Source organism: Helianthus annuus, chromosome 16 (genome assembly GCF_002127325.2).
Source record: "Helianthus annuus cultivar XRQ/B chromosome 16, HanXRQr2.0-SUNRISE, whole genome shotgun sequence".
NCBI lineage: Eukaryota > Viridiplantae > Streptophyta > Magnoliopsida > Asterales > Asteraceae > Helianthus > Helianthus annuus.
Window position 1 is genome coordinate 106365518 of NC_035448.2, and position 72089 is coordinate 106437606.

The window sequence follows — 72089 nt, forward strand, 5'->3', positions numbered from 1 at the left end:
CATAAATTACGGTAACACCGTAATTTACGGTAGCACCTGGGAATTTATGTTTTTGTTTGGTTTGAGCATTACGCCCAAATCCCAACCTTCGAATTTCAGTATTCTGTAGTATCGATGTATTAAAAGTCTGGTATTTCTAGCACATTATATAATAACCAACTATATACGACAATCCATCATATTCCGGAATGTAAATCATGTTTTACTTGCTCATTTGACCCGTTTGGCTTGTCTATGGAATTCCTTCCTTTATGACAACTACCAACGAGTTCAATTCATCATTCAACCAAGTATTCAATATAACAATATCGTCGCTTTAATTCATAACAACTAGTAATTTGATATTCAACTATACCAACTACAATGATCTAATTTCACTTAATGTAACAGGTCATGTTATATACCTTAGCGCACGCCCTTCAAACGAGAATCACCACCGGCTTGTCCGCTCGACGTCCCGGTATCTTGTCCTATAGAGTTCATTTTCAAGACATGTTTAGAACCCTCTTAGACATCATTTCGCATAATATACCGAAACATCTTAATTAGGCGTTAAAGCTTCAAATTTCTATTTATCAGCCTTCTTTGAGGCATTTCTACAAACACCTTGAGGGCAGAATTTTCATATCATTATATTCAAGTTCTTAGCTCACTTTTTGGCTAATTCACCATCAACGAAACTCTCATAAAGCATGTATATATCATACTCTTACTGGAAATTATCTTCTATGATCAATTTACACTAGGATAGCCATCTAAACCCCAGTGTTCATCATCATCATGTAAAACCCACAACCCACCTTCAAGGTGTTCATGGAATTTTCCTGAATTTGGTCATGGTTTAGCATGAAATCAGTTAGGTTTCACTTCTAAACACCTTATCAATTCTAATTAAGCCCAATAACACACATGCAACATCAATTTTCAGATTTTCTAAAATCATGAGAATTTCAAACGAAGAATTAACACGAATTTTTACATACCTTGGAATCCTCTCGTGATGAGGATCACTAATCTATGTTTAGATTTCGTTTTTGATCAGATTTGAGCTTTCAATTTGATAGTTTTGTGAGTTTAGGGTTTTGGAATGGGGGTGTCGCCCCCTGCTGCTTTCTGGTCGACCAACACTCCAATTTTTGGAGTGTTTGGTTTATTTCCTCACAAGTTTCAGATTTTTAACAACTATGGTCCCTCTATTTTATTTCACATGTAGTTTGGTAGCCTTTAATCACCTCATAAGCTATTTCTAGCTTATTAACTAACTAGGTTAAAAGTTTCTAGTCAGTGAATTTTTCCCGATTATTTATATTTTAAAATTTTTCTTTTAATATTACGTTTTATACTTTCGGGGTGTTACATCATGTATCCAAGATTCATCATGATGATGATCAATGATCAGTTCAAGGATCTTCTGAAACATAATAATAACATTATGGATATGAGAAACATGACAACTGAGACCATTACTAGAATCACCAAAGAAGATGATGAAAGAACGAAGGGAATGATTTGTAAAATCAGCAATCCAGCATATGTTGCTCCTGAGGATGACAAATGGAGACATGAGAACAGTGATTCAGATAATGAGAATGAGAAAATGAGTGAGTTAAAAGAGAAGAAAACCAGATGGTGGGTTGAGAAAGAAAAAGGAAACAGAAAAAGAACACCAAAAACGTCACCTGCAATTTCTATTCCGAAGATTGTAGAAAAGGGTATAGTAAAAGGGGGAGTCATAAGGCAATTAGAATTTTTAGTTATTATAAGTTCCTAATAAATCTGTCAATATTTGTTTTTCAGGGCCTTCTGAAGAGCCACAATAAAGGTTGGTGGATGAGACTGTGCTAGAGCCATCTGTAGTTATTGAACAAGGAGTTGGTCTTTTGAGTCAATCATTTGAAAGCTATCTAAAAAGAAATGAAGAATTTGCTGCTCAAAGGAATCAAGAATCAAGTACTCATGCTGAAAATGTTAAAGACACAGAACCTGAAGGTGAGGTTCAGGATGATTCAAGTGAAGATGATTCTGAGGCTACTCAGTCAGAATCAGAATTGGACCCAACAACTCTCGACAGAGGCAAAGCTCAGCTAAAGAAAAAGCCTACAAAGAAACAGAAAGCATCTAATGAAGAAGACTCTTCTTATGAACCTGATCAGCCAAAGTAATAAATAAAAAAAGCAAAAAGCAGTTCAAGCTGGGGTGATTCCAAGAAGAGTTAGGGCAAAGAAATCTGTTGCTGAATCGCCAAAAGATAAAGGTGGAAAGAAAGAAAAACATCTTCAAAAGTCAAAGGTTCATGAAGAAGAAAAGGTTCAAAGTGTTGAAATTCCAAAAGAACCAGAGGCGAAGAACGTTGATGTACCTGTAGTGGATGTTCAGAAGAAGACAGGAGGTGATGATGATTATGTTGAAATCACAGGTTACAAAGCTGCTACACCTCCACGTCCACCTCCACAAGATAAACCAGAATCGTCACAACCAAAAGATACAAAGTTGGATTACATGTTTGAAGGTCTTCCAACTGCAACAGGGATTTAAATAGAAGACATTCCTGAAGACGATTATGATATGTTTAATAGCGAAGCAATAAATGAATTGTTAAAGAAAGTTGCAGACCTTGAAAAAGCGAAAGCTAAAACCGAAAAGGAGCTTGACATTCTGAAGCAACAGGTTGAGCAGTTGATGAAAGCTCATGATGAAATCAGATTGGTGTTGATAGATCAAGAAGAAACAATGAACAAAAAGAAGAATGACGCTCATGATAATTCTAAAGTGTTTGAACTTCTAACAATAGAGGTATCTTCATTGAATGTGAAAATAAAGAATCTGGAAGATGTGAATCAGACACTAAATCAGCTTCTAAGTGAAATGAGTGAAGCTTCATCGAATGAAATGAAGGTGATAAAGCTAGAAATGGAAGCCATGAAGGCCGACAAAGTGATGAAAGACAACCAACTTAGCATGTTAACTGCCATCATTGAAAGTCACTTAAAAGTTGTGTTAGTGCATACATCTGTCGACTTCGTCTTGTATCGGGTCTTAGACTAGATAGAATAGATCAGGGCACGTTGTACGAGAAAATAGGAGATTTTAGAGCTGATTTCGCTTGAAAATGCATTTATGAGAGATTCCGCTTGAAACGGTTTCAAGCGAAATCAACACATAGTGACTCCGCTTGAACCATTCCAAGCGAAACCCCTTGGCCTATAAATAGCCATCTCGAGTGAAATCTCCATAGAGTTGTGTACGTACTTGAAAATCATACCGAGGTGCTGCCGGTGTGTTTCCTGATTGTAATTGTTATAATATCAATCAGAAGAGTGTTTAAAGTGAAGATTAAGTTGTTTCTACGTCTATTTCTTGTTTTCCGCACCTGGAATAGATCAAAACTCCTCTGAATGACTCATTCGGGTCAACTACACGATCCTACAACTGGTATCAGAGCTCAGGAGGAGGAGTTCTGCAGATATCAGCTGATTTTCATTGCATTTTCTTACTTCTACACCTTCTTTCTTCATTAAAACAGAATTTAACGGTTAAAATCGGCTAAATTTCACATATATGGTGTAAATTAGCATATTAACAAATCCTTAGAAGTTTCATGCTAAAATTCGGAATAACAATGGGTAAAATTGACCTTCGAAGTGGTTCCGCTTGAACGGACCATCTTGTGATTCCGCTCGAGATTGGATTATCTCGCTTGAGTTTTCAAGCGAAATCTGATATTTCGCTTCAAAAGCACGTGATTCCGCTTCAGTCAAGTGAAATCAGTGTTTTTGCTCGAAAGCTGATGCCGCTCCAAGTTATTCTTATTCCGCTTGAATTTCAAGTGGAATCAGGATTATTGTTGTTGTCTTGCTATTTCGCTTGAAACTGTAATTTTTGATTTCCCTTGAAGTTTGTTGTTTCAGGTATTCCGCTTGAACAGAAAGTGTGATTGAAATTGTGATTTCGCTTGAACTACAAGAACCATGGATAACGATTTCTACAACGCGTTTGCTACTCCGACTACTCCAGCTTCCATTGCTTAGAACATGAATTTGGAAAACGAGACTGGAACTTTACAAAAGCCCCCGAAGCTAATGAGCATAGAAGAGTATTACGGATGGAAAGATAGGTTCGAAAACTGGGTTCAAGCTAATCATCTTAGATCTTGGGAGTGTATTCTGAAGAAGTATGGTACTGATTTGCAAGTTGAAAAAACAATTTCTGAGTTTAGTGATCAAGAACGTGATATGTACAAAGCTGAAAAGATTATGATCAGTCTTCTTCAACAAGCCATTGTGTTGCTTCAACATGACAAGACATCAAAACCAATTTGGGATGCTCTTAGAGTCAAGTTTGAGGGTAGTGAAAATATGATCAAGAGTAAAAATGCATTGCTCAAGAAAGAGTTTGATCTATGTAGCAGTCTACCGAGTGAAGATACAAAGAAGTTGATCGAAAGATATTGCCACTTAGTTTGATCCATGTCGATGCTAAGCATAACAAAAGATCGTGAAGAGTGGGTAGACAAATTAGATGACGCTTTACCGCAAAAAGAGTGGGGTACATACTTGATGATTCTGAAAAACTGGGGTTTATGATGGGTTAACAATTTCTCAGTTCATTGAGAAGATTGAGAGTCAAGACCTGGAACAGCAAAAGATCGCGAGGATGAACAGTCCGAGTGGTCAACAAGACGTAAAGATGTACTACAAAGGCAGTGTTCCAGAAGTTGAAAGAAGTTCGAAAATACAGACTGCGTTTAGTGCTGGAGATTCTTTGGAAAAAGCTGAACAAAGTTCCAAAAGCAGTGGTTTCTCTTCATACCCGAGTGTTAATCCAAAGAACCCAACTTCAAGTTTCAGTTCTCAAAGTACGAAAAGTGGAAGTGGTTATGTGATACAATGCAACATTGCCTTGAATATTCCAGATGGTCAAAGTTTCTCTGAGGAAGTTGCGAAAGATCACATGGCATTATTTGGTTCTGTGCTACTATCTTATGAAGGATTGGTTGCAGGAAGAATCGAGAATCCTATGCTTACAAAGGAGGATTACGATCAGATAGACGCCGAAGAAATGGAACTAATGGATATCAAATGGTGTCTTGCTAGTGTCCTTAGGAGAGTAGAAAAGTTCAAACTGATTACTGGAAGAAATGACTTTCTTGATGCACATGTTTCTACTTTAGATTTTGATAAATCAAAAGTTACTTGTTTTAAATGCAGGGAGAAAGGTCATTTCAAGAGAGAATACAAGAACAGAGAAGCTAGTGATGTGAAGAATCCATTCGGAAAAGATGACTACTACCAGAAAGCCATATATCAACAGGTTGGTCAACAGCAACAGCAAGAACCACAAGTGGCTCATGGTAGAAAAGTGATAGAGGATTCAAAGAGAGCATGTCTGGGGAATCAAGAAAATTTTAACTGGAACTTTCAGGATGATGAAAGGCTACCAGAAGGCTTTAGCTGGGATATGTTTACAGATGAGAAAGGAGATTTCAAAGCCTTCATTGCCAAGATTGTGAAAGAACCAGATATGTTCACCGAGTGGATGAAGTCTATTGGTGAAATTGTGAAAAATGAAGAAGAAAAGTCTGTTTCATCTGATGAAATTTCACAAATTTCAGATGATAGTTCAGAAAAGGAGATTGTTTTTTATCAAACACCATCTGATTCTGGTTCTTCGGATGAAAATTCTGACAAATCAGTAGAGTTCGATCAATCTCCAACTGATGACAACAGTGATGATGAAGAAGAAAAACATATTAATATTGCAAAGTCTCATCTATCTCCTAAAAGTTTTCATTTTTATTTTGCAGATCGCTTGGAGAAACTGAAGGAAAGACGAGCTGCAATAAGAACAAAAAGAAATGAAGTCTGAAAGTGATGCTGAAAAAGATGAGATTGTTCAAAATGAAGAAGTTAAAAGCATTGCTGAGGAAATTGTTGAAACAAAACAGAAAAGTGAAAGTATGGATCAAGAAGAAGATTTTGATTTTAATGATAAAATTCAATTTGCTAAAGAAGTGTTTCAAACAATCAAAAGAGTAGTTGAAGAAAATGAAAATGTTGTAGAAGTGGAGAAAATTATCGAAGTAGAAAAGATTGTGGAAGTCATCAAACCTTGCTCAAAGTGTTTAGAACCATGCAAGGAATGTGCAGCAAAGGATGTGAAGCTGGCAGAGTATGAGAAAATGAAGGAACAATTACTGTTCAACCTTAACTATGTGAAGGAATCTTACGATGTTTTGAATAGAATAGTAACTGATCTGCAAAAGACAAACTCTGAAAGAGAAAATGCATTGACAATGATGAATGCAACGATGATGACAAAGCAGAAAGCTATCAATTTCTACATTGAAGAAAGTGCAAAGTGGAAGCAAGAGTTGGAGACTGGGAAAATTGAGAATGAGAGAATCAGACGCTTATTGCAGAGTTATTCCAGTTCTGATTATCTTATTGATCGAATTTATCCGACTGTTGCAGGTATGGAAGCTTTTCAAGATGACAAGCCAAAGAAGAAAGATACTGGTAAGAAACCGACGGTTAGCTATAACAAGTGTCCGCCTCCGATCTAGGAAGGTTATTCTCCCAGAAAACCAAATAAGGAGCAAGTTCAAAAAGCAGTCAATATAAAGCTAAAAACCGATACAACTGATGAATTAACAGAAAACATTGACGTCACTTTCACATCGTCTAACACTGATCATGAGTCTGAGTTAATCAAAAAGGTGGTTGATCAGGTGTTGGATACTGATGAGGAGTCTGAGTCAAAGTCTGAGTCTGGAGGGTCAAGTTCGTCAGTCAACAGTTCAAAACCTATGGTTAAAAGGACTTACAGTAAAGAGTTTTTAGTATCAAAATCAAATTTGTAAGATGAAGCATTTGAAGTAGCATACACTTTAAATGATTCTGACAAATTATATTCTGACAAAGAATTTCCAATAAGGAGTGTTAGATTTGAAATGATCAAAAAGGTTTTCAAAATGACAGAAATTAATATTTCTGAAATAAAAGATTTAAATCTTACTGGAAAACCTAAAAAATACACTTCAAGAGTTCAACAGCGTTTAAACAAGAAAAAGGGTTACAATTCTGGTTCTGGTTTTCAAAAGAAACCAAACCATAATGGTAGCTACAAAAAGAAAGGTTTGGGTTTTATTCCATTAGAAAATTATAAAAATGAAAAAAAATTCTAAAACAAAAACAGAATTTGTTTCATGTGGAAGTGCTGAGGATGAACAGAAGAAACCTTTCTGGAAACAATCAAACCAGGAGTTTCTTTCTGAGAACAAAAAAAAAGGAACTGGAGTGTTTCATCCAAAAGAGACTCGAACCTGTTTCAAATGCAATGAAGTTGGTCACATTGCATCAACTTGTTCTCAAACTGCAAAACCAAAACTGGGAGTTTCTGAAAAACTCAAAGAAAAAGTTGTTAATGTTGAAACACCAACTGGAAACTTCAAAAATTTTGAAAATTCGACTTATGAAGTTGGTGAGAGTTCAAAGAAAAGTTTTTACAAAAAGAAAGCCAAAGACAACCAAGTGTGGGTTGTTAAGAAGGGTGATGAGAAGGTCGGCGATGAATCTGATTCCATAAAATCAGTGGAGCCACAAGTTGAGATTACTTCAGAAGATGATGCTGAAATTCCATATTTGAAATTCGAAAATATTAAGCAAAAAGTTGGTAAGGTTGAAATCTCAAATCAATTCTATTCTGATCAGAAGGAATTTGATGTTGAGAAAGCTTTTAATGGTAATGTGAAAAAGATTTTTGGGAAAATGCTTGATGGGAAAGTAAAAGGGGTTAAAGATTTTTATGCAACAAAGAAAGCAACATATAACCCTACTGCGCAAGAGTTAAAAACACCCAAGGTTGGTAAGACTTGGGTGGAAATACTTTTCCCTTGAAAAATCTGGACCCGCCGGAGATCTCAAGTTTATATCGTGGATCAGGAATCGGCATCATTTTTGTCAAGATAGTGTTGTGAAAGATTTTAAAATTGTTGAAATTTTTTACAGCTGATGGACTATGCCAGAGCTTCCAGGTTGGTAAGTGCGAAGCAGGAATCAGCATCTTGATTGGTAAAATAGTTTGTGTAGATGTGATATTCCTACAAGTGGTAAATCAAGGACATTGAGGTGTACTTGTTTTATCTTACAACTGGTACAGAGGTTTGCTTGTGCATACTTGCAAGTGGTAAATCAGGGACATTAAGTTGTACTTGATATATTACATATGATTAAAATTGAACAAGATGATGAACTAATCCCTACAAGTGGTAAAAACAAACTTATTTTCGGGAAAAATCATTTTGATTAAAACAAACTTAAGTGTTTTGAAATCTAAATGAGAAAATAGTTTGTTGAAAGGGGGAGTTCTGATTGTTTATACCAAGTGGATGGCGATTTGATATCGGTTGTCAACTTTCCTGTATAGTTTGTTTTTCAAATTTTTTAATGTGTTTGCATTTTAGGGGGAGTAAAAATTTCAGAAAATCCAAAAACATTAGAAAATCCAAAAACATTAAAAAAATTTTGAAAAAGCCAAAAACATGATAAAATTCAAAAATGAGTTTTGTTGAGAAAAGAGGAAATGATAGTACATCAGTGGACCATCACAACATGCTAAAGAAATGGAAAGTAAATATGTGATAAACAATCTCACTGCGGATATGTCAGTAGGTTTTTGCACAATTAGTAAATTGTGACGAGATATAAACCTAAATTTCAAACTTGCTTATATCGTGGGTAACAACTTCTTAGATATATGGGTAACCCCCGAAATCTTGTTTGAAAGGTCCTTCTTTCTGAGATACTAGGTCTTTATACTCAGTGATATCTGGGGTATTATTCCGGGACTTTTGCTGAATGGAAATTCTGACCTAGTCCCCGCATAATACTTTCTGCAAATGCTTTGAAATATAAGCTCTCCCTCAGCAAAAATGATAAAACAATAAAATTGATAATCATTGCTGTTGAAGAAAAGATCCTCTAAAGGGGACACACCTAAAGTCGAACCGTCATCTCTCTGCTGAACGGAAGTTCTGACCTGAGCTCTCACGGCCCTCGCATCTAACCCCTTTACAGATATCATTTGTGGTATACTCACCTGTAAGACTGAATATTGGGATCTGGATACGGGAGTATATTCAAGTAGTGGGACACGCGAATAAGTTTAAGTGCTTAAGACACTAATATCGTATCTCGAAATAGTTAAACTTTGTGTGAAAATTTAAGTGCACCAAAATACTGAGAATCTAAGTGAATTGTTTAGAACTTAAAATGAAATGAAGCTTAACGGTGTTAATGATATGTCTCAAAAACTGATATGATCCTCTTACACAAACTCACAAAAATATTGTCTGTAAATATTTTCTTTATTGCATTTCTCTTATCTTAAAAATCCAAAAAGATTTTCTGTGTGTTTTAGCATAAATTTTGAAAATTCAAAAAGATTTTCGACAACTAGTGTTGGAGAGCTGATATTCAAAATTCCAAGTGCTAAACATGATGGCCATTTTGTGAGGGGGAGTCTGTTCTTAAACAAATGCATTTTGATCATTTTTACAAATGGTTCATCAAGAATTTGGAGTAAATTTGAGAGAGAGTTTGAGTTAGTGCATGTGTTTTTGTAATTAAAGTGTAAAACTTACTTTGAGGTAGATATTGTGCAGATAACCTGAGTTGAACGTGAGCCAGGTGATGATCTTGGAATAACGTCAAAGCCGAGTGATAGAGAACCAGGTTGATCAATCCTGAGGATGCTGTGGATAGAGCATGAGCCAGGTTTCAATTCTGTGGACAAAGCATGAGCCAGGCAACGATCTTGAACCTGTGAAAGCCAGACTACGATCCTGAAGCAGATGATGCTGATGAACTTAAGGAATGCCAGCACATTGTTAAGGGGAGTTTGTTGATGATGATTGAAAGAGTGAAGCCCAGAGACGGATCAAGACTAAAGTTGCTAAGACTCGACACGTGAGACTCGTCAACCTCTGAGGGGGAGTCTGTTAGTGCATACATCTGTCGACTTCGTCTTGTATCGAGTCTTAGACTAGATAGAATAGATCAGGGCACGTTGTACGAGAAAATATGAGAGTTTAGAGCTGATTTCGCTTGAAAATGCATTTATGAGAGATTCCGCTTGAAACGGTTTCAAGCGAAATCAACACATAGTGATTCCGCTTGAACCATTCCAAGCGAAACCCCTTGTCCTATAAATAGCCATCTCGAGCGAAATCTCCATAGAGTTGTGTACGTTCTTGAAAATCATACCGAGGTGCTGCCGGTGTGTTTCCTGATTGTAATTGTTATAATATCAATCAGAAGAGTGTTTAATGTGAAGATTAAGCTGTTTCTACGTCTATTTCTTGTTTTCCGCACCTGGAATAGATCAAAACTCCTCTGAATGACTCATCCGTGTCAACTACACGATCCTACAAGTTGATATTCATGCTGCTTTCAATGAAGTTGAAGTAAAAAGAGCTGAAGAGCGTAGAGTTGAAAGAGAAAGGCTGCTAGCTCAAGAAGCAACAGAAAGGAGAAAAAGCGTGGTTGAGGATGTTGTTGGTTCGTCAAGTCAAACTGAAGCTGGAGGATCGTCATCTCAAATAGACATTGAAATGGTTGATGTTGAAAACTTTCAAGTACAGGATGTTGAAGCGGGTCAAGACTTCGTGCTTGTCGGTGAGTCTTCTGAATCATTTGATCCTTATGAAATTATTCACCGAGTTAGTGCTATTCAGAAGAAAAGGAAGGCAAAAGAAACGTTGTTGTTAGAATGGAAGACACAACAGTTTATTCTTGTTGGTAAAGCTTCCACAGTGCCTTATAGCGTCAAAGAAATTGCGCGCCAGATCAAGATCAAAGAAAGGCGAAGAAAGGCCAAGATAGCACGTGGAGAGATTGTGGATGATGATTCTGATATAGAATTGTTTGGAGATGAAGAAGAAGAGGAAGATGATAATGATGACGATAAGAAAGATGACTATGATGATAAAGATGACAAAGGTGATAATGACAATGATCAAGGTGCTTCTGGGTCATTGGTTGGGAATCCTAATGTTCAAGAAAGGATTGAAGAGTTGATGTGTCACACCCTGGCTTTGCGGAAGCGTGGGTTTATTTGGTGTGACTTCTTAATACCATAGCTTAATCACAACAAAGCTATATGCAAATAAAACCATGATGTTCATCCATTGATTCAAGTCGACACATGCAATGAGTTACAACCCAACAAAATAAAAACATTGTTCGAGTGACACAACCACAGACATGAAATTAACACAGCTTAAGACTTGTGACTCGTCCAGGTAAAAGCCACAACCCCTAAACTTGGATGACATCACCCTTCTTACGCAGCTTGAAAACATAGCATACCTCGCCAAATCCCTAATTCCCTGAAATACATGTAAGTTGAAAAATCAACAAAAATGTTGAGCGAGTTCATGTGAAGTGAGTATGTAAAACCTTTGTAATACATTTGTAAGTATGAAAATCCCTGATATGTAGAAATAAGAAAATAAAGAGATCACCAATGGTTTTCAAGGCCATTGATATGTGTGAAGTGCAGTAGGAAGACTCAAACCTAGCAGATTTTTGCGTCGGGCTCAAAGTCACCCCGAGGTCCGTTCTGTTGCGCCTGGAGTTGGGCTCGCTACACCCAGATAGATCTACTGCTAATGACCCTCGGTCCTATAATGAGGATTAATGGCCTCCAGTTTCCGCCTACTCACTCACATGATCTAAGTAGTAACCCTCCTTACGCTAACCATACCATGTAAAAAGTATTCGCAATCATAGTAACATGCATTTCACCCCCGAAGTATAAAAACTGAAAACAGTTAAGAGAAAAGGGGGACATGAACTCACAGAAGTGCGTCTCGAAATAGTAAATCCCAATCAACCTGTTGCGTGACGACCTACACGTACTAACTTCTATTAGACGGACGGCCGTGCCTTGGCTTAAGGTTTAACGTTTTTGGGAAATAGTTAGACAAGTATTTCGTAATTACACTTCTTAATTATTTTGTATAAATATTCATTTCCAAGGATGGGGGTATTAATACATGTGCGTTTTTATAACTTCATGAATATATTATTAAGTCTCACCTAATAAAATATACTTTAATTCATTTGTCTAAAATATTCTATCTCCAAAATATACATATTTTCCGAAAAATATCATATTTTATTCCATACAATTTCCAAAATAATACTTTTATCAAAATACGCATTTAAGAGTATTTCTCCGAAAATACATAAGTTACATTTAAAGTTCGGGTGGTAATAATAATACCGGTGTAACTTAGATTTTTATTTGTAAAGGCGTTGGTATTATTTTGGAGGTCGCAACTTCATGATATTTTCCAGGTTATATTATTTTTACTCTATAAATAATATTCATATAGTTCACAAAATAATCATAAAATCACACAAACGTTTTACTATGAAATATATATTCTAAATATATATTTAACAAGTTTTATTTATGAAAATCCACCTCCGAATACTTGGTTATTTTATAATAAAAATCATGGCGAAATTTGTGTGGAAAAACAAGTCAAAAATATATTTATAACTACTTGTCACAAAATATTTCTATGTGTTATTTTCTGGAAAAAATTCGCCAGAGTTTCCTCTGTAACTGGAGGTGGCCACGCTTACAAGCGTATCATTTTCTTTTAAAAATTCAATCAACAATTTTCCCATCATCAATATACAATATTCAAACATCAAACTAGTCAAAATAAGTAAAAATCGCAAACACATGAACTTGTAAGTTGTGTAAAAATATGTAGTAACTTTCCAACATATTTAGTAGATCTTTCCATCTTTAAAAATAAATTTAGTTTCTTGAAAACTTTATTTTTAAAGAATATGTAACTTTACAACTTCTAGTCAAAAATTACGAAAATATTTCTTTGTTAAATCCTTTTGTCACACAAGTGTTTACACACTTGCTTGTTCACAAAAAATGCTTTTAATTCATGAAAAGTCCGGGTTTTAAACAAGATTTGTATATTTTACTTGGTTCTTTCGAAAAACCACTTGTAGATCTTTAGATCTACTAGTTTAGAACTCCATTTTACAAGAAAAATCACTTTTACACAAGTTCATGTTTATGTGTGGAAGGGTTCATCATCTTGCAACTTTCATACTTAACATATTGCTAGTTCATGTTCCATGAACATGATCTAGCATGGTTAGATGACGATCCATTCCACTACTAGCCACTAGCAACCTAAAATAATCATTTCTAAACAATATTCACAAGATTTACACCAATAGTTACCCTTTATCCATCAAGTTTATCTTTCATTCAAGACTTTATGTTTTGATCTTTAGTGTTCTTGATTTTTATCTGTTAAATCTCTTATTAACCACTTTAAACATGAACAAGGAAGTGTTTGGAAGCACTTACTACTAGCTCGTGGCTAGGGAAGAATCAAAGCGAAAACAAGGTGGATAAAAGCAACGTAGAGAGGTTCTTGAGTTTCCGAAAGCACCGGGTCTCCTCGTATGACACCTTGCACCTTTGTGTGTAAGAAAATCGCTTGAACAAGATTTGAATGATGGTGAGGTAATGGTTGTGGTGTTCGGCCGATCCAAAGGAGAGGGAGAGAGATGAGAGCAATTTGTAAAGTGTTTGTGAATGAAATGTTCTTATCCCCTAAACATTCTTATAGACCACCACCTTCTAATATTCATGGTATAATGTGTAAGTCAGATTTTAGACAACATAGAATAAAATATTCAAAAATGTGAGGGGTGTGTCCCACATGGGGGAACCGATCGGTTGGGGGGGGGGGGGGTTATGGTTTGATTTCAACCAAATAGTTAAGTACTAGTTATGTTTAGTTAGGAATTCAAGTTAGTTACTAGTGTGTTACGCAATATAACGGGTGTTAGGGTGTTCGGGGACCCTAACTAACTCAGAAAAGGATAAACAATGTCATTGACAATATTTTTATGTTCCGGGTAAAGTCCGGTTGTTCGGTTGGATATTGATCCGTTGAAGTGCTAAATAAGCATTTAAAGTGTCTTTAATAGTGTTTTTAGTAACACAATCAACTCCCGACACTTTGGAAAGTGTCTAATATTATTTTCCCATGTTTTTGCACTTTACTAGTTATGTTAAATGCTGAATTTTGTAATAAAGTGCAGAATTTTATATTTAACACATGTTTTAGGCACATCCGTTCACTATAACTATCATCTAGTGACGCAGTTTTACAATCCTCACCTCCCTACACTCCCTGCTAGTGTAGTAATCTATTCCCGGCTCATACTGGCCTTAGAGACAGTGTCTGTCTAGTGCTGGCTATGTCAGCATGTTACTAGGTTATCCGTTCATTGTGCTAACTGTGCTTTTGTGCATCAAGTTTGTCACTGTAGTTCTGTTTAAATAATGGAGTGACAGTAATAAAGTATGATGCATGTATGTGTATGTACCAGAAATCAAGAATCAGTTTAATCGCAACTGTAAGCAAGCACGGTAATTAAGCATTAATTAAATAGTAATTAATTCGTACGGATACCTGATTTGGTGAGGGTTGTCACATTCTCCCCCCGTTAAGAAAATTTCGTCCCGAAATTTTAGGCTCTGCTTCTAGTTGCGGGGGTCTTAGGAAATAGGTGGGGGTACTTTTCTTTCATTCGGTCCTCACGCTCCCAGGTGTATTCTGGACCATGTCTTGCATTCCAACGAACTTTGACGAGTTTGACACAGCTCCTGCGGGTTTTGTTGATATTCCAATCTGTAACCTCAACTGGTTCTTCGACAAAATGGAGTGTGTCGTTAACATGAATCTCGTCTGTGGGAATGAAAACAGTTTCTTGCGTTGGACTTTTCTTCAGATTTGATACATGAAATATATCGTGAACACCATTTAGTTTGGCAGGTAAGTCCAACTTGTATGCTACTAAACTGATTCTCTCCAGAATCTTGAGTGGACCAATATAACGCGGATTCAACTTTCCACGCTTTCCGAAGCGTGTCACACCCTTCCAGGGTGATACCTTCAACAATACCATGTCTCCTACCTCAAACTCCAGAGGTTTCCTTCTTCGGTCCGCATAGCATTTTTGTCGATCGCGAGCCACCTTGATGCATCGCGAGCCACCTTGATGCGATCTCGGATCTGTGCAATCTTATATGTGGTTTCCTGGACCACATCAGGACCAACCAATTGTCTATCACCTGCATCAGACCAACAAAGCGGTGATCGACACTTGCGTCCATATAGAGCTTCAAATGACGTGGCTCCAATACTGGTGTGGTAGCTGTTGTTGTATGAAACTTCGACCAATCGTAAGTGTTTATCCCAGCTACCACCCAGATCCATAACACATGCTCTCAGCATATCTTCCAATGTCTGAATAGTTCTTTCGCTCTGGCCATTAGTTTGCGGGTGAAACGCAGTGCTCAGATTCAACTGAGATCCGAATGCTTCCTAGAAGGACTGCCAAATCCTTGACACAAACCTTCCGTCTCTATCAAAGATGATCGAGAGAGGCACTCCATGGCGTGCAACGATTTCTCTCATGTATATTTCAGCCAACTTGCTCGTGTTATCTTTCTCTCTGATGGGTAAGAAGTGCGCAGACTTCATTAACCGGTCCACTATTACCTAAATAGTGTCATGACCTCTTGGCGTTCTTGGTAACTTCGTTATGAAATCCATTGAAATCTGTTCCCATTTCCATTTGGGAATCTCAGGTTGCTGCAGAAGTCCTGAAGGCTTCTAGTATTCAGCTTTTACCTTGGCCCACGTTAAACACTTTCTAACATGAACAGCAACATCGCCTTTCATCCTAGGCCACCAATAATAATCCTTATGATCCTGGTACATCTTATCCGCTCCTGGATGGATAGAGTACCGTGACTTGTGAGCTTCATCAAAAATAACCTTTCTCAAACCACCAAACAGAGTAACCCAAATCCTTTTCATGAAACATAGCGTTCCTTCCTCGTTTGGCACTAATTTCTTCTCCATCCCACGGAGATATTCCTCTTCAATGTTCCTTTCCTTAAGAGCCTCTTTCTGCGCGGCACGAATACGCAAGGAAAGATCTGTCTGGATAATCATCTCTAAAGCCCTAACCCTTATGGGCTTGATCCTTTCTTTTCGACTTAGGGCATCGGCGACCACATTCGCCTTTCCCGGATGATACTTGATCTCGCAGTCATAATCGTTCAACAATTTGACCCAACGTCTTTGTCTCATATTCAGCTCTTTCTGGTCGAATATGTGCTGCAGACTCTTATGATCCGTAAAGATTGTACACTTTGTACCATACAAATAATGTCTCCAGATTTTCAGCGCAAACACCACTGCGCCTAGCTCCAAATCATGTGTGGTATAGTTCTTTTCATGTACTTTCAATTGGCGCGAAGCGTAAGCTATAACTTTCTGGCGTTGCATCAACACGCAACCCAAGCCTTAACGCGAGGCGTCACAATATACCACGAAATCATCAGTTCCTTCTGGTAGCGCTAAGATCGGCGCATTGCAAAGTTTGTCTTTCAGCAGCTGAAACACTTCTTCCTGTTTGATTCCCCAATCAAACTTCTTATCCTTCTGAGTAAGGTAAGTCAATGGTTGAGCGATCTTTGAAAAATCCTCAATAAATCTTCGATAGTACCCAGCCAAGCCTAAGAATTGTCGAATCTCGGTTGGCGTCTTTGGAGTCTCCTAATTCTTTATCGCTTCGATCTTGGTGGGGTCCACATGGATCCCATCTCCATTTACCACATGTCCAAGGAATTGGACTTCGCGTAGCCAAAACTCGCACTTCGAGAATTTGGCATACAACTTTTCTTTCTTCAGCAACTCCAAAATAGCTCTTAAATGCTATTCGTGGTCATTCTCCATCTTCGAATAAATCAAAATGTCGTCGATAAATTTCACACCCCGACCATGTTGAACATACAAAACGTGGCGGAAACGTCGGGGAGTGTTGTAACAGAATTAATTGTTTCAAATCCATGGCAATTGAAGTTTCGTTTTATTAATCAAACATGAAAGTTTACATTGTTTTATACAAGAACCAGAAAGTACATAACATAATTTAACTAGTTCTTGTCTCGTTTTAAGTCACTAAGGCACAGGTCCGCCTAAGTATGTCTTGATAAGTCCTATGCATCATCTCCTGAAAACACATGTGAAAATAGGTACGTCAGCATAAAAATGCCTGTGAGATACATTAGTTTTGTGAAAACGGAATTCATGACTTATGTTTGAGAAAATGTTTAGTCATGAACCTTGTAATTTGCTTTGTCTTGTAAATCATTTGAAAAACGATAAGATCAGATGATATGTATAAATAAGAGAACACTGTATGGTTAAACAGGTAACCATGTAAAATGAGTTTGTTTAAGATAAGTCGTTTGTAAAACAATGTCTCGTGAAAAGTGTGTTATTTGTATAAAATGTCATAAGTCTCAAATTGAAATGATTCAAATAACGCTCCGATATGTAATACCATACAAACACTTATATATAGGAAGTACCAGCGGCGTATCCACCATGCTTGTATCATATTACACACGCCTCGTTACTTAATCACTTACTCAAACCAAAGCATCAAGATGAAATGTTTAACAATTGTGGAAATGTTTATGTATAGTCAAATGTCTATTGTCAAATGTAAATCATGTCAACGGATACAACTAGGGGTGTGCATGGGTCGGTTTGGGTCGGTTTTGACCAAAAACGATAACCATAACCGCAATGTCGGTTATTGGATAACCATAACCATAACCGATCGGTTATGGTGGTTATGGTTATTCGGTTTTGAAGGTTATAGCGGGTCGGTTATGGGCGGTTAACCGTGTATTTAGCTTAGCTAAAAATAGCTTAATTTTTTTAACTTGGAATAAATTGTTGGTGCATATTTGTATATATTAGTATATTACATAACATTAAATATATATATATATATGTATGTATGTATATATATAATCTATAGTATTAATACCAATTATTATCGAATGTTCAAATAAAGTGATATCATACATTCCATAAATTCAAATAAACATTCAACCAAAACCACAAAATGATATGAAAAACCCATAAGTACTAAAAATCTTCAGTCAAAAACATGAAATATTAAAAATATGATGAAAAGTCCTAAATCATATAAAGATTTATTACATATCGGTTCGGTTCGGTTCGGTTATGGTGGGTATGGAAAAAATGATAACCATAACCGACCCGCTACTTTCGGTTTTAAAAAAAAACCATTAACCGACCCACCGGTTTTTTATTTGGTTCGGTTTTTTCGGTTCGGTTTTGTCGGTTAATTTGGTTATGGTTCGGTTAATTCGGTTTTTTGCACACCTCTAGATACAACTGGTTTACACGGTTCAATGGTTACAAACGGTTCATACAGTCGAAGGGTTAAGACGGTTCATATAGTCAAATGGTTACAACAGTTCAAAATGTATTATAATGTGTTCATATGCTGGATGAGCATATGCAACAGAAATGCAATGTAAAACAATGTACTAAGTACGCACACAATGGGCATACATAGCATGTAATGTAAAGCAATGTACTAAGTACGCACACAATGGGCATACATAGCATGTAATGTAAAGCAATGTACTAAGTACGCACACAATGGGCATACATAGCATGTAATGTAAGGCAATGTACTAAGTACGCACACAATGGGCATACATAGCATGAAATGTATTGTAAACAGATGTACTAAGTATGCACACAATGGACATACATAGCATAGACACAATGAAATCATGTACTATATATGTACTATCGAACATAGCAAGTATATGATGTGAAAACCGGAAAGCATGAAAGTAACAAGTAGGCACATGCGTTTCACCCCAAAACAGTTTGGAAAACAGTAAAAGAGCGGTTCAATGTACTCACCTGAGATTGCTTTGAAGTTCTTGTATAATAACCAAACAATGCTAGAGATCACAGAATATCAAACGGCACCTAATAGGTAGCTACATTAATATACCGGACCAAAATCGAAAGGATCAGATAGTATGCGGGTTCGTAAACCAAACGAGTATGCAGACTCGTGTAATATGGTTTAACAAAGCCTACATACTAAAATGAAACCTAACCTAAGTTCTTGCGACCCATTACGACCCGTTTAGGTAGCTTATGCTACCTTACGCGTCGTTCGCGTAGAACGCGTCTGGAACGCCTAACATCGTGACCACAAGGTATAACCTCGGAAGGTTATAGCTATGGTCACCTAATGTGTTTGGTCGGATCCTAATGATCGACCAAATGGGTCGGGTTCGAAAGTATAAGCGATGGTTTAGATCGCTTACCTTACGACCCTATATATGCACTAAACTAAAAGTGACGAGCTAAGCATGTTAGAACATGCTTAACTAAGTTTAGAAAACAGGTTTGGCATCAAAACAAACGGCTTTGATGCTCACGAGTAGTTTGGTTACAAAATATGCAAGAATGCACATTTTGGCCGAAACTACGACTCGTCACTGAGGCTAGATAACGTGGTGATCAGTAGGTATAGTCGCCATGGACTATAAGCATCGTGATCACGCTCACGTTATGAAGTTCCAAGAACTTCGTGTTGACCATAGGCTGGTCAACGCAGAAAGTCAACAAAACGTTGACTTTCGGACTCGAAAAGCGAATAAAAGAACGGAAGAATACTTACGGAGGGTCCCCGAATGCTAATCTAGATCAAAGAGCTCAGGTATGAAGCAATGGCATCAACTTAGAGCATTTTGATCAGATTTTTGTGGGTTTTACATCAAAGGGGGGGGGGGTATTTATAGGAAAGGTAGAGCCGTTAGGATCGTTTCTTGAATATCGTGCCACGATCCAAGCCGTACACTTGTCACAAAGTTGTGGTGGCTTAATGTGACCCTTGGCTCCTGATTTGGTGAAAGGGCATTGCCCTTTGGGTTGTTTGAAAGGCCAAGTTGTGCAAGAAAGACAAAATTCTGTTACTGAAGGGGCCATGCGGCCCGCATCAGGATTGGACAAAACTCAGGCGGGCCGCCTAGGCCTGTCTGATCAGCACATACTTTCAGAAATGGCAGTTTTGGTCCCTGTTGCGTATTTAAGCCATTTCCGACACTTCTAAGGCCCGTAAAGCCAACTTTAAGGCCCTAAAATGATGCCTAAACATTGTGGACATGAAACATGTTCAAAAATATGTCGGATGTTGGTTCGTTTGGCCGTACGAATGCGATGTTCGGTTAATTACGACGGAATGCGCATAAGCGCGAAAAACGATCCAAAATGCGTGACGAAAGGATTTTTCTCATGCCAAACACTAAGGCATAATATAAGGATGCTTACATAAATTTTTGGACGTCCGGATGTATTCAGAACGTAAGTTATGCGCGAAAGTGCAAACTTGTGCACTTTTTGACACTTTTAGTTCCTGAATGATCCAAAAGTTTGTTTTAGCATACCAAACCCCTCAAAGCCTATTTCTAAGCTATGTAAAGGATATTTAGGGTATGTTTAACTTATGGACATGTTCCGAAATGTTCGTTAGAGTTCAAATTGGCATACTTTCGCAGTTTGTCAAGTTTAGTCCCTGTAAGCGAATTAACTTGTTTTTGCCATACCAAAGCCTTCAAAACTTATTTCTAAGTTATGTAAAGGTTATTTAAGGTATGTTAAGTATATGTTGATGTTCCGGAGTATTTGTCGCATTAAACTGAGTACGTTTATGCACCAGTTTGCGTATAATTCTCCAGAAAGCGTTGGAGAGTTTGAAATTGAACAAGAATTGATATGTGCAAAAGATACACATATTTATACAAGATCCCAAGTATGAAATACAATATTTCATCGGCTTGGTATTTGTTTGATGGTCGCGGTGACACAGGTGTCACAGTCTCCCCTACTTTAGGAAATTTCGTCCCGAAATTTATTCGTAGGAGTCTATTTGTGACTCTGCCAAATAACCATCAGCGATATGCAAAGCAATATCCTGTCATTTCCTTAACAGTCATTCTTCAGGAACGAAAATGAACAGACGGAGTCATTTTCCTCAACGAGTATTCTTCAGAAATGGAAATAACGGAATAAGCAAACGGATGTTCATTTCCTCAACGGACAAATCTTCAGAAATGAAAATGAACTAACGGAGTCATTTTCAACGGTTGCTTCATCAGAGTTGGAAATGAAGGATTACACAACGGATATTCACTTCCCCAACGGATAAATCGTCAGAAACAAAAATGAACTAACGGAGTCATCTTCAACGGTTGCTTCATCAGAGTTGGAAATGAAGGATTACACAACGGATATTCATTTCCCCAACGGATAAATCGTCAGAAACGAAAATGAGCTAACGGAGTCATTTTCAACGGTTGCTTCATCAGAGTTGGAAATGAAGGATTACACAACGGATATTCGTTTCCCCAACGGATAAATCGTCAGAAATGAAAATGAGCTAACGGAGTCATTTTCAACGGTTGCTTCATCAGAGTTGGAAATGAAGGATTACACAACGGATATTCATTTCCCCAACGGATAAATCGTCAGAAACGAAAATGAGCTAACGGAGTCATTTTCAACGGTTGCTTCATCAGAGTTGGAAATGAAGGATTACACAACGGATATTCATTTCCCCAACGGGTAAATCTTCAGACACGAAAATGAACTAACGGAGTCATTTTCAACGGTTGCTTCATCAGAGTTGGAAATGAATGGGGTTAACTCTAGACACATGACAGAACTTGCTGTGATTTCTGTGCACTAAATTCCATAATTATGTATGCATCCATAATTACGTAATCCCTTGCACAGTCCGCATAGTTTGTTTTGTAATGTTTTGGGGAAGGATATCAAACTTGTGATGAGGGTGACTAGACTTCCATCGGTTCCTTTTAATTAGATCGACAGGGGATCTTCTTAGTTAGGCCACCAAGGAGTCCTTACAGTTATATTATTACATGATATCCCTAGCCAGATTTTTGGATCAACCTGTTTATCTAGACCAGTCAAGGGGTCTAATTATGAAGTAGTACTTTATAATCCGAGGGACTTAACTATAACATAGAAGTCCATTGAGGATTTTAAGTAATACCCCTGGGTATCCTACTATGAATCTCTTGTACAAGGATATGTAAGATTCTACGAGGATTTGGATAGCATAATTTGGATCACACAACAACACATAAGGGAACACATAAACACAAAGTCACATAATTGTTTAACTTGATTATAATTTGTTATTAACTTGTTATTGATTGAATACGGATATGGAAACCAATCGACGGGTGTCAATGTTCACTGGAATCTATCTGAGAAGATAGAAAGATCTCCCAAAATTCGATTTTTGATTATAAGGAATCACCACATTCGAATTAAGGTATACAACAACTAAAGACTTACGGGAAATCCTTAGGTACCCTATTAAGGATTTATAGTGGTGCTTTGGGTATTCGTCATATGTTGTAACTTCCGCCTTGTACTTCGTTTCCTTTGAATAAACGGGTACTTAGGAATTTCGTGGAAGACGCAAGCGATCATAGAATGGGAGAATTTTGGGGGTAGTTTGTTCTTCAAGGAATACGGTTTCTTGATTGTCGGTATTGTAAGGGATATGTCGTTTATACATGCAACTACAGCAATACATTGCAATATAAATAAAAGATTTATTTATAAACAACGATAACAACGGTTTCTTGGACCTTGACAACAAAAGAAAATAATACATAAGACGTGATTATTTCTAAATGATGTTGTCTTCTAGTCAGTCAGATGCTCATCCCTGTGCTGGATTTGCATTAGCAAGCTTTGGGCAATTTCTTCGGAAATGACCCATCTCGCCACAATTGAAACAAGAGCCTGGTAGAAAATGACCTTGAGCAGGATTGTTGCCAGCTTGGTTTGGCGCAGCTGCAGCTGGGCAGACTCTTGCTAGGTGGCCTATAAGCCCACAAGTTTGGCATTTGCGGCACTGTACATTGGCGTGATGATGGAGGCTACATTGGTTGCACAAGGGTGCAGTTCCGTTGTATGGTTTTCTAGCAGGGAGTTGAGCTGGTTGGTTGGGGACGGCTTGACCATTGTGAGCGACCATGGCGAAGTTCTGAGAAGCCTTTCGCTTCTTTGACTTTTTAGAGGATTCAGTCTGTTCATCCATGGTCTTTGATTCCTCGATTGGGTTCGATTCCCCTACTGGTTTCTTGTCACCTTTTCGAAAAAGTTTACCTTTCCTGATCTTTGATTCAGTCAAGGTTGCAGATAGCTCAATGGCCTGTCTAACTGTAGTAGTGTTGCTACCAGTCACAATGTCTTGTATTGAGTCAGGGAGGCCATCAATGTACTTTTCGATTGCTTTATCCAAAGGTGTAACCATATCCGGGCATAACAAACTTAACTCCTCATAACGATCCGTGTAGGCTCGATGCTCACCGCTAACTTGCTTAAGATCGTCGAACTCCGTTTCCAAGGCCCTGATCTCGTGACGAGGACAGAATTCCTTCATCATCAGAACTCGAAGCTCTTGCCATGTTTGAGCCAGTGCCACATCGGCACCCCTGTCTCTCATCACACCATTCCACCATGTCAAAGCTCGTTTCTCAAAGACACTAGATGCGAATTCTACCTTTCGCTCGCTTGGACATTGAACATGTCTGAAGGTGTTCTCTAAACTCTCGAACCATTGTAGAAGTGCAGTCGCTCCTTGAGACCCAGAAAACTTTGATGGCTTAGCTGAGTTGAACGTCTTGAAGTTGCAGAGGGCATGATTGTTGTTGTTGGCTTGGTTCCATTGAGCAAAGAGGTTTGGGAATTGAGCAGCCATTTGCTGTGCAATGATCTCTGCCAGTTCGGCAGTTGCTATCTGGTTTTCGCGTCGAGGAGGCATTCTAAATGAGAGACAAGAAAGAAAACAAATGAAATGGCATTGGGTAAGAATAGGATGTTACAATTACCGACCATAATCATGGTTGATGGTCATTTTTCTGAACCACGAAGCAAACAAACAACACTAAGGCTGAATCAAAGCAAATAGATCCTCATAGTGTATCACGAAGACATGCTCGCCTATAAGTGGACACTCACCCCAAGAGTTCCCTGGTAAGAGTGACTGGTCCGATTATGTGGATTTGTACGAACACTCTAACCTTAGACAGAAAACCTGTAGGATCGGTTTGTCGACCGTTCGATTGCGTAACGTTCGTTTCACGTGCGGAATCCGTGAACGAACGTGACCGAACACACGATAGCGTACATTTAACGTGATTCCATTGATAACTTGACAAGATCGATACACGAATCACGGATTTACAGCTTTCTCTCTCTACTTTCTCTCTCTAGAAAGTCTTCTCTCTAAATCTCTAACTCAAAGTCTTCCAAGCATCTTCCAAAGTCTAACTAAAAATATGACATAACTCTTATTTATATGGTCAAGGCAACTTAGTAAAAGTTCACACTAATTACAAGTTTGCCACCTTGCCATTTCTAACTAAATATGACAATATGCACTTGATTTCTTCTCGGCTTTTCACTATGACTCGGATTGACGAAGGCGATAGACAAAATATGCATCAACAATCTCCCCCTTGGATATTGCCGTAGTCAATCTCGTAGTGAAAACTCATAACGACTTGTCTTTCTCTCTCTCTCTAAGACTCGAACAAAGATGTAGTCGACAGACATCTGCACTAACAGACTCCCCCTTGAATGTTGACGGAATCTTCAGTGAGAGTCTTCAACAAGACATTCTCGGATATAGTTCGGTCTTCTTCAAGAATTCTGCCTGGATCTAACTTTCTTTGGCTATAACCTTCATCAGACTCCCCCTATCACTCTGCTAGGATAGTTGTCTGGGATTTTGTTACCACCATCGAAATTATCTCCTGGCTTTCTCTGTTTAAGCTCTCCTCTGGTTCTGATGTGTCTCCTGGCTATTCGTAGCAACAGGATCAGAAACCTGCAAAACTCAACCATACTATTACAAAACAGAATAATTGTGATTCAATTTAATGAATCAACTTAATCATGTGATACCGTTTTCAATTAACCACTGCTTCACAAATTTGAAACATTTCAATTACTGATTCAACCTACTGAATCATTTTAAACATTTCAAATGTCTTAACCAACCTGTATGTTCATCAAGTTTAGCCTTTGAGATTTCAAAAATCAGCTCTTCACCATCAGTTGTCGAAAATATTTTTGGATTTTTGAAAATATGAAACATAAATGCAAAAACAGAAATTTAAATGCAGAAAATGAAATATGTACAAACATATTTTTGTGAGTTTGTGCAAGAGGATCATATCAGTTTTTGAGACATAACACAAGCACCGTTAAGCTTTTAATCGTTTTAAGTTCTAAACGATTCACGTAGATTGACGATATAGTTGTCCTCTTAAATTTTCATACAATTTTCAATCTATTCAGGATACTATTTAGGTATTTTATGAACTTAGTTCAATTCATGTGTCCCACCTCTTGAATATACTCCCGTATCCAGAATCCCAATATTCAGTCTTACAGGTATGAACACTACAATGATGTCTGTACATAAATTAGGGGAAAGATGCGAGAACTGAGGGATCTCAGGTCAGAACTTCCATTCAGCAGAGAGATATCAGCTTCGACTTAGCAGTGTGTCCCCTTTAGAGGATCTTTTCAGCTACAACAGATGATTATCAATTTTATTGTCTAATCAGCTGAGGGCTTTATGCTATATTTCAAGCATTTTGCGGAAAGTATTAGCCAAGGACTAGGTCAGAACTACCGTTCAGCAGAAGTCCCGGAATAATACCCCAGACATCATAGAGTATAAACACCTAGTATATCAGAATACGAGACCTTTCAAACGAGATTTCAGGGGTTACCTATATATCCAAGTAGTGTTCCCCACGAATTTCACAAGTTTGAAATTTTAGGTTTATATCCCGAATAAATCTACTAAATGTACAAAAACCTATCGTCACATCATCAGTGAGACTGTTTATCACATTTGGCATTACATTTCTTTAGCATGCTGTGATAGTCCACTGATTTACTATCATTTCCTCTTTTTCACAACAAAACTCATTTTTAAATTTTTAATGTTTTTGACATTTTCAAATTTTCTAATTTTTTTAAAAATTTTTCTCCCCCTAAAATCAAAATATGTTTCAATTTTGATTTTCTGGGAAAATTTGAAACAAACTGTACAAACTTGACAACCTGATGAGAATCACTTCAATTCTCTATCCACCTGGCATAAACAATCAGAACTCCCCCTCACAACAAACTATTTTCCCATTGTGATTTCAAAACACTTAAGTTTGTTTTAATCAAAATGGCTTTTCCGGAAAACTTAGTTTGTTTACCAAACAGTTTAGGTACGGGGTTACTTCATCATCTGGTTTTCTACACAAAAGTAGGAAAATCCAAGTACAAGTTAATGTCCTTGATTTACCATATGCAGTCCAGAATCCTCTGTACCACTTGTAAAACATTCACAAACACAACCAAACCTCTTTACCGTTTGCATGATTGACGTTACCGAATAAAATTCAAGAAAGATGCCGATTCATGATCCACGATACCATCTTGGGATCTCCGGCAATTCCTGCACAAACCTTCAAACACAGATTTAAAAAGATGCCGATTCATGCTCCACTCTTACAAACCTGGGAGCTCCGGCAAGTCAGGTTTTTCTATTTGAAAAGTTTCACCCAAGCCTGACCAGCCTTGGGTGATTTTGAATTCTTATTCAACAATGGTGGAAAATTTTTCTCATCCATTGTTAAACTAGAATTCTCGACCTTTACCTCAACACATGGCTCCTCTGGTTTTACCATACCAGAATCATTGCCTGAATGTGGCTTGTCTGACTTTAATGAGTCAGATTCATCGCCGACATGTGGCTCCTTTGTTTCCGAAGAAACAGATTCATCGCCAGGAAGTGAAAACTTCACTTTCTTCTTCTTCTTATCCTCTTTAGTCCTCAGATTTGTATCTGATGAATTCAACTTGCTTGACTTTGCAGTTGAGGGAGTTGATTCATCAGCACTCTTCTTTGATCTGTCGGATGAACCCGAGGACAAAATTTTCTCGAGATATTCTCTCGCTTTCTTTCTCTTCTTTCTCAGTCGGTCTTTCTGCCCTTGAGAAAGCTTCACTTTTGTTTCTTGAACTTTAGTTTCTTTGACCTTCTGTTCTCTGACGTTTTGGCCCGAAACTTTCAATTCTTTGGGCTTGACAACGACTGGTATCTTCTTTGCCATTTTCTGAGAATTAGCCCTCAATCTGTCATGCGATCTTTTTGGGCAATCTCTGGCAATGTGACCTTTGATATTGCAATTGTAGCACCTCCTGGTCTCATAACTCCAATATTGGCAGTTAACAGCAATATGCCCCTGATATCCGCAGCTGTAGCACACCCTGTTATCATACCAGTTACCACCTTTTTCACACCAAATGCTTAGATCATAGCATTGTCTGGCATTGTGATATTCCTTCCTCAAATGTGCTGGTTTTGACGCTTTTGCACTGTGGTTTGTTCTGCACACAATAAATTTTGAATTTTCATTTTCAATTTTTTGTAATTTTTTCTTTTGATTGGATGATCGTACTGATGAGTTTTGTCTTTCATTTTTAAAGTTTTGATTCTGTTTTACAATCTTCTTCACAGGTTTTTGCTTAGAGCATTCACCTTTTTCAGTTGATTGCAGAACAGTTTTCTGAAATTTTTCTTTCAACTTTAAAAACAATTTTTGTTTTTCTTTCTTAACATTTTCATCATCAGACTCTGTCACAGACTCATCTGCTGAATAAAAATTCTCAGTTTCCTCATCAGTTTTATCATCACAATCTTTGACTTTGACTTTGTCAAAGTTCGTAGCCTTTTCACTCATCGGAACTGAATTGATCGGTTTTGGACAAGGAATATTCAACTTGTCAGATTTAGTCGCAAAACTAATCAATTTCTTCTCAAGTTTATCTATCTTGGTCCTGGAATTCTTAGCTTCTTCCTCAAGCTGAGATATTCTCTCAAGATGAAACTTGATGGAATTGTCATTCTCAACCTTCAAACTTTCAAGAACAGACTTTTCATTTATCAAAATTTTGATCTGTTCCTGAAATTTTGATTCATTGGCTTTTAGATTCTTGTTTTCAAGCTTTATCCAGAAATCCTCATCTTCTGACGATTTCTTTTTGCTTTCAAGCTCTTTCACTAACTCTTTGATTCTCTTTTGAGCGCTTTCACCTTCTTTTTCAAGTTCGACAATCTTCTGAAGATGGGAATTTATCATCTTTTGTTTTTCAATGTTGTTTTTACTAAACACATTTTTCCCATCTTCAAGAATTTTCACTTGCCCCTCAAATTCTTGATATTTCAAAGTCAAACTGTTAAAATCAATCAACAGTTTGTCATTTTCTGCTTTTAACTTCTCACAATCTTTTTCCAGAGAAAGAATCTGGTTTTCAGCAACGTGCTTCTCGTCTTTCAACTTTTTGACTTCAAATGCCAAACATTCTATGTCTCTCACAAGTTTGTCATTGTCAGTCTTAAAGTTATCACATGTTGAGCACATTGTTTCATTCTTCACCGATTCTTCAGCTTTTGAAGTTTCTTCTTCCTTTGCTATCAATGTACCTGCACAAAACAATTTAACGAAATCAAAAGGATTTCCATTATTATCAATATAACAACCTCGTTTGAAATCGTATTTCAGCACATGTTTTGCCCTGATACATTTAGTAACCCTTTTGTGCATCTCTTCAATCACATCTGAACTTAGATCTAGCACATTATATTCCAAAACCTTGATCAAATCTTTCTTTTTCTTTCTGGTTTCAAGTTCATGAGTTTGAAGTTTGCTGATGAATTGATTTAGAGGTAGTTTTGAAAAATTTGAGTTCTCCCTTAAATTCTTCAAACATTTACTCCATTCAATCGGTAATGCATCTGCAAATTTCTCCAATTTTTCAGCATTTGACGGGTATATCTCATGATCTTTCATATAACTCAATAAAACACTATATCTGTCTTTAAGATCATCCAACGTTTCGTCTTTCAGACACACGAAATATTTGAAACTTTTTGCCCAACCATCTTTGCTCACTTTTCTATAACCCTCATCTAGAAATCCGTGATGCCAATCATTAAATCTTTCGAAATAATAGTTCTCCTGTTCATCAAACACCATTTCCATTTTTTCGCAAAAACAAATCCGACACGTGTGCCCTCCTTGAAATCAACCTTTTTAAAATGGGCGGCAACACATACAAATTGGTTGTTTTGGTTAGTGAGGCGGTTCAACAGTTGCACATGGGCTTATATTGAATAATGTGGGCGGTGGGCTTGTGTCTTTAACACTATTGGCCACAACTTTGAATGGGGGCGGCAGGTAAGTGGATTGGGCGGTAGGCTTTAACACGTGATTTAATGACTTTTGATAGGGCCAATAAGTGTAAGTGGGTTGGGCGGCACAACAATCTGATTGGGTTTTGAAGTATCCTTGTTACGCAGCCGACAATAACCTGCAACTTCAGAACATCACATGAAAGTGATGACTAAAAAGCGATCCTCATTCCTTTTGAGCGGACCAGACTGACATTAAGAGCGGTTCCCAAACTGTCACAATAAGCGGTTCACAATGTTGTTTACGAGCGGACCAGACTTGTATCTTTGAGCGATCCAGATATTTCTTGGAGCGAACCAGAAAGTTATGACACAAAAGCGATTCAGACTATACTTTCGAGCGATCCACGATGTTCGTAAAAGCGAACCAGACCTGAAATGTGACGCAAATTCGAACAGAAAACTCGCAATAACTCCTAAACGGCTCGGAATTTCGAGCTGAAAATTGGTAGGGTTGTAGATCGGGTCTAAACGCACATCATATCCAAAAATCAGACGAAACGGACCGTATTTACCTGTTCAATTTAACGTTTTTCAGAAAAGAACGAGTAGAATAAGAAAAATCGACGAAATTGGATCTGAATCTGCTTTGAAACGGCTGAAATCAGTACGAAAACAACGTGTTTGATCAAGCAATCGAGCTCCTAGCTCTGATACCACTTGTAGGATCGGTTTGTCGACCGTTCGATTGCGTAACGTTCGTTTCACGTGCGGAATCCGTGAACGAACGTGACCGAACACACGATAGCGTACATTTAACGTGATTCCATTGATAACTTGACAAGATCGATACACGAATCACGGATTTACAGCTTTCTCTCTCTACTTTCTCTCTCTAGAAAGTCTTCTCTCTAAATCTCTAACTCAAAGTCTTCCAAGCATCTTCCAAAGTCTAACTAAAAATATGACATAACTCCTATTTATATGGTCAAGGCAACTTAGTAAAAGTTCACACTAATTACAAGTTTTCCACCTTGCCATTTCTAACTAAATATGACAATATGCACTTGATTTCTTCTCGGCTTTTCACTATGACTCGGATTGACGAAGGCGATAGACAAAATATGCATCAACAAAACCCAGGGTACAGGGATTCACTCTTCCAGTTTGCACGTGTTCACACTATTTAGGACCCAAAACTTTGACGAGAGTTTTGAAAGTTCAAAGGGGTTCAAAACCTTATAACGGAGGGTTCAAAACCTAGTAATCAATCATCCTAGAACAGATGATTAGTTTTCAAAGCGGTTTTGAAATTTATGTTCTTGTTGTGGTCGTCACCTAAGGATAGGTGACCGTATTGTTTTATGACTAAACGCAAGTAAACTCGCGTTAGGGTCCTAGGAAGGTTATAGACTAGGTCAAAGTATTACTAATAACCTAATTCCCTATAACCATTGGTTCTGATACCAACTTTTCTGTCACACCCCGACCACGTGGAACATACAAAACGTGGCGGAAACGTCGGGGAATGTTGTAACAGAATTAATTGTTTCAAATCCATGGCAATTGAAGTTTCGTTTTATTAATCAAACATGAAAGTTTACATTGTTTTATACAAGAACCAGAAAGTACATAACATAATTTAACTAGTTCTTGTCTCGTTTTAAGTCACTAAGGCACAGGTCCGCCTAAGTATGTCTTGATAAGTCCTATGCATCATCTCCGGAAAACACATGTGAAAATAGGTACGTCAGCATAAAAATGTCTGTGAGATACATTGGTTTTGTGAAAACGGAATTCATGACTTATGTTTGAGAAAATGTTTAGTCATGAACCTTGTAATTTGCTTTGTCATGTAAATCATTTGAAAAACGATAAGATCAGATGATATGTATAAATAAGAGAACAGTGTATGCTTAAACGGGTAACCATGTAAAATGAGTTTGTATAAGATATGTCGTTTGTAAAACAATGTCTCGTGAAAAGTGTGTTATTTGTATAAAATGTCATAAGTCTCAAATTGAAATGATTCAAATAACGCTCTGATATGTAATACCATACAAAAACTTATATATAGGAAGTACCAGCGGCGTATCCACCATGCTTGTATCATATTACACACGCCTTGTTACTTAATCACTTACTCAAACCAAACCATCAAGATGAAATGTTTAACAATTGTGGAAGTGTTTATGTATAGTCAAATGTCTATTGTCAAATGTAAATCATGTCAACGGATACAACTGGTTTACACGGTTGAATGGTTACAAACGGTTCATATAGTCGAAGGGTTAAGACGATTCATATAGTCAAATGGTTACAACGGTTCAAAATGTAGTATAATGTGTTCATATGCTGGATGAGCATATGCAACAGAAATGCAATGTAAAACAATGTACTAAGTACGCACACAATGGGCATACATAGCATGTAATGTAAAGCAATGTACTAAGTACGCACACAATGGGCATACATAGCATGTAATGTAAAGCAATGTACTAAGTACGCACACAATGGGCATACATAGCATGTAATGTAAGGCAATGTACTAAGTACGCACACAATGGCCTAAGTACGCACACAATGGCCATACATAGCATGAAATGTATTGTAAAGAGATGTACTAAGTATGCACACAATGGACATACATAGCATAGACACAATGAAATCATGTACTATATATGTACTATCGAACATAGCAAGTATATGATATGAAAACCGGAAAGCATGAAAGTAACAAGTAGGCGCATGCGTTTCACCCCAAAACAGTTTGGAAAACAGTAAAAGAGGGGTTCAATGTACTCACCTGAGATTGCTTTGAAGTTCTTGTATAATAACCAAACAATGCTAGAGATCATGGAATATCAAACGGCACCTAATAGGTAGCTACATTAATATACCGGACCAAAATCGGAAGGATCGGATAGTATGCGGGTTCGTAAACCAAAAGAGTATGGAGACTCGTGTAATATGGTTTAACAAAGCCTACATACTAAAATGAAACCTAACCTAAGTGCTTGCGACCCATTACGACCCGTTTAGGTAGCTTATGCTACCTTACGCGTCGTTCGCGTAGCACGCGTCTGGAACGCCTAACATCGTGACCACAAGGTATAACCTCGGAAGGTTATAGCTATGGTCACCTAATGTGTTTGGTCGGATCCTAATGATCGACCAAATGGGTCGGGTTCGAAAGTATAAGCGATGGTTTAGATCGCTTACCTTACGACCCTATATATGCACTAAACTAAAAGTGACGAGCTAAGCATGTTAGAACATGCTTAACTAAGTTTAGAAAATAGGTTTGGCATCAAAACAAACGGCTTTGATGCTCACGAGTAGTTTGGTTACAAAATATGCAAGAATGCACATTTTGGCCGAAACTACGTCTCGTCACTGACCCTAGATAACGTGGTGATCAGTAGGTATAGTCGCCATGGACTATAACCATCGTGATCACGCTCACGTTATGAAGTTCCAAGAACTTCGTGTTGACCATAGGCTGGTCAACGCAGAAAGTCAACAAAACGTTGACTTTCGGACTCGAAAAGCGAATAAAAGAACGAAAGAATACTTACGGAGGGTCCCCGAATGCTAATCTAGATCAAAGAGCTCAGGTATGAAGCAATGGCATCAACTTAGAGCATTTTGATCAGATTTTTGTGGGTTTTACATCAAAGGGGGGGGTATTTATAGGAAAGGTAGAGCCGTTAGGATCGTTTCTTGAATATCGTGCCACGATCCAAGCCGTACACTTGTCACAAAGTTGCGGTGGCTTAATGTGACCCTTGGCTCCTGATTTGGTGAAAGGGCATTGCCCTTTGGGTTGTTTGAAAGGCCAAGTTGTGCAAGAAAGACAAAATTCTGTTACTGAAGGGGCCATGCGGCCCGCATCAGGATTGGACAAAACTCAGGCGGGCCGCCTGGGCCTGTCTGATCTGCACATACTTTCAGAAATGGCAGTTTTAGTCCCTGTTGCGTATTTAAGCCATTTCCGACACTTCTAAGGCCCGTAAAGCCAACTTTAAGGCCCTAAAATGATGCCTAAACATTGTGGACATGAAACATGTTAAAAAATATGTCGGATGTTGGTTCGTTTGGCCGTACGAATGCGATGTTCGGTTAATTACGACGGAATGCGCATAAGCGAGAAAAACGATCCAAAATGCGTGACGAAAGGATTTTTCTCATGCCAAACACTAAGGCATAACATAAGGATGCTTACATAAATTTTTGGACGTCCATATGTATTCAGAACGTAAGTTATGCGCGAAAGTGCAAACTTGTGCACTTTTTGACACTTTTAGTCCCTGAATGATCCAAAAGTTTGTTTTAGCATACCAAACCCCTCAAAGCCTATTTCTAAGCTATGTAAAGGATATTTAGGGTATGTTTAACTTATGGACATGTTCCGAAATGTTCGTTACAGTTCAAATTGGCATACTTTCGCAGTTTGTCAAGTTTAGTCCCTGTAAGCGAATTAACTTGTTTTTGCCATACCAAAGCCTTCAAAACTTATTTCTAAGTTATGTAAAGGTTATTTAAGGTATGTTAAGTATATGTTGATGTTCCGGAGTATTTGTCGCATTAAACTGAGTACGTTTATGCACCAGTTTGCGTATAATTCTCCAGAAAGCGTTCGAGAGTTTGAAATTGAACAAGAATTGATATGTGTGAAAGATACACATATTTATACAAGATCCCAAGTATGAAATACAATATTTCATCGGCTTGGTATTTGTTTGATGGTCGCGGTGACACAGGTGTCACAATAAACACAATCATGAACTTGTCGAGATATGGCTTACACACTCTGTTCATCAAATCCATATAAACAGCTGGCGCGTTTGTCAACCCAAACGGCATAACTAGGAACTCGTAATGTCCATAGCGAGTCCTAAAGGCGGTCTTCGGGATACTTTCCTCTTGTATCCTCAGTTGATGGTAACCTGATCGCAAATCGATCTTCGAGTAGTAGCTTGAACCTTGCAACTGGTCAAATAGATCATCGATCCTTGGCAGAGGATACCTATTCTTGATAGTCAACTTGTTCAACTTCCGGTAGTCAATGCACATACGAAAACTACCGTCTTTCTTCTTGACAAACAGAACTGGAGCTCCCCAAGGTGAGAAGCTTGGTCTGATGAATCCTTTGTCTAGCAACTCTTGGAGTTGTGTCGACAATTCCTGCATCTCAGACGGTGCAAGTCTATAGGGTGCCTTGGCTACAGGCGCGGCGCCTGGAACCAAATCAATGTGGAACTCCACTTGCCTTTGAGGTGGCAATCCTGGCAAGTCTTCTGGAAAGACTTCAGGATATTCCCTCACGACAGGGATGTCTTCGATCTTTGGCTCAGCAGCTTTCTTATCCATGATGTGTGCCAGAAAGGCAGCACATCCCTTCTGTAGACACTTTCGGGATTTTAGGCAGCTGATGATTCTTAGAGGTGTATCGCGCTTTTCTCCATGAACTACTATCGTTTCTCCATCTTCAGTTGGGATGCGTATGATCTTTTCGCGACAAATAATCTCAGCCTTGTTGTTCGATAACCAATCCAACCCTACTACCACATCGAAGCTTCCCAACTTGACTGGTAGTAGATCCAAAGTAAACTCACACTCTCCCAACTCGATTACACAACCTCTGACAACTTCATTGGCTTCAACCAGCTTTCCATTAGCCAGTTCATTTGAGTACGGGATATCTAATTTACTAGCGGCTAACCCAAGCATATTCTTAAATTCTAATGACACGAAGCTATAATCGGAACCAGTATCAAACAAAACGGATGCAAAGCGTTGGTTTATAGGGAACGTACCAGTAACAACATTGGGATCCTGTCGCGCTTCCCTCGCCTCAATGTTAAACACTCTTCCGCGGGCTTGATTCAATCCTGGGCAGTCCCTCATAAAGTGCCCAATGTCACCACAGTTAAAACAGCCCAGTCTTTGCCCATTACCACCTCCGTTCCCAGCTTGAGTGTTGTTTTGATTTCGATTCACATTACCAGCTTGATTTGCATTGTTCCCTCGATTTCCATTGCCTCCATTATTCCCTTGTGCACGATTTCCATTACCACCACGGTTATTGTTCCTATTACCAAAACCTCCTTGGCCTCCCCGGCCTGCACTAGCCCAGCAATTATCCTTCAAGTGGCCAACTTTTCTAGAAGCTTCACATACTTTTGGCCCACACCGGCCAGAATGATGACGTTGGCAGGAGTTACACTTGGGTAGTGAACCCATATAACCTTTTCCTTTCTTCCCAGCACCGGTTGCAGCTTGGACCGGTGTGCTTGATTCTCCTTTCTTGGCAACACTGCTTGTGCCCTGCTTGAAGTTGGAGAATTTCCTTTTGTTCTCGCCAGATGACTCTACGTGAGTCTCTTTCTTTTTCTGCTCAACATTTGAAAACTTATTTAAGCGGACGGCTTCCTCAGTAAGAGCCACGCTCAGATCAATTGTCTCTATGATTGTCGCCGGCTTGGAAGTAGTGACCATACTCATGATCTGTGGAGCTAAACCCCAAATAAAGCGCTCGATTCGCTTGAATTCCGGTGTAACCATATAAGGTACCACATGAGACAAGTCATGGAATCTCTGAACATACTCCACGATTTTGGGACCTTCCATTTTCAAGTGCCAGAATTCCGTTTCCAGCTTCTGAATCTCCGCACGTGAACAGTACTTTCTTCGCATAAGGTCTTTCAGCTCATTCCATGTCATCACATAAGCTGCGGCTTCACCAAGAGTTTGCACTTGTAAGTTCCACCAGGATAGGGCTCCGTCCAAAATTAGCCTAGAAATGTAGGTAACTTGTTGGTCTGGAGCGCACTTGCTCATTCTGAGAACAGACTCAGTCTTTTCGGCCCATCTGACAAATGCAACAGCACCTCCGGTGCCGTCGAAGTTTACGGGCTTGCAGTCAAGGAACTGTTTGTAAGTGCACCCATGAGGTGGGTTGTTATTGCCATTGTTCGAATTACCTCCACTGGTTCCTCCTTGTGAGGCTGCATACTGTGCAATGGCGGCAGCAATGATTCCTTGAAGTTCAGCCTCGTTGGCAGGCATACGCGTCTGGCATCTTGGAGGCATCTTCTAAAAGATGTGTTCATGTAGGTCAGGCCATAATAAGTAAATGTATGATACGTATTCTATTCATCAACACATAACATCTCATGTTATAAATAAACCAAACACATAACATCTCATGTTATAAAATATACACAACCAATCCAACACCACGTATAATGAGAATACTGCGATTGCGCTGTCATAAATCAAGACCACAATGTAAGGTTTACAAGTTCACAACTATATCGTACATCATCAATGACTATGGGCTACATCGCCCTAGTCCAAACTATCAAATCAGTGTCAACAACAACCAAAATACAAAACATCAAAAATCATAATCATCCTAAATGCGGTCTCCAAAAAGGCTGTGTAGTCTGCATAATCGCGGTCCTCTCATCAAAAGTTTACCTGCGTTGTACAAAAAGGCCTAAGCTGATGGCGGTGCAGGAGGGGGAAAACGAGAAAAGAGTAAACGTCGCATATGAAGCCAATCCTCCTCCATAGCGCGATGAGAGTGCATTAAGTATGCTATCTGCTGCTCAAGAGTCCAAAAGCGAGTGGCAGAGTCGGGTGAAAGTGGATGCGGAGGGTGTGATACTGCAGGTGGAGTCTGGCACTGGCACGGGAGTTGCTGAGCTCTCTCCAGCTCCTGTACGCGACGGGTCAGTGCCTCCTGCTGTATCATGAAAGATGTGAGAATATCCTCCGTAGAATACCCCATGTGATATGGGTGATACGGATCAGATGGTGGCATAATGGGGGGTCGTAGTCCAAAGGAACGGCTCACCAGATGGAGCGAAGGATGGTACAGTAAATGGTGCAACAGTGGGAACAACAGTAGGATGAGAAATCTGAGGCACAAACTGATCTCCTCCTGTCATGAAAGGTGTATGACCAAAAGGCTGACGAGATGAACCCTCCCCAGGACGTGGTGGAGGTATGTCCTGAAGAAATGTAACAGGTAAGTCAGTGCGGTGAACATCTGTGATATGTGTGGGAAGCAAGGGAACATCATTGGGAGCTGAAACAGGGGCTGAAACGGGTGCCACAGGATCCTCCAAGGGCTGGTCTAAATGAATGAACTCAATATCATGGTCTGGATCAAAACCAGGTGGAAAAACAGGATCTGAATCATCATCAACATCATGATCGAACTCAAAACTGTGCGCAGGAACCAGTGCAGCTGATGACGCCATGTCCGGGTCGGCGTCATGTGAACGGTGCTCCACTCCCTGGGTGTGCGAAGGTGCAGATGCCACAGACTCAAAGGAGTCTGGAACAGGTGAATGTATGGGAGCCTCTTCTGCAGGAGTGTCAGCAAGAAGTAGGATATCACCGGCAGCAATATGGGCCTCGCCCTCAAGGTCATCCTCCTCGAACAAATTGACGTCGTCGTCAGAAACAATATCGAGGGGCATATCAATAACCGGATAAGCAGCAAGGGGCACAGGAGCAAGGATCACCGCGAGTGGCAAATCCCCAGCGATATGGCCATCCGCAGGCTCAACTACGACATCAGGCAGCGCAAAGGGCTGGAAGTCGTCATCGTCTGTGCTGGTAGTATCGGATGTGTACACCTCGTGCTCCGATGAAACTATGTCGTCTGAAACTATAACCATGGGATCTGTACTGTCTGACTCTCTCGTATCTGATGAAGGCATGATGTCTGTAACACAAACACACATATGCACAAACAATCAATCATATAATCAAATAAGCATGTTAGTCACCGATAAGCAAGCAAGCATTTCTTCCTAGTCCCACTAGACTAACCTCCCAGCCTCTCAGACTGAACCTCCTAGTCTCCCAGACTACCTTCCCAGCCTCTCAGACTGAACATCCTAGTCTCCCAGACTACCCTCCCAGCCTCTCAGACTGAACATCCTAGTCTCCCAGACTACCCTCCCAGCCTCTCAGACTGAACATCCTAGTCTCCCAGACTACCCTCCCAGTCTCTCAGATTGACTCCCTGGCCTCTCAGACCAGAACCTTCCCAATCTCTCAGATTGGCCCCTCAGTCTACATGACTGAACCATAAATTTTTAAGAAAATAATTGCTCAACTTTTGTTTGTAAAAATATTTTGTATCCGGGATCTGGACGTAATGTATGTAGTGTAAAAATGTTTTCCTGAGAGCCCTAGTGATCATAGTCTAGACTCGAGAAGTGTTAGTGCAGATGTCTGTCGACTACATCTTTGTTCGAGTCTTAGAGAGAGAGAGAGAAAGACAAGTCGTTATGAGTTTTCACTACGAGATTGACTACGGCAATATCCAAGGGGGAGATTGTTGATGCATATTTTGTCTATCGCCTTCGTCAATCCGAGTCGTAGTGAAAAGCCGGAAGGAATCAAGTGCATATTGTCATATTTAGTTAGAAATGGCAAGGTGGCAAACTTGTAATTAGTGTGAACTTTCACTAAGTTACCTTGACCATATAAATAGGAGATATGTCATGCTTTTAGTTAGATTTTAGAGAGTTCTTGAAAGAGTTTAGGAGAAGACTTGGAGAGAAAGACTTTCTAGAGAGAGAAAGTAGAGAGAGAAAGTTGTATATTTGTGATTCTTGTACCGTACACGTCAAATTCTAGCAATGGAATCACATTAGTAGTACGTTATCGTGTGTTCGGTCACGTTCGTTCACGGATTCCGCACGTGAAACGTTCGTTACGCAATCGAACGGTCGCAAAACCGGTCCTACAAGTGGTATCAGAGCTAGGAGCTCGATTGCTTGATCAAACACGTTGTTTTCGTACTGATTTCAGCAGATTTGAGCCGATTCAGATCTGATTTCTCCTATTTCTTCACTTTCTACTCGTTTTTTCTGAAAAACGTCAAATTGAACAGGTAAATTCGGTCCATTTCGTCTGATTTTTGAATATGATGTGCGTTTAGACCCGATCTACAACCCTACCAAATTTCAGCTCGAAATTCCGAGCCGTTTAGGAGTAATCGCGATTTTTCTGTTCGAATTTGCGTAATCTTTCAGCTTGGAACCGCTTTTGTGAACCGCCTATACGAACATCTGGAACCGCTCTTAATTTCAGCTTGGAACCGCTCGAAATTATTTCATGTGAACCGCTCGAAAATTGTGTTGTGGATCGCTCATAGAGTTTTCTGAACCGCTCATATGACAAAAATAGTATTCTGGATCGCTTTTAAGAATGATGTGAACCGCTCATATGTTTAAGATTAGACAGAGTTGGGAACCGCTCCAAGTGTCAGCTGGATCGCGCTTTTGTCATCTTCTTCACGCAGACAGGTTGTTGACAGGGTGTTGGGGTTGTTCACTGTTGTGATACATTGCTAAGCATTAAACACACTGCCCAACCCACTTACACTTGTTGACCCATGTGACATACTTAAAATCCACCGCCATTGAAATCAGTGAATTGAACCGCCCAATGTTTGTTTTGATTTAAGTGAAACACACCGCCCCATTATCCAATTGCATTTTTCTAAGCCCAAGTGTCAGCCCAAGTGCACCGTCCTTTTTAATTTGTTTACATCATTTGTGCCCAATCCAGTTCATTGAACCGCCCAACCCCGTTTGAAAACATATTCCACCGTTGGTTTGGGCCAATCAGTTTCTGTTAACCGTTTTTAGAATCAACCAATACCAATTTTCATTTGCCGCCCACTAGTATATTGCATCCACTATACCCATTTGACCATTAATACACATCACCGCCCAAAGTAACCAATATTAACCAATCACCAAAACTCAATTAAAATTTGAACACGTGTCGAGTTTGTTTTTTGCGAAAAAATGGCAATGGTATTTGATGAACAAGAAAACCTTATGCTAGAGGATTTTAACAATTGGTATATGCGAACGATGGATACCGGTTATAGAAACGTGAGTACAGACACTTGGACTAAAAGTTTTGAATTGTTCATATGTCAAAAGGAGGAAACGTTGAAAGAGATAGAAAACCGGTTTAAAATTTTAACAGATATTATGTGGAATAGGGGTATTAAGTTGTCAAATGAGGAATATCTTTCAAAATTGACAACTGCATTACCTGCTAAGTGGAATGAGTTTATTGTTGAGTTAAAACAGAAGGATTTCTTCCCCAAGCTTTCTCCGCATCAATTCTTTAATGAAATTAGATCAGAGTGGTATAAGGAAGTAAAGAAAAAGAGGGAATTTTTGTCTGAGATGGAAAAGAATTTACATAGATTGGAGCTGGATGAACTCATTGAAGTCGATCGAAGAGTTTGTGATTTTATTGCAACAAAGAGTTCTCTGAAATATGATATTAAAAGGAAATGTTATATTGATGATAATCTAAATCCTTTTAATGTTGTTAAACTCATTTGTGCAGGGATCGACAGGATGGAAACAAAGGATGCTTCAAAAATTGAAGAATCTGTAGAGTTTGGATCTTCAAGCTCAGCATCAGCATGTTCAAAATGTGACAACTTGAAGACCGATAATGACAAACTTGTCAAAGATGCAGAAAGTTTGGCATTGGAGATCAAGAAGTTGAGAGATTTGAAGCAAGCTGATGATAAACAGATTCTTATGGTTCAGGAAGATTGCAAAAATCTAAAGGCTGAAAATGACAAACTGTTTAGTAATTTGAACAGTTTGACATTTGAAAACAAGAAATTGAAAGAAACGGAAAAGGTTTTTGAAGAGAAAATTAAGAATTTTGAAATTGAAAAAGTAAAAGGTGTAAAAGAATTTCAAAATCAACTGAAAATTCTTGAAGATGGGAGAAATGTTTTTAGCCAAAACAACATTGAAAAGCAAAAACTGATCAATTCACATCTTCAGAAAATTATAAATTTGGAGAAAGAATGTGAAGGTGCTAAAAAGAAAATCAAAGAGCTTGAAAAAGAGTTTGAAAGCAAAAAGAAATCGTCAGAAGATGAGGATTTCTGGATTAAGCTTGAAAACAAGAATTTGAAAGCGAATGAATCAAAATTTCAGGAACAGATAAAAGTTCTGATAAATGAAAAATCTGTTCTTGAAAATTTGAAGAATGAAAATGAAAATTCCATCAAGTCTCATCTTGAGAGAATATCTCAGCTTGAGGAAGAAGCTAAGAATTCCAGGACCAAGATAGATAAACTTGAGAAGAAATTGATCAGTTTTGCGACTAAATCTGACAAGTTGAATATTCCTTGTCCAAAACCGATCAATTCAGTTCCGATGAGTGAAAAGGCTACAAACGTTGACAAAGTCAAAGTCAAAGATTGTGATGATAAAACTGATGAGGAAAATGAGAAATTTTATTCAGCAGATGAGTCTGTGACAGAGTCTGATGATGAAAATGTTAAGAAAGAAAAACAAAAATTGTTTTTAAAGTTGAAAGAAAAATTTCAGAAAACTGTTCTACAATCAACTGAAAAAGGTGAATGCTCTAAGCAAAAACCTGTGAAGAAGATTGTAAAACAGAATTAAAACTTTAAAAATGAAAGAAAAAACTCATCAGTACGATCATCCAATCAAAAGAAAAAATTACAAAAAATTGAAAATGAAAATTCAAAATTTGTTGTGAGCAGAACAAACCACAGTGCAAAAGCGTCAAAACCAGCACATTTGAGGAAGGAATATCACCAAGCCAGACAATGCTATGATCTGAGCTTTTGGTGTGAAAAAGGTGGTAACTGGTATGATAACAGGGTGTGCTACAGCTGCGGATATCAGGGGCATATTGCTGTTAACTGCCAATACTGGAGTTATGAGACCAGGAGGTGCTACAATTGCAATATCAAAGGTCACATTGCCAGAGATTGCCCAAAGAGAACGCATGAAAGATTGAGGGTCAATTTTCAGAAAATGGCAAAGAAGAAATCAGTCGTTGTCAAGCCCAGAGAATTGAAAGCTTCGGGCCAAAATGTCAAAGAACAGAAGGTCAAAGAATCTAAAGTTCAAGAAACAAAAGTGAAGCTGTCTCAAGGGCAGAAAGACCGACTGAGGAAAAAGAGAAAGAAAGCGAGAGAATATCTCGAAAAGATTTTGTTCTCGAGTTCACCCGACAGATCGAAGAAGAGTGCTGATGAATAAACTCCCTCAATTGCAAAGTCAAGCAAGTTGAATTCATCAGATGCAAATCTGAGGACAAAAGAGGATAAGAAAAAGGAGAAAGTGAAATTTTCACTTCCTGGCGATGAATCTGTTTCTTCGAAAACAAAGGAGCCACATGTCGGCGATGAATCTGACTCATTAAAGTCAGACAAGCCACATTCAGGCAATGATTCTGGTATGGTAAAACCAGAAGAGCCATGTGTTGAAGTAAAGGTCGAGAATTCTAGCTTAACAATGGATGAGAAAAACTTTCCACCATTGTTGAACAAGAATTCAAAATCACCCAAGGCTGGTCAGGCTTGGGTGAAACTATTCAAATAGAAAAACCTGACTTGCCGGAGCTCCCAGGTTTGTAAGAGTGGAGCATGAATCGGCATCTTTTTAAATCTGTGTTTGAAGATTTTGCAGGAATTGCCGGAGATCCCAAGATGGTATCGTGGATCATGAATCGGCATCTTTCTTGAATTTTATTCGGTAACGTCAATCATGCAAACGGTAAAGAGGTTTGGTTGTGTTTGTGAATGTTTTACAAGTGGTACAGAGGATTCTGAATTGCAAATGGTAAATCAAGGACATTAATTTGTACTTGGATTTTCCTACTTTTGTGTAGAAAACAAGATGATGAAGTAACCCCGAGTTTATGAAATGTCACACAAAACTAATTTTTCCGGAAAAACCATTTTGATTAAAACAAACTTAAGTGTTTTGAAATCATAATGGGAAAATAGTTTGTTGTGAGGGGGAGTTCCGATTGTTTATGCCAGGTGGATAGAGAATTGAAGTGATTCTCATCAGGTTGTCAAGTTTGTACAGTTTGTTTCAAATTTTCCCAGAAAATCAAAATTGAAACATATTTTGATTTTAGGGGGAGAAAAATTTTAAAAAAAATTAGAAAATTTGAAAATGTCAAAAACATTAAAAATTTAAAAATGAGTTTTGTTGTGAAAAAGAGGAAATGATTGTAAATCAGTGGACTATCACAGCATGCTAAAGAAATGTAATGTAAAATGTGATAAACGGTCTCACTGATGATGTGACGATAGGTTTTTGTACATTTAGTAGATTTATTCGGGATATAAACCTAAAATTTCAAACTTGTGAAATTCGTGGGGAACACTACTTGGATATATAGGTAACCCCTGAAATCTCGTTTGAAAGGTCTCGTATTCTGATATACTAGGTGTTTATACTCTATGATGTCTGGGGTATTATTCCGGGACTTCTGCTGAACGGTAGTTCTGACCTAGTCCTTGGCTAATACTTTCCACAAAATGCTTGAAATATAGCATAAAGCCCTCAGTTGATTAGACAATAAAATTGATAATCATCTGTTGTAGCTGAAAAGATCCTCTAAAGGGGACACACTGCTAAGTCGAAGCCGATATCTCTCTGCTGAACGGAAGTTCTGACCTGAGATCCCTCAGTTCTCGCATCCTGTAAGACTGAATATTGGGATTCTAGATACGGGAGTATATTCAAGAGGTGGGACACATGAATTGAACTAAGTTCATAAAAAACCTAAATAGTATCCTGAATAGATTGAAAATTGTATGAAAATTTAAGAGGACAACTATATCGTCAATCTACGTGAATCCTTTAGAACTTAAAACGATTAAAAGCTTAACGGTGCTTGTGTTATGTCTCAAAAACTGATATGATCCTCTTGCACAAACTCACAAAAATATGTTTGTTTTGCATTTAAATTTCTGTCTTTGCATTTATGTTTCATATTTTCAAAAATCCAAAAAGATTTTCGACAACTGATGGTGAAGAGCTGATTTTCGAAATCTCAAAGGCTAAACTTGATGAACAGACAGGTTGGTTAAGTCGTTTGAAATGTTTAAAATGATTCAGTAGACTGAATCAGTAATTGAAATGTTTCAAATTTGTGAAGCAGTGGTTTATTGAAAACAGTATCACATAATTAAGTTGATTCATTAAGTTGAATCACAATTAATTATTCTGTTTTGTGATAGAGTGGTTAAGTTTTGCAGGTTTCTGATCCTGCTGCTACAGATAGCCAGGAGATATATCAGAACCAGAGATGATGAGCTGAACAGAGAGAAGCCAGGAGATAATTTCGATGGTGGTAACAAAATCCCAGACAACTATCCTAGCAGAGTGATAGGGGGAGTATGATGAAAGTTATAGCCAAAGAAAGATAGATCCAGGCAGAATTCTTGAAGAAGACCGAACTATATCCGAGAATGTCTTGTTGAAGACTCTCACTGAAGATTCCGTCAACATTCAAGGGGGAGTCTGTTAGTGCAGATGTCTGTCGACTACATCTTTGTTCGAGTCTTAGAGAGAGAGAGAAAGACAAGTCATTATGAGTTTTCACTACGAGATTGACTACGGCAATATCCAAGGGGGAGATTGTTGATGCATATTTTGTCTATCGCCTTCGTCAATCCGAGTCGTAGTGAAAAGCCGGAAGGAATCAAGTGCATATTGTCATATTTAGTTAGAAATGGCAAGGTGGCAAACTTGTAATTAGTGTGAACTTTCACTAAGTTACCTTGACCATATAAATAGGAGATATGTCATGTTTTTAGTTAGATTTTAGAGAGTTCTTGAAAGAGTTTAGGAGAAGACTTGGAGAGAAAGACTTTCTAGAGAGAGAAAGTAGAGAGAGAAAGTTGTATATTTGTGATTCTTGTACCGTACACGTCAAATTCTAGCAATGGAATCACATTAGTAGTACGTTATCGTGTGTTCGGTCACGTTCGTTCACGGATTCCGCACGTGAAACGTTCGTTACGCAATTGAACGGTCGCAAAACCGGTCCTACAAGAAGGAATCCTAGTTCGCTATGATCAATGCTCTGATACCAAGCTGTCACACCCTGGCTTTGCGGAAGCGTGGGTTTATTTGGTGTGACTTCTTAATACCATAGCTTGATCACAACAAAGCTATATGCAAATAAAACCATGATGTTCATCCATTGTGTTAGTGCATTAATGTCTATCGCCTTCGTCAATCCGAGTCGTAGCGAGAAACCGAAGAAATCGAGTCTTATTGTAATATTTAGATAGAATTAGCAAGGTGGCATTTTGGTAATTAATGAGAAATCTCATTAATTCCAAGGCCCAAATAGGAGCTTTAGGTTTAAAGTTCAAGACTTTTTGCTCATTTGTGATTTTTGGAGATTCAAGTCTAGAGAGAGAAAACTCTCTCCACGTGATTCTTGTATCTTACACATCATATTCTTCAATAAAATCACGGTTCTAGTACGTTATTGTGTGTTCGGTCACGCACTTTCACGGATTCCGCACGTCGAACGTTCGTTACGCAATCGAACGGTATCAAAACCGGTCCTACAAGTGGTATCAGAGCTAGGAGCTCGATTGCTTTGATCAAACACATTGATTCGTACCAGATTTCAGCGTTTTCAGATCCTAATTTCATTTATTTCTTCATTTTTTCACTTTTATCACGTTTTTACTGAAATTCGTCAAATTGAACGGGATTTTACAGTCCGAATCGGCTGAATTTTTGATATATTGTGCGAAAACACCTGATCTATAACCCTACCAAGTTTCAGATCCAAACTCCTAGCCGTTTAGGAGAAATCGAAGATTTTCGGACTGATTTCGCGTCAAAATTGCAGGTTTCGCTTTTGTGGTAGAGGAGGTTCGCTCATAGGGTTTGCTTATTGTGACATTTTAAGTGGTTCGCTTTTGTGGTTCGCTCATAAGAACATTTTGTGGTTCGCTCATAAGAACATTTCGTGGTTCGCTCTTAAGTACATTCAGTGGTTCGCTCATAGTGACATTAAGAGGTCCGCTCATTGTGCAGGTCCGCTCATAGGTGTAACATTAGGTTCGCTCATTTGGTCTGTGACAGGTATCGCTGTTGTGTGATGAATTAGTTGTCGGCCATTTAAATTTGTGATCAAGTATAATGGTCCAATAACATTGAAGTGCATTTAATACATTGTCGGCCACAATCAAGTGAAGGCCCAATCACAAAATCTGATTTGAGTTGTCGGAAATTGGTTCTGGCATCACATTAAATTTGTCGGCTATATCACATGTATATTAAAGGCCCATGTGACCGAGATATTGATATATTGGTTGTTGAAGACTTTGCGGCCCAATCAGATGTTTGTTTCACTTGAAGTGTCGGTTTAGTGGGTGTTTGATTTGCCGCCCACTAGTTGAAGGTCCAATAAAAGTGTGTTGAATTAAAAGGTGTCGGCTCATGTAACTTCATTAGTTTACGGTCCAATCACAAAGTATAAACTAAAGTGACTGTGAGTTGGTTACATGATGTTGTCGGCCCAATCATAGTTGTTGTGTTTTAAAGCGGCCCAATCATAATTATTGTGATTTAACGTGAATCAAAGTCGGTGATAAATTGGTTTGTCTAAATTGAAAGGTCCAATCAAAGAGTGTTGAAAGATAATTTTGTCGGACATACTGTTTGCTTGAGACGTTAAATAATTTTCGGTCACTGTTTGAAGTCCATATTACACGGCCGAATACATTTGTTGATATCAAGACTACATGTGACTGTCGACCATGTTACAAGTATTGTGAAGTCTAATTACATTGTGTTGGGTATTAGAGTGTATCAGCCATTGTGATTCATATCTGTTCAATTAAGACATTAAAGTCAATTCGTGAAATCACATAAAATCTGTTATAGATCCATTCAGAAATAATTCGGCTCAAATCATTCTAAAGCCCAATTGATAGGCCCAACCAGACTTTCAACAGAAATATAGTTCAAGTATTTGTATCAGCGGGCTCAGTACATTGTTGTTGACAGGCCATGTGTGTGAACTGAACAGAGAATATTGATCAAGCCCATTCATTTAGAGATTTCATCCGAACAACATTTATCGGCAAATCTTTGACACGAGTCTTAGATTGGTTTCATCAACACATTGTTACATACTCAATCTGTTTTGAATTGATCGTTTATTTGTTTGTTTGTAGGTAATCCGAGGTGATTTGTGACACACCCCGACCACGTAAAACAACAAAACGTGGCGGAATCGTCGGGGAGTGTTGTAACAGAATCATTGTTTCATAACACATGGAAAAATTGAAATGTTGTTTTATTGATTTAAAAGAGTTACAATGTCTTAACAATAAAGAAACATAACAAAATTAACTAGTCTTGCATCTTTTAATGTCACTAAGGCCTCGTCCAATCCTATGTGAGCATGCATCAGTATCATCATCAAACATCATCAACTATTGTACCTGAAACACATGTGAAAGTACGTCAGCATAAAAATGCCGGCGAGTACATAGGTTTTATGAAAAATAGGATTCATGACTTAGGTTTAAGAAAATGTTTAACAAAAACTTGTCATAAATCCAGTTTAAGTATTTGCTTTTATAAGACGTTTGAAAATCGATGATAGATATGTATAGTTAAAAAGAATGATGTAAGGTTAAATGAATATCCAAGTAAAAATGAGCTTGTATAAAACAAACTGTTTTGTAAAACAATGTCTTGTGAAAAATATGTTATTTATGTAAAAATGTATAAATCCAAATGAATGATTTAAATAACGCTATGCCATGTAATATAATACAAGCACTTATATATAGGAAGTACCAGCGACGTATCCACCATGCTTGTATCACATTACACACGTCTCGTTACCCAAATCACTTACCCACATAAACCACCAATGTAAATTGCCCATGTCTAAACCGTTGTCAAATGTCAATCAAGTAACGTGTAAACAAAATGTCATGTATGGCAAGTGAAGTATGTAATAACCAAACCATAGGTAAGAATGCACAAACAATGTACTAAGTATGCGACGGATGGACATACATAGCATGATACAAAGTATAAGATGTCTTGTAAAACGATGTACTAAGTATGCACACAATGGGCATACTTAGCATGTGATGTGAAATGTACTAAGTATGATGAACATACATAGCATGTGATGTAAAATGTACTAAGTATGATGAACATACATAGTATGAAATGTTATGTAAAACGATGTACTAAGTATGCACACAATGGGCATACATAGCTAAAACATAATAAAATCATGTACTAATAGTGTACTAGTGAACATAGCAAGTATATGATATAAAAGCATGAAATCATGAAAGTAACAAGTAGGCACATGTGTTTCACCCCAAAATGTTTGGAAAACAGTAAAAGAGGGGTACTATGTACTCACTTGAGATTGCTTAGAAGTCCTAGGAAAACCACCAAGCAAAGCTAGAAGATCACGGAATCAAACGGCACCTATATAGGTATCTACATTAATAAACGGACCTATCGGAGGATCGGGTAGTACGAGGGTTCGTAAACCAAATAAGTATGGTAACTTATGTAATATGGTTTAACAAAGCCTACGTACTAAAGCGAAACCTATCCTAAGTGCTTTTGACCCATTACGACCCGTTTAGGAAGCTTATGCTACTTTAACGCGTCGTTTGCGTAAAACGCGTTCGGACCGCCTAACTAGCCCTATGACAAGTATTATATGCCTTAACATGTCTAATAATGTTGCCAAATCAGTTTAGATGTCAAAAATTATGTTACATATGCTTAAAATGTATTTATGCGTAAAAAGGGTATTTTGGTAATTTTCCTAAGGCATAAGAACCACTTATCATACAACTACTTAAACGATGTGACCATAAGGTATAACCTCGGAAGGTTATTCCCTATACAACTATGGTCACCTAAAATGTTTGGTTGGATCCTAAAGATCAACCAATTGGGTCGGGTTCGTAAGCATAAGCGATTGATTATATCGCTTACTTTTACGACCCTAAACAAGCACAAATCTAAAAGCGACGAGCTAAACATGCTAGAACATGTTTAGTAAACTTAGAAAACAGGTTTGGTATCAAAACAAACGGTTTTGATACCCTAGAGTAGTTTGGTTACAAAATACGCGAAAAAACGCATTTTGGCCGAAACTACGACTCGTCACTGAGCCTAGATAACGTGGTAATCAGTGGGTATAGTCACTAGGGACTATAACCATCGTGATTACGCTCACGTTATGAAGTTCAAACGAACTTCGCGTTGACCATAAACTGGTCAAAGCAGAAAGTCAAACGCAGTTTGACTTTAACGCTAAAACGAATGAAAAACGCGAAAGAATACTTACAGAAGGTCCCCGCAAGATTTAACCTGATTCGCTTTCAGGTAGGAAGTATAAACTTCCACTTAGAAGGCTTTGAATCAGATTAAATGTGAGGAAGATGGGCAAATGGGTTGGGTATTTATAGGAAAGGCACAACCGTTAGGATCGTTTCTCGATAATCGAGCTTTAATCTTGGCCCTCCACTTGTGCCCATTGTTTTGCAATACAATGGGTAGATAAAAACTATCAAAATTTGCCCATAGATTGATCAAAAACATGTCCAAGTTCAACGAATACCAGCTGCTGTTTGAGAAACTAGTTTTTCTGTTACTGGGCATCTCAGGCGGCCCGCTTAAGATATGCACATGGGCTTACGCGGGCCGCATAGCTAAGTATTCAGAATTTGCAGTTTAGTCCCTGAACTTGTGAAATACGCATTTCGGGCCATTTTTGACACGTTTAAGCCCCGTTAACCCCATTTCAAGGCTCCAAAATGAAGTTAAAGTATAGGGAACTCAAAACATGCTCAAAAATATCTCGGATGTCGGTTCGTTTGGTCGTACGGTTGCGTTATTCGCTTAATTACGACGGGAGTCGTAACGAACGCAAAAACGATCCAAATTAAGAGACGAATGGAATTTTATCATGCCAAACACTAAATAAAATATTTTAATGCTTACATAAATTTTTGGAAGTCCGGAAGTATTCAGAACGTAAAAATATGCGCGAAAATGCAAACTTATGCACTTTTTTACGCTTTTAGTCCCTGAATGAGCATAAAGTTTATTTTAGCACACCGAACACCTCAAAGCCTATTTCTAAGCTATGTAAAGGATATTTAGGGTGTGTTTAACTTATGGCCATGTTCCGGAATGTTCATTACAGTTCAAATTGACATACTTTCGCAGTTTGTCGAATTTAGTCCCTGTAAGCGAATAAACTTGATTTCGGCATACCAAACTATCCAAAACTTATTTCTAATTTATGTAAGGGTTATTTAAGGTATGTTAAGCCTATTTCACTATTCCGGAGTGTTTGTTGCATTAAACTGGTTATACTTACGCATCAGATCACGTATAACCTTCCAGAAAGCGATTTAAGGCCCGAAATCGAACAAGAGTTAATATGTGCAAATGATACACATATTTATACAAATCCCAAGTATGAAATACAATATTTCATTGGTTTGGTATTTGTTTGATGGTTGAAGTGACACAGGTGTCACAGTCTCCCCTACTTCAGGAAATTTCGTCCAGAAATTTATTTAGAGGAAACTTGTGAGGGCTTGAAACATGAAGTTGAAAAGATCAAAGGAATAATCCTGTGGTGATTTAACTCGACTTCAATAGAGTCCCTTTAACTAGGTCATCAAAGGATCTTTTTAATTAGATTATTAAACTAGACCACCCGAGGGCCTCTTTAACTATATCAACACATGATATCTTTAACTAGATTGCCGAACCAATCTCTTTAACTAGATCAACGAATGATCTCTTTAACTAGACCACCAGAGGGCCTCTTTAACTATATCAATGCCTGATATCTTTAACTAGATTGCCGAACCAATCTCTTTAACTAGATCAACAAATGATCTCTTTAACTAGACCACCAAAGGGCCTCTTTAACTATATCAACGCATGATATCTTTAACTAGATTGCCGAACCAATCTCTTTAACTAGATCAACGAATGATCTCTTTAACTAAACTACCCAAGAGGAATCTTTAACTACATCAACACATGATGTCTTTAAATTTTGGAATAGTACTTTACAATCCAAGGGTTTTAACTATAACGTTGAAGCCCATTAAGGATTGAGGTAGTACCTTTTGATATCCTACTATGAATCCCTTATACGAAGATATAGAAGATTCTACAAGGATTTGGATAACAAAAATTTGGATCACAAAAACATAAAAGGGAGAATATAAGCACATAATCACATAATTGTTTAATTTGATTTTTAATTTGTTATCTTTGGACGCGGATACTTAAAGCACACCAGGAATCCAATCCGTGGATTTCATTTGGCACTTTAATCACTTTCAAGAATCTATCTATAAAGATAGAATGATCTACCAAAGATTCGATTTCGTTTTCAAGAAAACGCAATATTCGAATTAAGGTACGAAAAATTTAGGATATACGGAAATACCATTGGTACCCTATTAAGAATTTATAGTGGTACTTTAGGTATTCATATAGAGTTGTAACTTGCGCCTTGTACTTCGTTTTCTTGAAAGAAACGGGTATTTGGGAAAACGCAATAGATCATAAAATGGAAGGATTTTGGGGGTAGTATGTTTTTCAAGGAATACGGCTCCTTGATTGTCGGTATTGAAGGGGATACATTGTTTATACATGCCATCACATTTGCACATTGCAATGTAAAATAAAAAGATTTATTTATAAACAACAATCAACTGTTTCATGGACCTTGACAACAAAAGAAAATAATAAATAAGGCTTGATTATTTCTAAACAACGTTGTCTTCTAGTTGGTCCGATGCTCATCCCTGCGCTGGATTCGCATTAGCAAGCTTTGGGCAATTTCTTCGGAAATGGCCCATTTCGCCACAGTTGAAGCAAGAACCTGGGGGAAAACGAGCTTGAGCAAGATTTACTTGAGGTTGGTTTGGACCACCTTGTTTTGGGCTAAATCGACAAGCATTTGCCAGATGACCGAGTCGCCCACATGATGCACACAAACGACACTGTAGGTGAGCTAAGTGGTGTGCATTACATTTGTTGCATATCGGTGCAGTACCGGCATAAGGCTTCCTTGCAGGGGGTTGAGCTGGTTGGTTGAGGGGGTTTTGGTTGGGTTGTGCAGCAATGGCACAATTTAGCGAAGCCTTACGCTTCTTAGAAGGTTCGGTTCTGCTTTCCTTGGTTTCCTCCTGAACATTAGCTGCTTGATTCTTGTCACATTTCCGAAAAAGTTTGCGCTTTCTGATCTGAGATTCGGTTAGGGTAGCAGATAATTCAATGGCCTGTCTAACTGTGGTAGGATTACTACCAATAACAATGTCCTGAACTGAGTCAGGGAGGCCATCAATGTATTTCTCGATCGCCTTATCCAAAGGCGTAACCATGGAAGGACATAACAGGCTAAGCTCCTCATATCGATCAGTGTAGGCTCGATGTTCACCGCTGTCTTGTTTAAGATCGTCGAATTCCCTTTCCAAGGCCCTGATCTCATGACGAGGACAGAATTCCTTCATCATCAGAGCTCGAAGCTCTTCCCATGTTTGAGCTAGTGCCACATTGGCGCCCTTATCTCTCATTACACCATTCCACCATGTCAAAGCCCGCTTTTCAAAGACACTGGATGCAAAATCTACTTTTTGCTCGTTTGGGCATTGAACATGCCTGAAGGTGCTCTCTAGACTCTCGAACCATTGCAGAAGTGCAGTCGCTCCTTGAGACCCAGAAAACTTTGATGGCTTAGCTGAGTTGAATGTCTTGAAGTTGCAAGGGGCATTATTGTTGTTGAGAGCTTGGTTGCATTGAGCAACGATGTTCGGGATTGCAGCAGTCATTTGCTGGGTAATGATAGCTTCCAGTTCTTCATTAGGTATCTGGTTTTCATGTCGAGGAGGCATTCTAAAAGGGAAACAAGAGAGAAACAAGTGAAACGGCATTGGGTAAGAATAGGAAATTACCGACCAAAAGCATAGGCGATGGTTATTTGTTTGAACCACGAAGCAAACAAACGACACACAAAGGCTGAATCAAAGTAAATAGGTCCTCATGATGTATCGCGAAGACATGCTCGCCTATAAGTGGATACTCACCCCAAGAGTTCCCAGGTAAGAGTGACTGGTCCAATACTGCGGATTTGTACGAACACTCTAGCCTTAGACAGAAAACTCAGGGTACAGGCACCCACTCTTCCAGTTTGCACGTGTTCACATTATTTAGACCCAGACTTTGACGAGTTTGAAAACTCAAAAGGCACTAAGCCAAATATGAGTCAAACTGAAAGGGTTCAAAACCTAGTAATCAATCATCCTAGAACAGAAGATTAGTTTTCAAAGCAGATCAAATTTATGTTCTTGTTGTGGTTGTCACCTAAGGATAAGTGACGGTATTATTTTATGACTAAACGCAAGTAGACTCGCGTTAGGGTCCTAAGAAGGTTATAGACTAGGTCAAAGCATTACTAATAACCTAATTCCCTATAACCATGAGCTCTGATACCAACTTTTCTATCACACCCCGACCACGTAAAACAACAAAATGTGGCGGAATCGTTGGGGAGTGTTGTAACAGAATCATTGTTTCATAACACATGGAAAAATTGAAATGTTGTTTTATTGATTTAAAAGAGTTACAATGTCTTAACAATAAAGAAACATAACAAAATTAACTAGTCTTGCATCTTTTAATGTCACTAAGGCCTCGTCCAATCCTATGTGAGCATGCATCAGTATCATCATCAAACATCATCAACTATTGTACCTAAAACACATGTGAAAGTACGTCAGCATAAAAATGTCGGCGAGTACATAGGTTTTATGAAAAATAGGATTCATGACTTAGGTTTAAGAAAATGTTTAACAAAAACTTGTCATGAATCCAGTTTAAGTATTTGCTTTTATAAGACGTTTGAAAATCGATGATAGATATGTATAGTTAAAAAGAATGATGTAAGGTTAAATGAATATCCAAGTAAAAATGAGCTTGTATAAAACAAACTGTTTTGTAAAACAATGTCTTGTGAAAAATATGTTATTTATGTAAAAATGTATAAATCCAAATGAATGATTTAAATAACGCTAGGCCATGTAATATAATACAAGCACTTATATATAGGAAGTACCAGCGGCGTATCCACCATGCTTGTATCACATTACACACGTCTCGTTACCCAAATCACTTACCCACATAAACCACCAATGTAAATTGCCCATGTCTAAACCGTTGTCAAATGTCAATCAAGTAATGTGTAAACAAAATGTCATGTATGGCAAGTGAAGTATGTAATAACCAAACCATAGGTAAGAATGCACAAACAATGTACTAAGTATGCGACGGATGGACATACATAGCATGATACAAAGTATAAGATGTCTTGAAAAACGATGTATTAAGTATGCACACAATGGGCATACTTAGCATGTGATGTGAAATGTACTAAGTATGATGAACATACATAGCATGTGATGTAAAATGTACTAAGTATGATGAACATACATAGTATGAAATGTTATGTAAAACGATGTACTAAGTATGCACACAATGGGCATACATAGCTAAAACATAATAAAATCATGTACTAATAGTGTACTAGTGAACATAGCAAGTATATGATATAAAAGCATGAAATCATGAAAGTAACAAGTAGGCACATGTGTTTCACCCCAAAATGTTTGGAAAACAGTAAAAGAGGGGTACTATGTACTCACTTGAGATTGCTTAGAAGTCCTAGGATAACCACCAAGCAAAGCTAGAAGATCACGGAATCAAACGGCACCTATATAGGTATCTACATTAATAAACGGACCTATCGGAGGATCGGGTAGTACGAGGGTTCGTAAACCAAATAAGTATGGTAACTTATGTAATATGGTTTAACAAAGCCTACGTACTAAAACGAAACCTATCCTAAGTGCTTTTGACCCATTACGACCCGTTTAGGAAGCTGATGCTACTTTAACGCGTCGTTTGCGTAAAACGCGTTCGGACCGCCTAACTAGCCCTATGACAAGTATTATATGCCTTAACATGTCTAATAATGTTGCCAAATCAGTTTAGATGTCAAAAATTATGTTACATATGCTTAAAATGTATTTATGCGTAAAAAGGGTATTTTGGTAATTTTCCTAAGGCATAAGAACCACTTATCATACAACTACTTAAACGATGTGACCATAAGGTATAACCTCGGAAGGTTATTCCCTATACAACTATGGTCACCTAAAATGTTTGGTTGGATCCTAAAGATCAACCAATTGGGTCGGGTTCGTAAGCATAAGCGATTGATTAGATCGCTTACTTTTACGACCCTAAACAAGCACAAATCTAAAAGCGACGAGCTAAACATGCTAGAACATGTTTAGTAAACTTAGAAAACAGGTTTGGTATCAAAACAAACGGTTTTGATACCCTAGAGTAGTTTGGTTACAAAATACGCGAGAAAACGCATTTTGGCCGAAACTACGACTCGTCACTGAGCCTAGATAACGTGGTAATCAGTGGGTATAGTCACTAGGGACTATAACCATCGTGATTACGCTCACGTTATGAAGTTCAAACGAACTTCGCGTTGACCATAAACTGGTCAAAGCAGAAAGTCAAACGCAGTTTAACTTTAACGCTAAAACGAATGAAAAACGCGAAAGAATACTTACAGAAGGTCCCTGCAAGATTTAACCCGATTCGCTTTCAGGTAGGAAGTACAAACTTCCACTTAGAAGGCTTTGAATCAGATTAAATGTGAGGAAGATGGGCAAATGGGTTGGGTATTTATAGGAAAGGCACAACCGTTAGGATCGTTTCTCGATAATCGAGCTTTAATCTTGGCCCTCCACTTGTGCCCATTGTTTTGCAATACAATGGGTAGATAAAAACCATCAAAATTTGCCCTTAGAATGATCAAAAACATGTCTAAGTTCAACGAATACCAGCTGCTGTTTGAGAAACTAGTTTTTCTGTTACTGGGCATCTCAGGCGGCCCGCTTAAGATATGCACATGGGCTTACGCGGGCCACATGGCTAAGTATTCAGAATTTGCAGTTTAGTCCCTGAACTTGTGAAATACGCATTTCGGGCCATTTTTGACACGTTTAAGCCCCGTTAACCCCATTTCAAGGCTCCAAAATGAAGTTAAAGTATAGGGAACTCAAAACATGCTCAAAAATATCTCGGATGTCGGTTCGTTTGGTCGTACGGTTGCGTTATTCGCTTAATTACGACGGGAGTCGTAACGAACGCAAAAACGATCCAAATTAAGAGACGAATGGAATTTTATCATGCCAAACACTAAAATAAAATATTTTAATGCTTACATAAATTTTTTGAAGTCCGGAAGTATTCAGAACGTAAAAATATGCGCGAAAATGCAAACTTATGCACTTTTTTGGCCCTTTTAGTCACTGAATGAGCATAAAGTTTATTTTAGCACACCGAACAACTCAAAGCCTATTTCTAAGCTATGTAAAGGATATTTAGGGTGTGTTTAACTTATGGCCATGTTCCGGAATGTTCATTGCAGTTCAAATTGACATACTTTCGCAGTTTGTCGAATTTAGTCCCTGTAAGCGAATAAAATTGATTTCGGCATACCAAACTATTCAAAACTTATTTCTAAGTTATGTATGGGTTATTTAAGGTATGTTAAGCCTATTTCACTATTCCAGAGTGTTTGTTGCATTAAACTGGTTATACTTACGCATCAGATCACGTATAACCTTCCAGAAAGCGATTTAAGGCCCGAAATCGAACAAGAGTTAATATGTGCAAATGATACACATATTTATACAAATCCCAAGTATGAAATACAATATTTCATTGGTTTGGTATTTGTTTGATGGTTGAAGTGACACAGGTGTCACAATTTGTCAAGCATCGGATACACGCACGAACGAATCTTCACCCGATCTGTTGTCACCGGTTTATCAGATATTCATCTGATTCATTTGTTTTGAAAAAGAGATTGAACGGATTTTAGAGTGTGTGAATTCTCGTATCATTCGAAAATCTGTTTTCATGAATCTTTCATTGCCGAAGCATGGATTCTGAAATTTATATTGCACTGAACAAGTTTGACAATTTTACAGGTATCAAGGGAGAGTTTACAAAAGAATTGATCGATAGGTATGTCGAGTTGTATTTGGAGATGAGGATATTGAAGATAACCAAGACCAATGAGGAATTGAAAGACAAATTGGCAAACGCATTGCCATATGATGAGTGGAGTACTTACTTGATGATGTTGAAGAACAATTCAAACTATGCATTTTTCAACCTTAGTGAATTCATCGAAAAGATTCAAGCTCAAGAACTTGAATTTCAAATGATTAGAAAATTGAAGTCTGATTTAGGAGAAGAAAATCAGAAAGCAGCAACTGATGAAGTAAAAGTCAAATCTGTGACAACCCTCACTAAATCAGGTATCCGTACGACTTAATTAATAATTAATTACTGCCTAATTACTGTGCTTACTTGAAATTGTAGAAAACTGCTACTTGATTACTGATACATGCTCATACCTGCATCATACTTTATTTACTGTCACTACATTATTTACATGCTGAACCTTAGTGACAAACATGATGCACAAAAGCACAGTAGCACAATGAACGGATAACCTATTGAACATGCTGATATAGCCAGCATTAGGCAGGCACTGCCTCTAGGCCTGTATGAGCCCGAGATAGTTTACTACACTAATAGTGAGTGTGGAAATACAAGGGTTGTAGAACTGCGTCTCTAGGAATAAGTTATAGTGACAGGATGTGCCTAAAACATACTCTAAGTACAAAATTCAGCACTTTAACTAAGAATTCAGCTTCTAGCTAACTAATAAAGTGCCAAAACATGAGAAAAATATTACTAGACACTTTCCAAAGTGTCGGGAATAAGTTGTGTCACTAAAATTAATAATAACGACACTTTAAAGCTTTGTTAAGCGCTTTAATGGATTACTATCCAACCGAACAACCGGACTTTACCCGGAACACAAAAATATTGCCATTTACATTGTTTATCTTTTTTCTGAGCCAGTTAGGGTCCCTGAATACCCTAACACCCGCCATAACGCATGACACACTAGTAACCGGGTTAATCCCTAAACTAACTAAACTAACCTGACTAAGACTTAATGTTTAGTTGGAAATGAACCGGATTACCCCCCCCCCCTAACCAAACCGTCCCCAAGGGGGGACACCCTTGTCCTTCTTGTGATTAATTTAATCAACTTGGTCCCATATCAAGAAAACATAGGGTCCATTGGGTAATGATCTTGATCTTGGTCTATAAGTAACAAGCTTAGCACACTAACACTTCACCACTCACAACTCACCACAAAACTCTCCCTATCCTCTCTAAATAACTCTCGGCCGAACCCCCTATATCATCCATCAATTTTTCGAGCTTTGATCATCTCATTCCAAGTAACTACAAGTGCTAAGGATCTCACACAAAGGAGCTTGGTGCATTCGGGAAGCAAAGGACCTCATCTCATCTCTTTTATCCACTCATTTTGCGTCTAGAATCTTCCCTAGCCTCGAGCTAGTAGTAAGTTGCTTAAAACACACTCTTGATCTATTTTAAAGTGGTTAGAACGATATATGACGGTTAAAACTCGTAAACTTACAAAATGATATGAGAAAGTCTACTAAAAATGCTAAAGATGATGGTTAAAAGCTAGATTGTTGTGTAAATCTTGTAGGGTTTGTTTTGTGTAATTATTTGGGCCCGATCTATGTTGTGGTAGCTCGGATCATCGTTTAACCCGGGTTGGTCATGATCATGGATCATGACATAGGGTTTGTTTATGTATAACAAGGGTTAAATAATGAAACTCTACCACACACGAAACTTGAACTTGTGTAAAAGCGACTTTACTTATGAAATAGTGTTTAAAACTAGTAGATCTACGGATCTACAAGCGGTATTTTCAAAGGACCAAGTGTCCAAGAAACCATATTTTTCTAAAGCCGGATCTTACATGATCAAGAATGATTTTTAAACACACAAGTGTGTAAACACTTGTGTAACACTAAATTTCGACAAAGAACTAGTTTTGTCAAATTTTACAATAAGTTGTAAAGATGGAATTTCTTTAAAAACGAGGCTTTTTACGAAACCGGATTGATATATATAAAGATCCACTAAAAGTAATGGGATTTACTTCATAGTTTTGGAAAAACTTCAAGTTCATGTGATTCTTGCGATTTACATATTTATTGACTAGTTTGTTGCTTTGAACGTTGTTTTGATTAAATAAGAAAATTGTTGGTTTGATTTATAAAAGAAAATGATACGCTTGAAAGCGTGGCCACCTCCAGTTACAGGGGAAACTCTGGCGAAATTTTTCCAAAAAATCTAACACTTAGAAATATTTTCACTACAAGTGTTAGAAATACATTTTGACATGTTTTCAAATTATAGATTTCGCCACGACTTTATTTACAAAATATCGGAGGTGGGATTTCACAAAATAAAACTTGGTAAATATATATTTAGTATATATTTTTTCATAACGTCATTTGTTATGTGTTTATGATTATTTTGTGAAATATACAAATATTATTTTTAGGGTAAAAATAATATTATCGTGTTAACGACTCCAAAATAATACGAACGCCTTCGCAATAATTATTTAAGTTACACCGGTAATCATGATTACCACTCGATCTTTAAAACGTAACTTACGCATTGAAGGAAATATTTATGAACGCGTATTTTTGTCAAGGTATTATTTTGGGAAAATCACATGTATTAAAATATAATATTTTTGGGAAGAATATTTATGTTTTGGAATAAGAAGTAAAATATATATTAAGTGAGACTTAATAATATATTCCGAAGTATACGAACGCACATGTATTAAATCCCCCATCCTTGGGAAGGAAAGTAATTACCAAGTATTTACAAAATGTAAACACGAAATAGTTGTCTAACTATTTCCCAAAAACTTAAACCATAAAGCTAAGGCACGGCCGTCCGTCTAATAGAGTTAGTACGTGTAGGTCATCGCACAGCTGCTTGATCAGGAGGTATACTTGGTAGAGACGCACCACTATGAGTTCATGTCCCCCTTTTCTCTTAACTGTTTTCAGTTTTCTAAACTGCGGGGGTGAAATACATGTTACAATGTTTACGGATACTTTATACATGGTATGGTTAGCGTAAGGAGGTTTACTACTTAGATCATGTGAGTGGGTAGGGGGAAACTTGAGGCCATTAATCCTCAGGGTAGGATCGAGGGACAGGAGCGGTAGATCTACTTGGGTGTAGCGAGCCCAGCCCCAGGCCCAACAGTACGGACCTCGGGGTGAATTTGTGCCCAACGCATAAATCCGCTAGGTTTGAGTCTCCCTACTTGCACTTCACACATATCAATGGCCTTGCAAACCATTGGTGATCTCTTTTTCCTTATTTGCTACATGCCAGGATTTTTATACATACAAAGGTTTATTTACTCACTTACACATGAACTCGCTTAACATTATTGTTGATTTTTCAACTTACATGTATTTCAGGGAATTAAAGGATCTGGCGCGGTATGACACGTTTTCCCGCTGCACTAGTTTCGAGGTCATCCGGGTTTAGGGGATGTGACTCTTTCCTGGACAAGTCACAGTCCTTAAACTATGTTTATGTCATGTTGATGTTTGTGTCTGTTGAACACTGTTTATGTTGTTAGGATGTGTTTCCGTTGAGACAATGTTGTTGTATTTGGTTTTTAAAACTTAATTTCATGGATGATCTTGCATGGTTTTTATTTCATATAGCTTTGTTATGATTAAGCTATCGTATTAGGAAGTCACACCAAAATTAACCACGCTTCCGCAAAGCCAGGGTGTGACAGCTTGGTATCAGAGCTCTGATCATAGCGAACTAGGATTCCTTCTCGAGTCTAGACTATGATCACTAGGGCTCTCATGAAAACATTTTTACACTGCAAACCACTTAAGTCTAGATCCAAAACGTTTTTATAAACAATGTTGAGCACATTTTATTTATTATTTATAGGCTCAGTCTGGGAGGCTGAGGCTCGGTCTGGGAGGCCGAGGCTCGGTCTGGGAGGCCGAGGCTCGGTCTGGGAGGCCGAGGTAGTTGTCTAGTGGGACTAGGGAGTCAGTCTGAGAGGCTGAGAGAATTGGCTAGTGGGACTAGGAAGAGCAGTCTGAGAGGCTGAGAGAATTGGCTAGTGGGACTAGGAAGAGCAGTCTGAGAGACTGGGAGAATTTGGCTAGTGGGACTAGGAAAAGCAGTCTGGGAGGCTGGGAGGCTAGTGGAACTAGGAAAGTTAGTCTGGGAGGCTGGGAGGCTAGTGGGACTAGGAGAATTATTTGATTGCTTAATTGGTGACTAATGTGTTTGCCTGATTGTATGACTGATTATTTGTGCATATTTGTGTTTATGTTACAGACACATGGACTCGTCCGGCACTGGTGATTCAGACACCACGGGCCCTAGGCCCATTGTATCAGACGACATAGAGTCTTCAGAGGGCGAGGTTCACACATCCGATGTTACTAGCACAGACGAGGATGACTTTCAGCCCTTTGCGTTACCTGACGAGGCTGTTGAGCTCGCTGATGGCCCTTTGGCCGGGGACCTACCGCTTGTAGAGATCCCTGCTCCCATACCACTTGCTTCATATGCTGCGTACGATATGCTTCTCGACACTGACGCTGATGGCGACGTCGATCTGTTTGATGATGAGCCCCTAGAGGATGAGGTTCAGGGCAAGGCCCTTCTAGCTGCTGGAGATGTTTTGTTGATCGCAGATGCTCCCGCTGAGGAGTCACCTGCTCACTCTCCGGTCCCAGACTCTTTCGAGTCTGTGGCCTCTGCACCTTCACACACTCAGAGTGCGCAACACTTTTCTCATGGTTCAGACCCAGATAGAGCATCCTCTGTTGCCCCTGCTCCTACTTTTGCTTTCGATCACGATGTTGAGGAGGATTCCGATCCTGTCTTTCCCCCAGGATTCGACCCAGACCAGGAGATAGAGTTCGTCCACTTGGATCAGCCTATGGTTGACCCAGTAGACCCAGTTGACCCTGCATTCGCTGATGATGCAGATTTTGATATGGAGTTCGTTGATCCCGAGCCTGCCATGGCCCTTGAGCCGGTAGTCGCTCCTGACCCAGTGCTTGAGCATGACCCTGTTCATGTTGGCATACCTATTGATCCTGTGATTGCTGACCCACCCATTGATGATCACCCTGTCGATGCTCCGTTGTTAGAGGGTGACCATGTTGTTGCTGCTGATCATGTTGATCCCCCATTTATCGCTGATGTACCTGCTGACCCTCTTGTTGCACCCCATCTTGATCCTATGCCTGTGCAGTTTGATCGTGCACTTTTTGAGGCACAGATTGACCCACGAGATGAGCACGCCCAGCATGGGTGGATTCCTGCTGATGATGAGATTCCACCTATTCCCCCTCCTGCCATCAATACACGTCACGTTGATACCTCTTTTTCGTTCCCTTAGTTTACACCTCCAGCTCGACCTGGAGAGGGTTCTTCGGCCCATCCTTTTGGACACGTACCGGCACCTATTCCCGTGGCACCACAGTTTTCTACTGCTATTCCCCCTGTTCCACCATTCTCTGTGCCACCTTTCGATCCAGCCAGTGAGCCATTCCTTTGGTCGTCACCACCTGTTATGCCACCGACCGACCCCTACCATCCTTTCCATATGGGGTATTCCATTGAGGACGTTTTGATGTCATTTGTTGTCCAGCACGAGGCACACACGGCGCATTCAGAAGCTTGAGAGAGCTCAGCCACCGCCGTGCCAGTGTCAGGGTCAGACCCACCCTACTTCTTCGCAGCACCCTCGACCTTTATCACCGGACTATGCTGCACGCCTTTTGGCACTGGAGCAGCAGGTTGCTTCTTTCTTGCGTACCCAGTGTTGGACCGTTCCGATGACCTTAAACGTCAGTAGAAGTAGTTCATCTCAGTTTACAAAGGCGTAAACAGAGTAAACCAAGTCAAAACAGCTTGTTCCTTCCAATTTCTCTTTCTATTACTGATTGCGAGTCTTTACAATGATTCTGATACAAATCCGACAGCACCTCGACTCACAAACACACACATACACTCCTGTTCGTTTGAAATGAACACATCACTATTTATAGTGCCAGGCTGTCCGTTTGAACGAATCACAACATGTTCAAACGGATATGCTTCAAACGGCCAGGGTTCAAACGACCAGAACAAGTTCAAACGGCCAGGACCATTTCAAACGGCCAGGTATTCTAAAACCTATACAAACCCTAATTTAATCTCGTTTATGCACCCGTTTAACCTATCTAGACACAAGACTCAATAAGACGTAGTCAGCAGACATTTCGTGCGCCAACAGACTCCCCCTTGGAAGTTGACGTAGTCTTCAGCGCCTGAGTCTTTAGTCTTGGTCTTTTCACAACTTTGTGTCTTCATTGTAACAACTCAATCTTCACAGATTCAACATCTTTTCCGAGCTCCATCTTCAGACCCCCATTTTGCTGTTGATCCAGACTCCCCCTTTCACAGACTCCCTCTCTCAGTATGCTGGGATCTGAGGTCTTGTTCTGGTTCAAGCTTTGACAATTAACTTCCGTGGGTATAATGAAGTCTCCAAACCTGTAACTCAACACATAACATTACAGTTTATCTTTTCAAACAATAAACACAAATTCAATCAGCTCTAGAAATCCACTCAAGTATTCAAGTTCAAGTTAATGACCCTGATTACTTGATTTATCTACCAAGTTCAATTTAATGACCCTGGTTGATCTTTTGACGAATCCAACTGATTTTAGTAAAATCATTTTCAACTTTTTCTAAAAATAACAAGTATCAAGTTAATGAACTTGTTTTTGTTTTTGAAATAATTCAACTTCCAACAATGTAAGCTCTCCTCATTCTTCAGCTCAGAATCTCCTACATCTGCTTCATCTTTCTAGAATCCGACAATCAACTTTCCACTCTGGTTTGTCTAAAATAAAGCAGAAATAAAATCTTTTTGGATTTTGATGTGATCTAAACTAACAAATGAAATAACAGAAAACTTAAATTGCAGAAATTAAACTATTTACAAACTTATTTTTGGCGAGCGTGTCAGGGAATCATATCAGCTTTTTAGACAAATTACTAGTACCGTTAAGCTGCATTACATACTCAGATTTAAACAATTCACCTCGATTGTCGATATACTGATCCATCTTAAATTCTCACACAAACTTCAATCTATTCAGGATACCGTTTAGGTGTCTTAGAACTTAGATCAATTCATGTGTCCCACCTCTTGAATATACTCCCGTATCCAGAATCCCAATATTCAGTCTTACAGGCAAGAATACTACAATGATATATGTTCATAAATTAGGGGTTAAATGCGAGAACTGAGGGATCTCAGGTCAGAACTTCCGTTCAGCAGAGAGATATCAGTTTCGACTTTGCAGTATGTCCCCTTTAGAGGATCTTTTCAGCTACAACAGATGATTATCAATTTTATTGTCTAATCAGCTGAGGGCTTTATGCTATATTCCAAGCATTTTGGATAAAGTATTAGCCAAGGACTAGGTCAGAACTACCATTCAGCAGAAGTCCCGGAATAATACCCCAGACATCATAGAGTATAAACACCTAGTATATCAGAATACGAGACCTTTCAAACAAGATTTCAGGGGTTACCTATATATCCAAGTAGTGTTCCCCACGAATTTCACAAGTTTGAAATTTTAGGTTTATATCCCAAATAAATCTACTAATTGTACGAAAACCTATCGACACATCGTTAGTGAGACTGTTTAACTCATTTAGTCTTTCCAAATCTTTAGCATACTATAATTGTCTAGCTGATGTACTATCATTTTCCCTATATACACAAGCTCTTTTTCAGATTTTATCATGTTTTTGTATTTTTCATTTTTTACTGTCTTTGTATTTTCTGAAAGTATAACTATGTACAACTATCTATCTCCCCCTAAATACCAAAACACGTAAAAAAGTGACAAACCATTGCAGATTGTTTCTCGTCTTCATCCGCAACAGTACTCTCATCAACGCTCACAATTCCATCCGACACTGAAAGCAATTTCATACCATTAAGTTTTAACAAATATTGAAACCGATTTTTATCAAAAGCTTTGGTATGCAAATCAGCTTTTTGTTCGTCAGTGTGGATTTTCTCAATTCGTATCAACTTTTTCTCGAAGCAATCGCGAATAAAGTGATGACGAATTTCTATATGTTTAGTTTTAGCGTGATGTACTGGATTTTTAGTAATGTTAATTGCGGCCTCATTATCAACAAACAGAGGTGTGTTAAGAAACTGCAAACCGTAGTCGCGCATCTGTCGCTGTATCCACAGGATCTGAGAGCAGCAACTGCTAGCAGAAACATACTCCGCTTCACATGTAGATAGCGCCACAGATGTTTGTTTCTTACACTGCCAGGTAACCAATCTCGGACCAAAGAACTGGCATCCTGCAGTTGTTGATTTCGCATTGACTTTGCAGCATCCTAAATCCGAATCGGAATACCCTTCGAGCGAAAATCGCCTTTCCTAGGATACCATAACCCCAATGACGGAGTACCTTTCAGGTAACGTAATATCCTCTTGACAATAATCATGTGCGATGCTCTCGGGTTAGACTAAAATCTTGCTGCGAGGCACTTTGGGTACATAATATCAGGACGTGAAGCAGTCAGATACATCAAAGAACCGATCATGGAACGGTAGAACGTTTCATCAGCCCTGTCTCCGGTGAGATCTGGGTGAATCCCATGATTAGTCGCAAGTGGGGTAGCAGCTGGAGTAGAACTTGACATTCCAAATTTCTCTAGAATATCATGCACGTACTTCGTTTGATGAATGAAAATTCCCTCGGGAAGTTGTTCAACTTGTAGACCCAGAAAGAATTTCATCTCCCCCATTGATGACATTTCGAATTTCTGCTTCATCACCTGTTCGAAATCTTTACACAATTTCTCATTTGTTGACCTGAAAATTATATCGTCCACATAAATTTGTACTATCAGAAGATAACCATCAACGACTTTAGTGAAGAGAGTGGCATCCACTTTTCCACGTATGAACTGGTTAGCGAGTAGGTGTTGAGACAAAGTCTCGTACCAGGCTCTCGGCGCCTGATGTAGACCATACAATGTTTTGTCCAGTAGATAAACTTTGTTCTTGTGGATTGGGTCAGTAAAGCCCGGCGGCTGACCAACATAAACCTCCTCTTTGACCTTCCCATAAAGAAACGCTGACTTTACATCCAACTGATATACTTTGAAATTCTTCCAAGACGCAAATGCTAGGAAAATTCTGATAGCCTCTAGTCGAGCTACAGGAGCATAGACTTCGGTAAAATCAATCCCCTCCTGTTGACTAAAGCCCTGAACAACGAATCGAGCTTTGTTCCTTATAACCACGCCTCTGTCGTCCCTCTTAAATTTGAAAACCCATTTTGTATTGATTTTCCTTTGACCCTCCGGCAAATCCACTAACTTCCACACACCCAACTTTTCAAACTGACTGAACTCTTCTTGCATCGCTATGACCCAAGAGTCTTCAGTAAGCGCCTCTTTGTAAGTTCTTGGTTCGACCTGCGAGATAAAACAACTTAATGAAAATTCAGTTTGTAAAGGTGCTACTGTAGAATAAAAACATGTTAAGCCCTGGTCAATTTGATGTCTCGTGCGAATGCCCGATTGCAATTCTCCTATGATCAACTCCTCTGGATGATAAGAAAGAGTTCGCGGCATCACTTCGCTTGGAACATCTACATTTCCCTCCAGATTAGTAACATTTTGCTCTACATCTTGTTCACCAACTTGGTTTGTTTGACTTGACAACTGGATCTGCTCCCCCTCAAGATCTGAATCACCATGGTCAAATACTGGCATGTTATCAGCTTCTTGATCATCATTCACCTCCGACTGATTACCAGGAGCAACTTCATCATCATGTTCACCAGCATTACTAGGACCTGCTTCATTGTCATTTGAAGTTTCCCGAGGTCTTCTAGAATACTCCGCTGGAAACCTGAGCTGCGACTCATACTCTCGCAAAATATCCAGCTCATCAAAGAAGTCTTCTTCTTCCTCTGATTCTTCTCTCATGTCAAACGAATCCAAAAGTTTGTCATAATGATATCGCCATGAATCACCAGGATTCTGTGGCGGCATAGTGTAACCTTGACATTCAACATTCGCTGCTTCTATAATCCGCTTCTCACTTGGAACGAAGACACGTCGCATAGGACTTGAATAACCAACAAAAATACCCTCAATGCTCTTCGAACCAAACTTGCCATTAGGCTCTATCACCGTACAGGGTGACCCAAACGGTTCTAGATACTTCAAATTCGGCTTGCGTTTATTGAGTAGCTCAAAACATGTCTTGTTGAACTTCTTCACAGTAAGAACTCTATTGAGAGTATAGCATGCAGCAGAAACAGCTTCAGCCTAGAAATTAATTGGTAACTTAGAATCTGCAAGCATTGTTCTGGCTGTCTCGATTAGCGTCCGGTTTTTGGTTCTGCAACTCCATTCTGCTGCGGAGTGTACGGAGCACTAAACTCATGCAGTATACCTCGTTCGTCACAAAATTCTTCCATCTTACTGTTTTTGAATTTAGTACCATTATCACTGCGAATTCTACATATTGGCCTCTGGTACAGATTCTCAATTCTTTTAAACAATGCTATCAAGCTATCAAACGTTTCGTCTTTGGATTTCAAAAACATAACCCAAGAAAATCTGGAATAATCATCAGTCACGACCAAATAGTAGGAATCTCCTGTTATACTCTTGACATTCACTGGACCAAACAAATCCATGTGAAGTCTTTCCAAAGGTCTTGAAACTGAATTAACTTGCTTTGTAGGGTGTGACTTTTTCTTCTGTTTGCCTTTGACACAACTTATGCACTCCCCTTCCAGATGAAAACCTTTGACATGCACTCCTGTGACCAAATCGTTATGCACCAAGTGAATATGCCCCATCTTTCGGTGCCATAACCGTGATTCTTTCTCCGTTGCTCTGGACACAAAACAATGAGCCTGACCCGTGGTTGTAGTAGCAACGCTCATGTCCAACACGTACAGATCGTTGACTCTTGGTGCCCTCATGATGATCCACTCTTCAGGTATCACAAATCCCGGTTTCAAGATCAAACATTCTTTGTCGGTGAAATGAGTAGTACACATCCTGTCACAGATCTGGGAGATACTCAGCAGGTTGTTCTCCAACTCAGCGATGTAGTTAACTCTCTCAAATGTTATAATGCCATTCGATAACATTCCTTCACCTATGATCCTTCCTCCTTGATTACCCGCAAAACCCACATAACCACCGTTAATGTTATTCACATCATACAGCAGTGCGGTCTTCCCTGTCATATGCCTTGACGCTCCACTATCCATTATCCACCTAGATACAAGTTTTGGAAGATCCTGCACATAACAAATCATCATTTAAACAACTTCAAGAAAGATGCCGATTCATGCTTCGCAATCTAGGAAGCTCCGGCAATTCAAATTGTTTAATCAAACATGGTGTCCACCCAGGCCTCATCAGCCTTAGGTGTAACCTTGACTCTCGCAATTTGAATTTTGAAATTTTCAGCCTTGAGAGGTGGAAAATTTGCATCATAATCAACCGTAATTGATTCTTCAGCCTTCTTCACCTCAGAAGTTGAAACTTTCTTCTCAAGTTTTGATTCAATTTTAGGTTTCCGCACCTGTTGAGTTAATGCAACCCGTTTGTAAACTGTGTCATTTTTAGTTACCAACTTCTTTACGGGTTCATTTTTCACTTTGATGTTATCAATTTTAACATTCTTTTTCTCAACAAACATCGGTGTTTTACCCTTCACATCAACCTTCTTCTGTTGAACTTTCACAGCTTCAGTCTTAGGCTTCACATAAGTACACTTTCGTGCAATGTGACCAACCTGATCACACCTAAAACAAGTACGAGAATCAGCTACCCAACTCGTGCCTTCAGACTGAGCCTGTGACGCTCTCTTCTCAAAAAATTCTTTTTTTGATTTTGAAAAAATTTCTTTCTCTTCATCAGCTAGTGAACTCGAACTGTTCACAAACTTTTTCTTCTCGACAAACCTCTTGTTTGGAACATTTCTTTTCTGATATGGTTTACCCCCCCCTGATAACCACCCGACCAGTTGTTTCTGTTGTTATTGTAAAAATGTGGTGGATTAACAGATTTCTTGTTGTCAACCCTATCTTTCTTTCGACTCAGATTATTCACTGCTGACAACTCGACTTCAACAAGTTTGAAAACATTTGTCAATTTGTTCAAGTTTACATTCTCTATCGGAAACCCAGAATCCGAAAACAACTTATCCGATCCTGACATCTTGTACATGACAAGACCAGGCTCATCCTTTAAGTTGTTCTTGGACTTTTGTTTCGGAATATATTTATCCAAGAAACACCCATCCTCCTCAGAAGTGTCACAATCCGGTTTAAGCACTTTGTCTATCACACTTTTCACCACATCATTTTGGACACCCTCGTCATTGGAAGACGTGAACATGACATCAATGTTCTCAGGAAGTTTAACATCACTTTCTTCCTCAATTTCCACCAAACTAGACTGCTTTTTCGTGTAGTTGTCTAAAATTGGCGGTGGAACTTTGTGAAACCCTACACCCGTTCCATCAGAAAACACATCCTCACCAGCTTTGTTTTTTCCTATGGGTTTAGGAACAATATGCTGCAAAACAAAGCTTGCTGAGCTATAGCTGTTTAACTTCAACTGAATTCGTTCGTTTTCAATTTCAGCTTCTTGAACTTTAAGTTTCAGTTTAGCAATTTCATCTAGTTGATTATTAATTGATTCTTCTTTTATTCTCACCACAGCTCTTAGATGTTCATTTTCTTTAAATGTTTTGCCATTACGATCATCACTATCTTTCACAATAGTCTTAAGTTTTTCAAACTTTTCTGAAATCTGACGGTGTTCAAGAATTAACTTTTCATTTTCACACTTTATTTTCTCACGTTCAGTTTTATCAAGTTCAATTTGAGCCGTTAATTCTTTGATCCGTTCGGTTGAAGCTTTTACAGTTTTGTCACGACCGAGAATCTGATCCTCAACACTTTTAACTTTTGTTGTCAGATTCTTGATTTTTTCATTGTTAAGATACGTGACAGTGCTACAAAAATTGCATTGTTTGGTGCAATTTTTGCAGTCAGCATTTCCATCAGTCTTGTTACCTGACGCATTTGTTGACACATTTGGACTGACCTGGCCCTTTGACTCAATCACAGAACTAGAGTCTACCTCAAGTGCTTTTGCGGCCAGCACTTTGTCAGCCATCTTTCCCAGGTTCTCTGCCGTCAACTCCTGCGTAGTATCAATTAAGCCAGTATCAATCTGCTTTGCTTTCTCAATCTCTTCTTTTTCTTTCATCTCTTTCTCTTCCTTCTCCTTTCTCTCTTTTTCTTTCTCTTCTTCAATCATCTTCTCAGTTGGCGTTCCCCACCACTTGTGCTGCCAGTATTCATCTTCTTCTTTGTACTCCTTGATGATGGCTTCGATATCTAGCGTTTTGTCATCAATCGCGATGTTGCCATACCTATCAAAGTAGCATTCTCTGTCTGGATCCCATCTATTTGCTCTTCTAGCTTCTAGAAAGATACCAGAAAGTCTGATAATCTTGTTTTCAGCAATCATCTTCCGATATTTATACTTCTGCTCTTCAGTACGATCATCTTTCCACGGAATCGGTTCATCGTTACTTGCCATGAATGCGTAACCCACCGCATCTTCTTCCGGTAGAACTTCCTTACTCCAATCGTACCCCTCATCATCGTAAATCACAGCCAGAGCCCTTGATTTGTCTCTGTTATCTTCAGACTGCTTCAATCTAGGCGGCTCAGATTTATTCTGATGGTAGATTGCCTTTTTGTAATAATCGTCTCTAAACGGATTTTCTGACTCATCAGCGTATGCGTTTCTGCATTCCCGCTTGAAGTGACCCTTCTGCTTACACTTAAAGCACGTCACCTTGGATTTGTCGAATCCCAACTTTGTAGACGGACCACCGATCGTCTTTCTCCCGGTAATTTCCATGAAACGCTGAGCACGTCGAACAGCACTTGCCATCGCCCAACGAACGTCGATAAGCTCCATTTCTTCGGGGTCTATCTGATCGTAATCTTCTTTCGTCAGATTTGTATTCCCGATCTTACCAGCCACCAACCCTTCGTAGGATTCCAACACCGACGCCAAAAAGACCATTTGTTGCTTAGCCGACTCCTCATCAAAATTCTGTGCGTTTTTCAAATCTATCGCGATATTGCAAGAAAACTTCGCATCAGAACGATTTGCAGAAGACATAGATCCACTGTGAAAACCACTGTGACTTCCGCTACTTGGACTGCTTTGACTTTCTTTGCTTGCTGAAGATACATTCTCAGCTGAAAATGCAGTCTTTGGAGAAGTTGCTTTTGGCATCATGCTTTTTGGATAATAGAGATCTAAATTCTGCTGAGAAGAAGAGTGATTGACTTTGTAAGTTTTCTTCAGTTCCAGCTCGTGACTTTCTAGTCTCTCAATCACCAAATCTGGAGTCAAATCTTTAGGAGCAATAGTGTTCTTCAACATAAGCGCATAATATCTCCAATCAACCTCATCTGGTAATGAATCGAACAGTTTGTCAACTAGTTCTTCATCAGAAAACTTGATTTCATGTCTTGCTAATTCTAGTTTCAGATGACCGAACCTCTCTATCATTTTACACACCGATTCATTCTTTAGACAACCAAAAAGATCAAATTCTTTTCTAAGAAGCTTTCGTTTGTTCTTTACAATCTCTTTGCTTCCAAGACACTTCTTTCCGAGTTTATCCCACAAATCTTTATCATTGGAGTAATCTATCAGTGAAATGATG

The 72089-nt window shown here is 38.7% G+C and overlaps 1 protein-coding gene across 1 annotated transcript; it reads left to right on the forward strand.

Annotated features, from left to right (window-relative positions):
- Positions 1-5854: 5854 nt before the first annotated feature.
- Positions 5855-37049, forward strand: LOC110919484 (DNA ligase 1-like). Its single transcript, XM_022163751.1, has 3 exons — positions 5855-5954; positions 10458-11018; positions 36907-37049. Exons 1-3 carry the CDS (start codon positions 5855-5857, stop codon positions 37047-37049), a joined length of 804 nt encoding a protein of 267 aa, XP_022019443.1.
- Positions 37050-72089: the final 35040 nt, after the last annotated feature.

Bases quoted from the DNA above. Each gene is read 5' to 3' on its own strand.
- LOC110919484 (XM_022163751.1), top strand. From the start codon at position 5,855: ATGAAGTCTGAAAGTGATGCTGAAAAAGATGAGATTGTTCAAAATGAA. The intron at 5,955-10,457 runs GTATGGATCAAG...CTTTCAATGAAG, and splicing joins AACAAAACAGAAAAGTGAAA to TTGAAGTAAAAAGAGCTGAA. The intron at 11,019-36,906 runs GTGCTTCTGGGT...CTGCTGCTCAAG, and splicing joins TGATAATGACAATGATCAAG to AGTCCAAAAGCGAGTGGCAG.